At 34.8% G+C, this 50,502-nt stretch overlaps 2 protein-coding genes across 2 annotated transcripts; one reads left to right on the top strand and one right to left on the bottom strand.

Annotated features, from left to right (window-relative positions):
• The first annotated feature begins 507 nt into the window (after positions 1–507).
• Positions 508–7,823, top strand: LOC133324213 (uncharacterized). Its single transcript, XM_061533060.1, has 3 exons — positions 508–516; positions 6,664–6,888; positions 6,981–7,823. Exons 1-3 carry the CDS (start codon positions 508–510, stop codon positions 7,821–7,823), a joined length of 1,077 nt encoding a protein of 358 aa, XP_061389044.1.
• An 11,823-nt stretch (positions 7,824–19,646) lies between these two features.
• Positions 19,647–45,424, bottom strand: LOC133324212 (uncharacterized). The gene is made up of 3 exons (XM_061533059.1): positions 45,383–45,424; positions 22,674–22,921; positions 19,647–20,150 (listed from the first exon to the last, which is right to left on the bottom strand). The coding sequence occupies exons 1-3, from the start codon at positions 45,422–45,424 to the stop codon at positions 19,703–19,705; spliced, it is 738 nt and encodes a 245-aa protein (XP_061389043.1). The 3' UTR covers positions 19,647–19,702.
• Positions 45,425–50,502: the final 5,078 nt, after the last annotated feature.

The raw sequence follows: 50,502 nt of genomic DNA, 5'->3' as shown, positions 1-50,502 counted from the left end.
CTGCTACCAGCCACTTGCTATTAAATTGAATTATCTTCATTGAAAGACGCAGAAAAAACTGAAACAACATTGATATGTTGGTTGGATGGCTGGTTGGTTGGTTTGCTCACTGGCTGGCAGGTTGGATTGCTTGGCTACATTGAGGTGTTTGGTCTTTGGCGTTTGTTTGGCATTAGGAAGTTGGCATAAAACCGTTGTAGCCGCCGCAATTGCTTTCAGTTTCTGTATGGACTACGTGCGGGTAACAACAAATGTGAAATTAAAAGCAACATTTTGATAAACTCAAAAGACGCAATATTGATAAATTAATGGCAGTTGCAAAATAAAGAAGTGAATGAAAAAAAAAGAAATCGAAAACGAAAAATAAATAAATATATTTTTGAAGCACCCCACAAAGTTATTAAATCACGCATCAAATTACGATTGCAAAAGACACCGATAGTTAAATGTGTGAACAGCTGTGAATATTTTGAAAAAATAAATTGAGATTAAAAGACATTAAACATCATGTTTATTGTAAGTAAATTTGGAAAAAGTATAGAAATGTACATTGTCAAGAATTGAGATAAAAAAAATGGAAATGGGCAACTTAAATTTGAATTTAGTGAAAAATAAAAATGAAGTAATATTTTAAAATATATTAATGTAAAATTGATTAAAATAATTTCTAAATGCGATCGGTATGTAAATCAATAACATATTGAAAACATACATATATCGGCTACTAGAAATATCTGGTTAATTTCAAACATGACTGTATATATTGTGATCCAAAAATAACTTATGGTCTGGGGGTGAAAAATTGCTTATGGGTATGAAAGTCCTTGCGATTATATTAAAAACCTACAAGGATAAATTCGTCATAGAAGTTTTGAGTAATTTGCTGATGATTTTTCTGCTTGCAAATGTAGGGTTCATGAAGAAGAAGGAATATTCACATTCAAATCGAATATGCAATATTTTTTGAAACATATACTCCTTTTATCTGAAGTCCTAAATACCAGAAGACGAGCATTTTTGACTTGTACAAATGTGTCCAGCACACTCAAAGACAAACAAATCGATATTCGTTTCCATGTTTTTTTCACTTTCACCCGATCCTTGCTCAGAAGATCTTATATCTATGTATATTCATAAAGTAGAATATATACAACTATGTATAATTGTAGATTATGACCATCTTTGGATTCGTCTGAAATAGTTACATTTATTTGAGAGAGATAGATTCGGACAAGTACATTTTCGATTCCGATTTTCAGATTGTAGAACCTACTTTTAATCAATTTAAGCGCTAAATTAAACCGAACTCAATTTTGTATATACTCCATCGTTGGGTGGCGGCCGGAATACTTACATATATGGAGGCTAAACCAAAACATGAACCTACACTAAAATTTGTCTGTAATTTAGTCTGATTGGAAATTTGGTGTGGTCCTTCAATTAAGGAAAGTGAAAGCTTTGCAAAGTTAATATGAGGTTTTATGAAATTTATAGGTTTTTAAAAATGTTGATTCTTTGTGGGGGAGGTATCAGAAGTAGTAGATTAATGGGTCCCATCTCCAGACTCGATTTAATAGAAATATTTGGTAAAAAATATTACGATGTGCAGAGCTTGCATCAAATTGGAAATTCCATTCGGTTTATTGGATTTTAAACATTTCAAAATGTCGAGCCTTTGTTAGGTAGGTACCAGAACGTTTAATACAAATATTATGATGCGCAAAGTTTGGATGAAATTTCGCGTTATATTAGGTTTAAACATTAAAATCTGACACATTGTGGGAATCGGTGGATAATCATCAATCATTATACGAGCATGGTTCAAATATTGGAATGGGCAAATAGGATAGTTCGTATGCATGGTATAAAATTCATTTTCAGCTAATTTTTGACCGGGAGTAGTGGACCGATATTCTTTTCCATCTTTGAATTATATTTATGTTAGGAAGAAATCCTTTCGAGAATTATCGTCCACACCAGAAATGTGTATCCGACCGACCGTTTAGGTCGGACATACACATTTTCTGAAACTATTTTGGCTTAAAGAAGATTGGGCTCTAAAACCAATACATCGATGAAGCACTTTTTTGTCGTGCAATGTGTGAGGGTATAAAAAGGGAATGAAAAGAGAAGTCGAAATGAAAGCAAATAAACATTATTCCGTAAACTAGATTAGAAACGCGACATATTTCCACCCTCAGTCCATAGATTAATGATACGATATAAAATAAGCATAATCAAAATATTGAACCAAATATATTCGGGCATATTCGAGTGGATTTAAATTTGTCCGTCAGGATTAAATTTACAATTAGGATCATGTTTGGAATTTATTATTCGTAATAATGAAAATGCGAATATTTATCATCATAAATGGTGTTATTTTTTTAATATTCTCTGCTATAACTTATAGACAATTATTTGCGCTTAAACCAATTGTTGAAAAACTTTTTTTAACTCCGATTTGATTCCATTAAAATGTGGTTTTGAACACTTCGACGACATCTTCTGATAAGAAAAATCATGAATGGTCACTCATTTTTACTGATATGCAAAAATAAAAATAAGTCATTGGGAGCCACGTCAGGCCTTTACGGCGGGTGACCCTTTAACTTCCGTTAGTTTGAGCCAATGTGAGAGACCTCACATTGTCATGGTGATCGTTGATTCGTCTATCCTCCCTAGTTTCTTGCAATTTCCTTGAAGACTTCAGGCAAACAAATTGTGTTGCACAAACGGAACAATCACCACATGACCAGTTTTGCGGAAGTAGCAGGTGATCCTTACTTCGTGCTTCTTCCACGAACAACATTCGTGCGAAATTAAGTCTTCTTCAAAGACCCAGATGATCGATTGCAATTTTCTTTTGATCTCATACTTATAGAACCATAATTCGTCGCCTGTAACGATCATATAAACCCCTTTCGAAGCACCCCGGGATCGAATGGTCAGGCAATATCGAATGTACATTGGTGGAAGAAATGCCCAAGGATATCTGTCGGTATGTCGCGATCAGTTCGCACATGACATCAATGTTTTGAGGCATCAATATTTTTTAGACAACATCGAACCAGTATAGAATTATTTAACCCTATTTTACTGTACTGTAGGGTGGTGTTTCATCGTCATACATGGTTCAGCGATTTTGTGAAAAATTGTCATACGAAAATGTACAGATTTTTACTAAGGACTTTTATAGTAACAATTATCAGACTTTGCAATGGAAATGTGAGATGGTTTTTCTTGTGCATATAACGTACAGAAGTTATTTTTATATCCTTCACCACACTGTGGTACAGGGTATAATGTCTTTGTGCATATGTTTGTAACAGGCAAACGTAAACGGGATACACACATGGTTCCTTTTGAGAATATGTCTATCATATCATTTTCTGAGTCGACTAATGCATGTCCGTATGACTGTCCATGTTAAAATGTAAACAAAGTACAGGTCGCATTAATGATTCGAATTGGATGCAATTTGGCACAGGTCACTTATTTTGTCCAAGGACGAACCCTATTGAAACTGGAGAAAATTGATTCCGATCAAGATATTGGTCTCATATGTGTTTCCGTTCGATTTTATCTAAATAATGCACCAAACTCTCAATATTTGTCCGATTGAGACGAAAGTTTTGTTGAAATCGATTCAGTTTTCGACATAGCTCCTAGAATGGAGGTTATAATCATTTTAATTAATATTTTTCCGTTTTTAACTCATCGAAATATTCTTGATCAGCGTAAAATTCTATTACGATTTTCCAAGTCCGTCTGCCTGTTGCCATCAATCAAAACGAATTGCGATAGATCGCCAAAATTTTGCATAGGGTCGTCTTTTGTCGGCAGGCAGGTAAAGTTCGAAGATGGGCTATATCGGTCCACGTTGAAGCTAGGCCTCACTTGTTTAAAATGTAGTTTTACTAATTATTGCGAAACTTTTTACGGTAAGGTGTTCATGAATTTCGAATGTATTCATCCGGATGAAATGTCCAATAGTGGGTCTATACCATCCTAAGGTAGATTTTATATTAAATTTGTTATTCCATTAGCAATGCTTCGAAATGTTCACCGCAGAACCCATATTGACCCCATAGATATATAATCTTGATCACTATGATCTATGTATAGATCTCAATACTTAGGAATTTTAAAAATGTGGGTTAATATTGTGAATATGATATATCGGCCCACATTTCTGTATATTCTCCATATACCTTCAACATTTGGTACTTTTGGTACGGTTTTCAGCCGAAATTGCTGTAATTTTCTAATTTGAATCCTCTTTGTTTAAACAATCTGCTACTCTTCCAGTGCAGGTTTTAGCTCATGGAGCGTTTTATAGACCTAAAAAATGCATTATAAGGTCGCGTAAGCTATTGTCTTGGGTTTGGCCAAAAAGTCGTAAAATTCATACCAGATTTTTTTTTCTTCTAAAAATAGAAACTATATTTCTTCAGCCCACATAATGTATGGTTCATGCTAATGATGAACAATTTTAAATTAATATCGCCAAATTATCTTATTTCCAAATTGCAAGAATATAAATTAACAACCACCTATATTGTAGAATAAATCTAGTAGGAGTGTTCTAAATGCCATTTGTCAGTCACACCACTACCAAATTGCCAAATTTAAATTGAACAAATTAAACATATTATATCGTTTATTATGAAATAAGATACTATGCGCCACGTAAAACAGTCTGGTAAAAAACACTCGAAATAAAAGATAGGAAATGAAATAAGTTTTTAACAAATTACTATCTAATAACATTAAATGAGCTTAATAATATGTTTATGTATTAATAAATGTGTATCGTATTTCAAATAGTACTGATTTCACTTACTGCTAGTTAAATTTGTTGGTCAGGTCATTCACACTCTATAGATATAATTAGTTAAAATAAATGTAAATAATGGCAAAAGACGGATGGGGTTGTAGTACCATAGAGCAGGGACGTAGGCAGAAATAATAAGGGAGGCCCTATCCATTAATTATAAAAGTTATTTTATTTTATATAAGTTTTAAAAAATGAATTTTTCTAATTTTGTAAAAATGCGTCTATAGTTATGCAACACCAGTAATTTTGAAAGTGCAGAATTCGGCGAAACCATAAAGAATAAATTAATTATTTTTGTTGAATAATATGTGTTTTTGATCGTTTTATTGTGAACAATAACTTAATGGATCCATTTTATTTGTCAACTAACATACCAATTGAATTAAAGGTGCGTCTATAGTTATGATACGCAGTGTATATCTAAATCTGAACCGATTTTCACAAAACTTAACACACATCATTCTAGACTTTAATCAGTACGATATGTCAAATTTCGGGCATTTCGATAGATATATAGGGACTTTGGTACACCATTTACATTAAATCGGACGAATATATATATGGGACCTATATCTAAATCTGACCCGATTTTCACGTAACGTGACACATGTCATTCTAGAATCAATTCAGTACGCTATGCCAAATTTCGTGTAAATCGAAAGATATATAGGGACTTTGGTACACCATTTACATTATATCGGACGAAAATTTATATGGGAGCTATACCTAAATCTGGACTGATTTTCAGGAAACTTAACACACATCATTCTAGACCTAATTCATTACGCTGTGCTAACTTTTGTGCAAATTGAAATTTATATACGGACTTTCGTATACCTTTTACCTTAAATCGGACGAAAATATATATGGGAGCTATATCTAAATCTGACCCGATTTTCTCGTAACGTGACACACGTCATTCCAGACCTGATTCATTACGTTGTGCCAAATTTCGTGCAAATTGAAAGATATATAGGGACTTTGGTACACCATTTACCTTAAATCGGACGAATATATATATATATATGGGTGCTATATCTAAATCTGGACCGATTTTAGGGAAACTTAACACACATCATTCTAGACTTAATTAATTACGCTATGCCAAATTTCGTGCAAATCGACTTTGGTACACCATTTACATTAAATCGGGCGAAAATATATATGGGAGCTATATCTGAATCTGGACCAATTTTTCCCAATTTCAATAGGGTTCGTCCTTGGGCCAAATAAGTGAACTATGCCAAATTTCGTCCAATTCGGATCATAAATACGTCCTGCACTTTGTTTACAATTTAACATGGACAGACGGATGTACGGACGGACGGACATGCATAAATCGACTCAGAAAGTGATTTATGCATATTCTCAAAATGAACCATGGGTCTATTTCGATTATTTTTACAAACATATGCACAAATACATAATACCCTGTACCACAGTATAAATACTTCGAAAACTAGTCGGGCTTTTACTAATAGAATACTCCCAAATGATGGATCAATATTTATCATTTTTTGTGGGGAGATATTCTAGCCAATATTCTCTGTAGAGCAATTTTGCCAATTACAGTCACGAAATGCCAAAAAACAGCAGCTTTGTAATGTTAAAATATAGACACTTCTGTTGGAAAATACGCTTAAGACCTTTAAAGTCTTAAAGGGAGATATAGCTAGATGTAAGGAAGATATAGCAAGATGTGAATCCTATATATTTAAATGTTCATTTTCAGTTCATAACTGTCACCATTAAGCTTGCCTGAACCTGTAGAATTACAGTTCTTACAACTAACTAAAAAATAATTATCTTCTTATAATCTACAGTTACTACTGCTAGTTGCGCTGGGAGGCGTAACAACAAATATCGAAGTTAAAGCGCAGTCCTATTCAAGAAGTTATTACAATTCCGGTGTAACGCCCACCTCGCATTACTATCATCATCAAAGCAGTGGTTTTGTACCACTGACCTATAAAAGTGATTTAATACACGAGGAATCCAAGCATAGATCTTCCAAATATTCCAAGAAGCCCTATAAATCATATAGTTCGGTGAGTTTGGTATTTACCAATTTATTAAATAAAATTAGTATTAAATTTCCGAAAAAAAACTTTTCAAGAAACCTTTTAAAAAATTAATTTAGAATCCATACTATTTACAGGACGAAGATGATACCTCATCGGAACGCTATTCTTCCGATGAATATTCCAATGAAGCCCGTCATCCATATTTGGGTAAGGATCACGATAGCCGAGAATACACCATTGGTACACACATTCGGGTACAACATCCCATATCGGTGCCGAAGAAAATCAAATCGCCATCTCACCCCACGAAGAGTAGTAAATATACAACAATAGGCAGCAGTGTTGGCGGAAGTTATTCTTTGGATAATTCTCAAGAGCAGCGAGCTGCCCCGGAATACTTTAGCAGTGCAGTGAAAAAACAGAAATTCTCTAAACTTTATGAACCCGATCCATTCCATGTGATTGCACCTCCGAAATCCACTGTGGCTTCTCACATCAGTTCTCATCATCATTCAACGCCAAGCTATGATGTCTACGAGCCGCACAGTGATTCCTATGAAAATGCCGATGTACCTCTAAAATCTCTTAAAGCAAGTCAACGTGATCGTTTCAATGGTGTCGCATCGAAGAAACAAATCGAAAAATATCTGGAAGATCAAGAAAAACTTTTGGATGAGGCTTTAAAACTGCAATTGTTGAGTAGTCCGAAATTTCAAAAACTTTTGAAATCAGCCGAAAAGGAACATTTCCACAAAGAGGTCGATTTCGAAGATGAATATGTAGCCAATGCCCCAACACCATATCGTGAACAATTCCCCAAGCCAGTTGTATCGTTGCCTCCAAGTGGTAAGAGATCTCGTCGCCGTCCCCCAACATCGGAATTTAGCCGTCCCCACAAGACCGTTGTCGTCTCAAAACCCAATCGGAAATATCGTCAGGCATATGTCATTGAAGTTTAGGTGACGACGATCGGCGCAATGTGGATTTTCGATTTGTATATTATTAATGTTTCTTTTAGTTATAAGTGTAATTTATAATTTTTCTTTATAGATAATAGTTATAGTTTTGTAGATTTGTGAACTTTACTTCGTGGTATTAATGTTAGTTTCTGTTCTAATTTTGTTACAATGTTACAGAGTAAATAAAGATTTGAAATAAGACATTTACTTTTTAGAAGGGATTTAATTTTCTTAGTCAAGGTTATTACTTATATTGATAATAGATTTATTTTTGAGATGATAAGGTTACATCCATCTCTGTTCCTTAGAGAAGCTAAGAAGCATGCTAATGTTCTGTTTCCGTACATATTTTAATGATAGAGCTGGTAAAAGGGAAAAATGTCAAAATCGCTCTAAGATTACAAAATAATACAACAGAATGTACTGAAAAGGAAAACAAGTAAAAATGTCTAAACTAATTGGGAAACTAATTATAAGTTTGCATTCCTGGATACCATTTTTTACACACAAATTTTCCAACAAAAAACTTGAGCAAAAATAGTCTCTTTCAGTTTGTGGAACGGAACTTCGTGGAAGTTTGGAGGCTATGTCAAAACATGAAAATATTCGGTGGCGAATGATTTCAACTACCAAAAATCTGAAATCCCTGTGATCATTAAAATACCCGTACTGGAAATATACTGAATACAACAAATGTTTCTTTGGACCAAATAATTACTTACTTAGCTGGCTGGAGGCATAACATTTGGTCTATAAGCCGAGCATAGAATATATTTCCAGGCGCGTCGGTCTTGTCCGCAGCTCTTCATATTTGAAAGACAATGTTTCAAAATGTCCTCTTCCACTTGATCTTTCCATCGAATTCGTGTCTTTCCACGTGGATCCCTTTTGAGCTGGGGTATCTTCATCCATTCTCACAACATGACCTAGCCACCGTAGTCGCTGCAGCTCGATAGTCTCACTATTCCGATGTCCGAGAATAGATTTACAACTCATGATGTCTTGCGTGTTGTTAACATTAGATTGGTCTTCTCGCCATTTTCTGCCAGTTTCACTTTGACAGACTCCTTCTCAATTCGTTCAAATGTGGTTGTTATAGCTCGCAATGTTCGAACCATTATGTCGATGTCGTCGGCGTAGGCGAGTAACATCTGTTGTTTGGTGCAAAGAGTACCATTTCTGTTCACATTTGCATACCGAATGACCTTTTCCAGCAGGATGTTCGGTATTGAAGGGTTCCGAGAGTTCCGTCTTTAACAGTTGAACAAGGGCCAGTTAAAGTTATACTGCATAGTCGTATCGATTTTTTCATAGGTCTTTTGCATGACTTGGCAAAGAGTGAAAATCTGTTTTATGATGGATTTGGCAGGTTTGAAGCCGCATTGGTATGATCCAATAATGTAATTGACCACTGGCACCATTTGTTCACACAGCACGTTGGATAGCATTTTATATGCGAAGGGAAGGAGACTTATTCCTCTATAGTTGGTACATATCGTCTTGTCTTCTTTTTTGCACAGGTACAGGATGCTGATGTTCCAATCATTGGGTCTCTAGCCTAATTGTGCTAATCAGTTGATAAATGCTCCTGATTAGCATCTGACCACCAGTTTTGAATCGTTCGGCCGGTAATCCATCGGCACCTGCTGCTTTATTACTCTTCAGACGATTAATTAATATTTTGACCTTATCTTGGCTAGTTGGTATACAATATTCACCGTTACCATTTGATCCCAGAAGCGATGCAAAAGGCTCCTTCCAGATCATCAACACGCTATCTGTATCTGTCATCACGTTTCGTTCATCTCTACAGGAGGATGCGCCTGCACCAAAGCCTTGGATTTGGTGTTTGGGGAAGTAAAATTTCCGGACTTCATTTTAATTTATAATAATTTTATAATATCATGAGAACGGACTATCCGATATCAACCAAACTTTGTACAACCTACTATCTTTATGTCGGAAATATTAAAACATATCTTAAAATATTATGTTGTTTTCACAGTCAACTTAACACCAATATCGGCCATAATTAAAATTTATGTACTATTGAGTACCTTTGTTCTCATACAGTACGTATTTCCATAACATGAATACTAACCGCAACTGGAAAAACTATATATGGGCAATATTGCCAATTTTTTAACATAGCTGAAGACGAGGTTCGCCACTTTATAATTCGGGAATTACTTAAGTATCGATTTGTGACTAAGCCACTCATTTCTTCTTGTTAAAGTAATACTAAAAGCCTACAAAATGGGGACTACTTCTCTTATTTATCATTTTTCAAAATATTTATCATTTTTCAAAATTTTAACTGCATCTACCTTTAAATGATTCTGACATTTTGAAGCTCGATTTTCAGTGTTTTTTTAAAATTTACTTCTAGCTTTAATACGCAAATAGGAATTTCTAAAAATCGATTATAAGATTATTGTAGCCGCGAATCTGAGTAATTTTATATACATTTTGTGTATGTAGTATGCACAGCTTCAGAGTAATACTCATCCAAATGTGAAAATTTTGTGCGATCAAATTTCTAAAAAACCTATTTTTTGGCCAAATTTTTAGATCTGTCAATTGAATGATATGGGTACCCGCGATCAGTAAAGTTTTTTTTATGTTTCGGATGAAATAAAATCTTCTTCGTGAAAATCCATCTACTAGAACGGCGGGAACTGGCGAAATTTGGCAAGAAATGTTTTTGAAAATAATGCAGATTTAATTGCATTTTCTGTGGGTCATTTCCATTTCAATAAATGACTTTATACGTATTTTGAACTTTTGCAAAAACAGAACTTTAATAACTTCAGCCGAAAGAGAGATGTACCGAATTTATCTCAAAAATAGAATCAGCAGGGTCATCCATGGTTCTTAATGGACCGCATTGAAATATATATAGATCGATGTATTTAGGGTGCACACCGAAATCGGATGTGCGTTAATGGCATATGGACTTTTCGGAAATTATTCGCGTTTTACTAGTTTTTGGGTACTTCAATGCAACATGTAGCACATCTTAGCCGTCAAATGAAATTTCGCAAAACCTGCATGGATTGGAAGATAATCATATAAATCATAATAAAATTGAATAATAATACTAATATTTTTCTGAAATTTCTTGTAAAAAAAAAAAAACTAAACAATAAATATAATGACATTATTTCTTCGAACAAAAAAACAAATAATATTCCTCAATATCTTGTTTTGTTGTCGCTGTAATTTACAAATCGCTACACAGACTTGTGTAATTTTGATATCAGCCGATTTATGAAAATGGAATATTAAAAAATTGGCAATATTGTTCATATATGTTGTACCACTTAATATAAATTTTCATAGGTATTCAATATAAATCATATTTCCAAATTTTCCAGCACCATTTGGTCCACCATTCCCACATACCCCGATCTCACACTCCATAACCTAAATCCAAATTTTATCAAATTTACATAAGTACAAATTTCCATAACGACTAACATCATAAATCCAATACATATGATATTTCCCAATTTCAAGATTCCAGCGGGTCAACCAAATCCATATATTACACATATGCCTTCCTACATACTTCAATCCTACACCCCAACAGTAATTTTAAATATCAGGATTCCTATCGGATCACCAAAATCTAAATTGTACCAAATTTAGTACATAGTTCCATAACTACATACATGATACAATCAAATAAAAAATGTTTTTTTTTTCCATTTTCAGAATTCCAGCCCTATAGGGTTACCCATGTATTCAGCCCTGCCCCCCTCGCTGCATATAAGTACAAATTTCCAAATATAATTTGTATTAAATTAAATACCCCAATTCTATATTACAATAGTAATTTAAATTCCACATTTCAGGATTATAGATATATTGGATTACTAATCCAAATTGTATCGAATTTAGTACCATTTAGAATACATTCTACAATTCTATTCTACAATGCAGTAGTAATTATATTTCCAAATGTCAGTGTTTCATCTCTATCGATTCACCCAAATCCCAGTTGTATTGAATTCAGTACCATTTATTTTTAGCTCTATCCGTTCACATGCTACGAAATTGGAACACATTTAGTACATTTTACAGTACATTTATAGTTCGAATTTCCAGTTCCACCAAAGGCTTTGGTACATCTATCCTACACCGCATCAATGATCCTCACTTCAATTTTCAGGGTTCTAGCGCTACCCGTTCGCTAAATACAAATGGTTTGAAGCGATTTGAATAACCGACAACAACATTAACTTAGAACAATAAATCCGAAACCTCAATAACTTACAATAACTCTTTCAGTATATAAAATCTCGATATTATTTACTCCTTTAAACCCCACGACTAAATAACTGAATGAAGTCCACTATCACAATTTTGATCTAATTACATTAATTATGGCAACCCTACAATTATTTTCTCTTTAGTTATTTTCTGTTTTAATTGAAGACGTGCTCGAGTAGTTCGTTGGGAGTTTCGCGAGTCGTGTTTTCTTTAATTTCGGTAATAATTTAATGACTCACCGTCTGTACATTTTTATAATAAGTTATATACAATTCAGTGAATCTGATATTGTTATTAAAACTATTAATTTTATCACGTTTTTATTTGTTTGTGTAGTTTTTTTTATTTGCAAGTTGCCCATCAATGTTTGTGTTCATTGAAAATATAATTATTTGGCAATATAAAATGTTGTGTTAAATAAATTTGGGCTACGTGCCATTTCAGAGTTTCGTTTGTTTAAGTTTTTCGTGTCACTCTCGATCGTCTGAAAAATCGTTGTCGTCGCCGTCGTTGTTTGCAGTTGTGATCTTAGGAGAGTAAGGAAATGGGACAGGAGCATATCTTCAAGGTAATAATATTTTATTGTTGTTGTATTCTTATATTACTCAAGTGTAGGGTGGGCAGGAATGGGAAAGTCGATTTTATAATTCAATAGAGACATGCGACAACTAAGAACTACAATTCGTCAACAGCAGTGTTGCCACTATTTGTGTGGGCATTGTTTCCTGTCTCAACTCCTTGATCTTTTAAATAATGACTTGATATTCTAACCCTTTGAGTCCCGATGGTTTTCCGTGACTATATAACTATTTTCTGTGTAAATATTTAATGCAACTATCCTAAATAGGATACCAACAAAATTTGACGTCGCTGCTTTGAATATTCATCCTTTTGAGAATATGCATAGAATCACTTTTTAAGAGAATCCCCACCACCCATTCTCGATTTTTTATTTTTAAGATTTTAAATAGGCTGGTAAATGAATACCAATGCTTTTTAAGGTTTGTAACTTTGCACATATATATTTGAAGATTTAAAAAGGAGAAAAAAAATTTACAAACAATTTTTGTTGTTGTTGTTTTTTTTTTTTAATCAAAAAATTTCCTTATTTTTGATGGCGGGCATGATAACTCATCACTGGAACATCGGAATCCGAAAATTCCAACGGTGTTAGAAAGAGTACATGTCTAGCTCTCGTATGAACTAGGATTATTAATTTCGCACAAAAATTAAGAAAATTGCGGAACTTTGAAAAAAGATTTTTGGAAAATCGCCGATTTTTGACCACAAACCACAAAAAATAGGCAAGATCTTCACCGATTAACTTAATCCTAGTTCATACGATAGCTATACACTCACAGAGAAACGTCCCAAAATTTGAAATCGATTGGGTTATTTGTTTTTGAGTTATCGTGCCCGCCATTCCCAAAAACGCTGTTTGGAGAAAAACGCCTTCAAAGTTTGAGAAGCCCTCTTGCTGTCACTTGATGCTAACACAATAAATCGGCTATATCTTCAAAATTTGTTGAGATTTTACCATGAAAATTTATAGGGACATTCTTGAATTAGTTTAGGTTCGAATTAAATCAAAATACAAAATTAATTTTTTGAAACCGAGGATTGGGGGGGAGGTCCCCTAAAGTCGATTTATGCATGTCCGTCCGTCCGTCTGTCGGTCCATGTTAAATTGTAAACAAAGTACACATCGCATTTATGATCCGAATTGGATGAAATTTGGCATAGATCACTTATTTAACCCAAGGGCGAACCCTATTAAAATTGGGAAAAATCGGTTCAGATTTAGATATAGCTCCCATATATATTTTCGTCCGATTTTATGTAAATGGTGTACCAAAGTCCCTATATGTATTTTGATTTGCACGAAATTTGGCATAGTGGAATGAATTAGGTTTAGACTGGCGTGTATTAAGTTTCCTAAAAATCAGTCCAGATTTCGATATAGCTCCCATTTATAGTGTCGTCCGATTTAATGTAAATGGTGTACCAAAGTCCCTTTATATCTTTCGATTTGCACGAAATTTGGCACATCATACTGAATTGAGTCTAAAATGATGTGCGTAAAGTTTCCTGAAAATCGGTCCAGATTTAGATATCGCTCCAATATATATTTTCGTCCCATTTAATGTAAATGGTATACCAAAGTACCTATATATATCTTTCGATTTGCACGAAATTTGGTATAGTGTACTGAATTAGGTGTATGTGTTAAGTTTATTTTTTATTTTTTCTTCCGATTTTATGTAAATTGTGCACTTAAGACCCAAAATTTGTCCGATTGCCACGCAATTTATAGGTTTCAGAATGACATGTTTATGGATCCATTTTCATGAATATACCCAAAGTGGTGCATGGTATCATATAGTCGGCCCCGTCCGAAGTTACTACTTTCCTTTTTACATTTCGAATATGAAAAGGGTTAAATAATGAATTACTTAAAATAATATATTTTTTTATACAATAAGGCTAATAAGGATATACACACGACAAACATGTGTATCATCGAAATATTGGTTGTAGACTCTATGTTTCATTGCACTAAATCCGTTTCAAACAATTTGTAGTTGTTTCAACAAATGTCCATTTGACTTTCTTTCTGGCCGGCTGGTGCGCAAGATAACTCTCGAGGGGAGTAACCGATATATAAATACAATATTAGGCACGACCTATTGTTTTCAATATTTATAAATCCAATATTATCCGAATGAAATGTCCTATTTGATCCATAGTTTTCAAATTGTATTATTTCTTTCAAACTCAAATCAAGTTCGATGGTGGGGAATATTGGTCCACTCCTACTGGTATATAAAATGGTCAACATTTTGCTGAAAATTTTAACCTGTTATAATGTTGGAGGATGGGGCTTATCGGTTCAAAAATTTTTAAAACTTTTAAATCTCAAATGAAGCAAATTGAATATCCAATTTCATCAAAGAATCATCTCAGATCGTAATATGTCGGTTCACTTTTTTGCTCTTTCCCCACAAAATGTCAAAAGTTAACACAATTAAAATAGTTGTTAATATAATATTAATACAATATCAAGGGAATGGAATATCCGATTTGATCCAAAATTTGTAGATCGTTATACGATTACTAAATAAAGATGAAGTCCGAAGATCGCCCACTCTATGAAAAAAATACATTTTAGATCGGAATGTATTTCTGTGACTTGTCTGTAAATTATCTGCCCTTGATGAGGGGATACATCAGTCGCAGTGAACTGTAAAACTATATTAGCGCCATCTATATGTGGTGTATAACCATATCACAATATACACGTAAACACTACTTCGGACACAAACCATCAGAGACAACCAAACAGTTCCTAAAGGTATGCTATATATTTAACAATATGTGATGCGAAAATGTACAAGTAACCAGTGACAGGTACGAATCGAAAATTGCCATAAACCAAATCTGTCGACTCACAAATGTTTGACGAAGCTACAACTCCGAAACAAATCAAGTACTCCGTTAATCTTATGATATTTAAAATTTTTGAATAGATTGTCACCTTGTGTGGGAGGAATCAGAAGGAGCTGATCAATAATCCCCATCTTCGACTATGACATAGTTTTGATAAAAATATTAGATTGTGTAAAGTTTGGATAAAAGCTGATAATCCGTTCACAGGGTATTATAAATTAATTTTTCACCAAAATGTTGGCCATTTGTTGGGATGTAATTAACAAAAGGAATGATCTTATAGTCTCTATCTTCGATGCCAGATTATGTTGGAAAAATGGCTAACTCATGTGCATCAAACAGCTTGAGAAACCAAATATTGAGTCGTTAATCTATTATGACCTCCTGGTATATATTTCACTGTACAATTTCTTCCAATGAAAACAAAATTCCACACGAAAAATTCTTGAATTTGTTGTCATTAAATGGCACGCTAATTCTATCAAAGTTTGTTTACAAGTGACGACCATATGCGTCTCGTAACAACAATCATTTCTTACCTCCGGACATTTGTCGCTCAACACAAAGAGCTTTCCAGCTGTAAACACTTACAATAATATTTACGATGATGTCAAAACAAGTTTCCTACTCAACATGTGTGGTGCGCTTTTTGCTTGAGTCTGGAACCGAGAAAAGAATTCCCTAACATCTGGTGGCCCCGAGGTAATGAATGGTGTTGACAGTAATGATGTTGTCAATAGCTTACTTATAACTGGATTTGTTATGGTATGGATAAGATAGATCGAAGTGTGTTCATTTCTTTTTTTTTCAATTCTTTGAAAGAAATTGAAAATTGTAATTGAACATTCCATTCCAATGCATTGAATTGGATTGCTGGGGTATATGAGAATGTCGTTGCGTATTGATTCTTGAAAACGTTGCCATATAAGTATGTTTATGTATGGAAACGATTTCAAGAATGCATTGTGCAAATTGACGCAGATACAAAATACAGTAATGTCTCGATAATATAGAAAATGTGTTAAATCATATTCCAGATGTAACTAACTTATTTAAAATAAATTATTTAATTATTAGTATTTACATTTAAAATAGCCGGTGAAAAAAGTGCTGGTTTGAGCTAATGTTTGACAGCTCGCATTGTTCGTTATATGAATTTCTCCGAAGACCTCATGCAAACAAATTGTGGTTGTTATCATTCAGAATTTATTTCATACTTTGTTCAAGCGGTACAGTCGACGCCTTGCCAGTTTTGACGAAAAACTAAGCGACCATTTACTTCGAAGTGCTCCTTCCATGTACAAATTTCGTTGGGTTTTGCTCGTTTTTGAAGATCGATTACTGTTTACTGTTAGGCTCATTTCCATAATTGGTAATTTTGCTAATTTGAACTATATGTATGCAAACAATACAGTAGTTTGGACTTATCTGTACAAACAACACTTGCAATGATTTTTATACAGGAAAGTCAAAAGTGCAGCTATCTTAAATCGCTTACCAGCCAAGTGCACGTATGTGAAATCACTGTAAAGAAATGTGACACTGCTAATTTTTCTATAAAATCGACTTTATGTGTATAAAATGAATCATATTTATTGCGTATATTTATTTCATATTGTTTGGTTTCCGACGATCTGTAAAAATATATCGACTTTTTTTACTCCCTGCGCAGCTAAATGAAAAAAGTGCAAATTTTCTGAGCTATTATCATAAATGTGCAGCTATGAATTATGCGCTTTATGATTTCCATTGTATCTAAATGCAACAAATTTAAGTAGAGAGAGTGCAATTTTTCTGACCTCTTGTCTTAATTGTGCAGGTATGAATTGTGCTCTTAAACGAACTATTATAGATAAACTAATGTTTATCAAAATTATCTTATCGAAGTGGATAAAATTTAACACATCGGATTCCTGATGAAAAATACTTCCTTCCAGAAATTATTCTCTATAGGGTAATGTTTTATTAATGTAGAGTAATGTTATGTAATCTTTCATTACTAAGTGGTACTGATAGTAGTAAATTTGATTTTGGAGGTTTAGGAAGGTAAATTCATACTGTAAGTGTAAGAAAAGTCACAAAATGTCACTAAAGCTTCTACAAGTAGTATCGAGCGAACAAATAGAGTTGGAATCTTGAAATTTGGCATGGAAATGGGTCTATAGGAATGAGATAAGAAACAATTACTTTTAAAGGGTACTAAAATAGAACGGCTGAAGCGTAATTTTGGCCTCGAAATATGCAATAGCCCATAAATTATATATTGTTTATCAGAATAAAATGTTATGTCGATTTAGCCATGCCATATACATTTTTCTTATTCTTTGGATGTTTGGAAAATGGAATATATCGGCCCACGTTTTGGTATATCCCCATTATTACCCCAATATTTGATATTTTGAATCTTTTGGGATTTTTCACACCACACTGTGGTGAATCACTTTCTGAGTCGATTTATCCGTCTGTCCGTCCGTCCATGTTAAATTGTAAATAAAGTACAGGTCGCAGTTATTATCCGAATTTGGCACAGCTCATCTATTTGGCCCAAGGACGAACCCTATTGAAATTGGGTAAAATCGATTCAGATTTAGATATAGCTACCATATATATTTTCGTCCGATTTAATGTAAATTGTGCACCAAAGTCTCTTTATATCTTTCGATTTGCACGAAATTTGACATAGCGTACTAAATTATGTCTAAAGTTATGTGTGTTAAGTTTCGTGAAAATCGGTTCAGATTTAGATATAGCTCCCATATGTATGTTCGACCGATTTAATGTATATGGTGTACCAAAGTGCCTATATAACCATCGATTTCCGCGAAATTTGGCATAGCGTACTGAAATGAGACTAGAATGATGTGTGTACATTTGCTTGAAAATCGGTTCAGATTTAGATATAGCTTCATATTTAATGTAAATGGTGTTCCAAAGTGCCTATATAAACTTCGATTTCTACGAAATTTGTCCCATATATCTTTCGATTTGCACAAAATTTGGTATAGCGTACTGGATTGAGTCTAGAATGATGTGTGCTAAGTTTCGAGAAAATCGGTTCAGTTTTAGATATAGCTCCCATATATATTTTCGCCCGATTTAATGTAAATGTTGTACCAAAATCCCTATATATCTTCCGAAATTTGACATAGCGTACTGAATTGAGTCTAGAATGATATGTGTAAAGTTTCCTGAAAATTGTCAGATTTTAAGACCCAAAGTTAGGCCAATTGCCAGACAATTTTGCACAACGTACCACAGTTTGTGTAACATAACATGTGTCAGGTTTTGCTGAAATCAGTTCGGATTTAGATAGGATGCATCTTTTTAATATACCCATTGTGGTGAAGGGTATCATATAGTCGGCCCCGTCCGACTTTACAACTTTCCTTACTGGTTTCATTTGATAAAAAATGTTACGAGAATTTTAATAAAACACCATGATTATATTAATTTTTGAATTTCATAATTATTTTTTATTTATATAACTTTTCTATTTTAAATAACATAAAAGTGATTCAAACCTTTTGTTTAGCACACACATTAAGCTTGAGGTTGGCATTTGTTTGTTTGTTTTTGTTTACAAATAAATTCTTACAAAATACGCGGAAGTATTTGTTCAGTAGGAAAAGTTATATATAAAAATTATAAAACAAACAAAAAAAGAAATTATTTAAAATTATAAAAAAAGGAAAATTAAACCTGAAAAGAATTGTTGCAACAATTTTTGAGATATCACAAGGTCAAGAGTGAGAGTTCGAAAGGAAATAAAAAAAATAAATGTGAAAAAATGCATTAAAAAAATAGTGAGGAGGGGTTATAGGGAGGAAGGGTAAGAGGGGTTAATGGAAAATGGAAAAAATATGAAAGGGGGTATTGTTATAGATCGCGATCATTATAGATGTGGAACAGGCAGGCAGTGATTGTGAGTAAAGTCTCCAAAAATGGGATAGGTTTGACAGTTTGACAAAGACAAAGAGAGTGAAAGAGAGACAGAAATTCATTATTTGAAAAGATTTTTATAAAAAATAAAATATTTTGCGGAAAAAAGCCATAAACTAATAGAAAAATGTATTAAAAATTAAAAAATAGTAATTGCAAAAAATTTTTAAACAAAACTCATTCTATCACTCTCTTATCGCCGTACCAAACAACAGTTCTTAACGAACTTTATTAAAACTGTAGGTAAAACCATCGGGTGTACGATTCAGTGAGAGTTTACCGGGTGGTGCAAAACGATGTGGATTGGGTGTTGTGGGTTGATAGTATTGTTGGGGCTGGGGATTATATTGGGGCTGAGGAGCATTGTATTGTGGTGGTGGTGGATTATAGGCTGGTGGATTGTATGCTGGAGCTGGAGGATTGTAAGCGGGAGCTGGTGGATTATAGGCTGGTGCGGGGGCAGGTTGACGATAGGGTTGTTGATTTTGACTGAAGTTGGGATCATTGTATCGGGGATCGTAAGAGCCATCATCACCGTAATCGTCGGCACGATAATTGCTAGGGGCTGGTGGTTGATATTGTGGCTGTGGTGCATAGCCGGGCTGGGGCACGGGTTGTGGTGGTGCTGGTGGAGCTACGGGCAAATGATCGCCCGATGCTTGGAAGCTGAAATAAATAAATAAATAGAAATATGTTAATTGGAGGCGAGGAAATAATTACTTCGTTTAGAGATAATAGGCGACAAGGGCACGAAGGTATTTTAAAGATATCGCAGGTCCATGAAATTAATAGGACTTTTTAAATACAGAATTCTTCAAATGTCTATTGACTACACAAGGCCTTTCAGAGACTTTCTATATACAGAAAAAGCTTCAAATGTCATCTTTTATATATAGAATATTACCGTAAAACATTGCCCTAAGCCGAAAGATTCTTCAGAGGTTTTCTATAGACAGAATTCCCATTAGAAATGTTCTATAATACGAAGACCCTTGAAAGCAGACCATACAGAGGTCTTAATTTATAGACAAATGGTCTTTCATAGGTCTCCTATAGGAAGAAATGACATTTAAGGTTATCTATTGGCAAAAGCCCTATCCGAGGCCTTATATACGCTTCAGAGGACTTCAATCGATAGTAAAAATTTCAGAGGTGTTTAAAAACAGAATTATATTCAGAGGTATTCTATAGACAAAATACCTTTAGGAGACCTTCTATAGATTGCAGACCCTTCACAGGTCTTCTATAGATGGAAAATATTTAAGGACTAATTTATAATAGACTGCAGACAACTAAGAGGACTCCTTTGAATCAAAGACCTTTTAGAGACCCTTTATAACAAAGACCTTTCAAGAGTATTCTAAAGGACGATGTTATATATGAACAGAATTCTTATCAGAAGTATTATATACACTTCAGAGGACTTCTATCGATTTTATATTTATATAAAGTCGTCTATAGTGATCATATCCATCAGAAGTCTGCTATAGATAAACGACTTTTTATGGCTCTTCTATACGTTGCAGACCTTAGACGCCATCTTTGAAGATCTTACAGAAGCCTTCTATAAATGGAAGACCTTTCAAGGGTATTTTGTGGTACGAGGTTACCTATAAGCAGGAACACAGGTCTACTGAAGGCTTCAGAGGACTTCTACAGATATTAGATCGTTTAGGATTCCTTTAAAAACTTTCAGAATTATTTAATAAATAGTAGACCCTTAAGAGGTCTTCTATATAGCAGAGCACTTTTATAATTGGAGGATGTTTTATAGGACTTCTATTGGAAGGTCCTTTATATATATAAGATATTCTGAAGACATCAACTCTTAGAGGTCTCCTATGAATGGAATACCTTTCTGACGGCATCTATATATCGAATTGGAGAATGTTTCATAGGACTTCTATTGGAAAAATAAACCTTAGACTTTAGAGATTTTCTATCGATAGTGGATCGTTGAGTGTTTTTTTTTCTAAAAAAGATATAAGGCCTGTCAGAGATCTCCTATAGATAGCAGTCCCTCCCGGGGCTTCTATATAAGAGTAACCCTTTAGAGGTCATTCCTAGTCATTCTATAATTGAAGACCTTTCAGACATTTTGTTATGGAAGAATGTACTTCAAAGGACTTATATGGACTTTTATCTATAATAGATCGTCTAGAGCTCTTTTATACTCTGAACATCATTCAAAAGGTTTCTATGGGTAGTATACCTTTCATAGGTCTTCTGTGGAAGAGGTGCTCTATAGATATCAGAATCTTTGGAGTTCTCCCTAATTGCCTGCTATATATAGTAGGCTTTAGAGGTCTTCTCTGAATGGAAGGCCTTTCAGAGCATTTTGGAAAATTTCCGAGGCTTCGACACGAAGAAGAAATTTTAGAATGGACAGCTATAGACGGAAGGCTTACCAGTGATCTTCCATAGACATCAACAGTCTTTTAGCGATGGAAGCTAGCTTTAAGTTCTTTCATTACCAGATGTCCATTCAGAAGGCTTTTACAAATGGGAGAAATATCAGAGAAAATCTGTAGAAAAGGAACTTATCCGAATTATTGATTTGACTTCGGAGGACCTGTAGAAAAGGAACTTATCCGAATTATTGATTTGACTTCGGAGGACTTCTAAAGGTAGTTGATCGTTTAGAGCTCTTTTGAAGACAATTTCATAGTTCTTCTATAAACATCTAAAGATGTCTTCTATAAAAACCGATAGAGGTCTTCTGTGAACACCTTCAGAGGACTTCTATAAAGACCTTCACACACTTTCTATAAAGAGAGAACTTCCGGGTGAATTCTGGATAGAATAGGTCTTAGGAAAATAAAAACCTTTTCAGTATACCTCTATTCTCGTTTTATATGATTATTTTTTTATTCTAGAAATAGAACCATTATACACGTTTTATATTTTTCCAATTTGACCCACCCTTTCATATTAACATTTTTAAACTACTCGCAATTCATACAACGCCAAACAAAGAACACAGCTACCACATTAATGCACTTTTATGATTCATTGCAATTTATTTCCCAATAGTGCGAACAACAAAAACAACAACTTGTTTAGTTGCACCTCACCTGAAGCCAACATTTTTTCCCACACCTGTATTGTTCATTCATACATAAATTACAATAAAAAAAACTAATTTTCCCACAATATTACATTTATGATCATATTGGTTTGTGGACTCACCCATTTTTGCCAGCCGTATATGAAATAGTTCTCCTTTGACCAGTTGGATCTACATAACTATAGCTACCATGTCGAGTACCATCAGCATCGGTTTCTTCTTTGAAATTAATTCCATCTTCTTGTGTGTAGGCAGCACCAAATTTTCCATCGCCCGACAAATAACGTTGTTCGCTAATAATGGCCGCTGTCTTGGGATCGCTATGATAGCCTTGACCTGCTGCCACAGCAATGAGTGTTGTTAGAGCAATCTGTAATAGGATTAACATATAATGGAAATTGTGAGTAAAATAAATATTGAAAACATGTTAATAATATGCGGATGTATGTGGAACATGGAGTGGATTAGGAATGTTGCAGATCCTTGGATTTTTAGAAAACACTAGGAATATAGCCGTGATTGAAGTGCAATATTTTATATTCAAATGTGTTCTATACTGAGAATACCCTTCAGATGTTCCAAACTGGAAGGGGTCTTCAACTAACAAATCATGTGTCCATGGACAGAAGGCATATCAGCAGCCTTTAAAGATTGCAGATCATTTAGAGCTTTTTAATAGACATACTACTATTCAGAGCTCGTGGAAAGACTTTTTAGATGTTGTCGGCACTAAAGACATTAAATACCATCTATGAATGAAAGACCTTTCAGAGGCCTTCTTTAATAGATCTTCCTATTTTCGAGGTTTTTTTGCGAAATTTTGACCACTTTTAGTTTTTGGTAATGATTTTTTAATATTCAATTCAAATACACTATAGTTTTCTGGAACATCAAGAAAGGGAATCTGGCCAAAGTATAAGCACGGTGATTTAGATGACGATCGGTCAATAGTTAGTGGATCAAAGAGGCATATTATGTGAAAAATTACAAATCATTCTCATCATTTTTATTTCGAGAGATATAGTCTGATGAGTTACTACATATAGAAACATGAGTTGGGTCAGACCGAATTCATAGCCTTCAACAGAGAACAAATTCAAGTGTGGAAATGGGATAACAATGGCTGTAAAGAATTGGCCTATATTGACAATGATTTATGCCTACGTTGCCCACCATGGGCAAAAATACCATCAATCAGGAGTGACGATGAAGCTAAGTGTTATACAATGTCAAACATACGTCGTACGGTTAAATGACGACTATACTAAAGAGTAGACATGTGTTGACGATGTTTTTCTTGGAGGTTTAATATTAATAAATTTGAAGCTACGAATTGTTCTAAGTTTGCTATAAAAATCGATACTTCATTTGGAGACCTGTAGATCATTTTGATTTTTCCTTGAAGGAAGAGATAACAAAACGAGTTGACCAATAAATTCCAATAGTGGAGTAAGCGGTTTGGCAATCCTCACCTTCCATCTTGATTTATATTTTGAAGAAATATGACGATGTCCAAAGTTTGGATGAAATCGGTTATACCCTTAGAGATCTGTCGTGTGAATCACCAGACAGATTCGACAGAGAACTTGAGGTGTAAACCAAGATTTCAAGAAGGTACATTTTAGACGTAGCCAAATGCGTAACCCTAATTAGCCATAAGACTGAAAATGCCGGAAATGTTGCGTGAACTTTGTATGGGGGGAGGTGCTGTGTAAAAATATTAGGTTGGGGAAAAATAAATCCATTATTTTTATATGAACATTATTTAACATGCTTCGGAATGTTCGATTTGGGCCAAATATGCACCGTTTTGTTGTATGATTTGTTGCCATTTTAAAGGTAACTTCATAATGCATCTCTCAAAGAAGCCCTCTCTATTTACAAAAAAACTCTAGCAGTCGATTTTAACAAACCTCCCGAAATACAAATTTGCATCATAAAGAAATGCAATGCAAGAAAAACATGATAATCGCTTGGTGCGAAGTCCGGACTCGAAATTTCTGGTGAGTCACTGTAGATGCGTGTGGCCTAGCGTTGTTCTGGTGGAACACGATACCTCTGTTGGCCAATTCTGACTGTTTCTGATCAATTGTAAATGGTTTAAAAAAGTTTTATGGTCGATTTTTAGCTCCTGGGCGATGTTACGACTGCTAACATGCTGGTCAAATCCGATCATTTATACGATTTTATCGATATTTTCGACAACCGGTCTACCTGTGCGAGGTGCATCTTTAACATCAAAAATTCCTGAACGGAATCTACGAAAACAAAATTGCACATACTTGGCTGTTACAGTATCGGAACCATAAACACCATTCACAATTTTAGCCGCTTGGCTTGCATTTTCGCATTTGTCAAAGAAAAACTGTAAAATGTGCCGAATTTTCTGTTTGTTCACTTCCATATTTAACACCATCACAACTCACAACTGAATGCACCAAACAAAAAACAGCAAAATATTTTTTTTTTACTGCGAAATTCACCCTTCCAACGAGCTATACTAAAGTGTGAACCGATATTTATTAATTTTTGGTGTACGGAGATCTAAAGTGCAACATTGAAGCATCGTCCGGCAAATACCAAATAATCCTGCCACACCAAATCTTGCACCGATCTATCCTATTTACAGCACCAAACATCCTAGTACTAATAAAAATGTATGTACAAAATATCAAAGCTCTGTCTTAGATATTGCGAGCTCTACAGACAGACGGACATATCTAATTCGACATATAATTTAATTCTAATCAAGAATATATACTATATGAGATTTCCGACGAATATTTCGAGGTTTTGCAAACCGAATCGTTCTACCCTTATGACAGTGGGTATAAAAATGGGGTGACTATTGCCCTATATATTTTTTTTGTGAAAAAGATGTTTATATTCCAAGAAGATTCGAGGTATTGAAAGCGGAGTTGTTAATTTAAGGGGATCCCACCCCCCATTATCGGATTCAATAAATTTAATTTTTAATTTTCGAACATACACTAAATCAGAAATGTTCCCATAAAATTTCAAGTGCAAACCTTATAGATGTAGATAACACATTTTTCGCGAAAATGTATCTTTACGAATGGCGGGCACATTAAAAAACTAATAATCCAATTGGTTCCAAATAAATAAGTGGAATTGGTTAAGTTCTTCTTTTTTTCTAATATGATTTATTGTCGAAAATAAGGAATTTTCCAAAAATAAATTTTCATAGGTCCGCCATATTGTTTTTATGTGATGTTAATGATTCGTTCGAATTTTCGGAATTTATGCCCATCATCGAAAAGAAGGAATTTTCTTTAATTACAAAAAAACACTATAAAACCGATGATTCTGTTATGATCTGAATGTTTATTTCCAATTTAAATGGTCTCAGTAAGCTATGAATCAATTATACTATAAATTGGTTCGAATCGAATTTCGATATCCTTAGCATTTGATTTGTTTATTATATCCACTAAATAATTTATAATAGTTATTGTTCAATTTATCCACTGTCTTTTTGTAGTTATTTTTTATTAATTTTTTTTTATTAATTAAACACTCACAAATCTCAACATTTTGTTTTTAAATTTTGTTCTTGTCGTTTGATAATCCTTTTTTTCTTAAGCGACTCAGTAAACTGCTACGATTTCACAATTCAACAAAAAGCGAAAAATCCGAGGCCTTTACGTTAGGGTCCGTTAATCAAAAAAAGGATTTTGTTGGCACTTAGGTGGCCAACTTTGCTCAACGATGTTACGGCGTTGGGCTTGTTTATGTCCGACAACGGCAAACGATTTGAATAAACTGTTTGTTGCAATGAACCGTTGGAGACTTTTATAGGCAAATGGTGTAAAAACCTTGGTCAGAGCAACACAAAAACCACATAAAAGACGAACAGACATACCTACAAACACCAAGTAGTGTGATTAGGCACGGATACGGGTAGTTGTTCTGTTGCAGTCAATCTTAGCTATTGGCTGGTGTTGCTGTTGTTGTTGGTGGTGGTATTGGAGCCAGTCAGTACATATTGTCGAAAGAACAGAAACAATGACAGCAACACAGCAGCAACAACAACATGACTTCACGTACATACGTAAGCTTTAAAACTGGGAGTAACATTACCTGGTGCTGCTGCTGCCCGCGCACTTTTTTAAATGAGTTATAAACGTAATAACAACAATAACAGCCACATAGCTGGCTGGTTGGCTGGCACTATCTACCACAGATTAATAATAGCAAGTACCAACAACAATTTAATAGAAAAACTATATCAAGAGCATTTTCTTATTCTGATTGAAAACTATAACTAAGCGGACATTTTTTTGTGTTCAAATGTAAAAAAAATCAAGCTTTTGCTCTCGATTACATTCACCAAGAAGAATTCAAAGTGAATTCCAATAATACAATACATATACATATGTATGTTTTGATTTAACTCGATTTGTGGCGTTGGCTCCGGGGTCAAATGCTGTACAATTCCGACAAATTTAGTCATGGTAGGAAAATTAAAATTATTTTTCGTATTTTATGCGCTCAAAACAATTTCGAAATACTTTTCAACCCCGATAGAAATACCTATACAAATTGTATTTGAATGCTACAAAAGCATCTTTTGGCGATAAAAATCGTTGACCAGGAATAAAAATATGTCTTTGGATGTCAAGTCAGGGTTGTAAGGCGGATAACACCTCAATTGCACGTTTTTGGCGGCCATAGGGAGAGGAACGCAAAAAATGTTGGTAAATAATTTATGGTGTACCGCTCAGAATTGACGTCTTTCGTTGTTCAAGCAGAACAGTCGTAACATATCCAGCTTGATCGAAAAAAAAAAAACAGGCGACCATTTGCTTCGAAGCGCTTCTTCAACGAGCCACCATATTTATGAGAATAGGTTTAGATTTAGTTGTATATCCCATATATATTTTTGTCCGATTTTATGTAAATTATACACCAAAGAACCTAGGTTTTTTCGATTGCCACGAACATTTTTAAAGCTAACAAAATCCTGAAAAGACGGATATATGTCGGAAAGACAAACATTCCAAAACAAACAAACAAATAGCCATATCTAATAAAGTTATATATGTGTAAGTCATCCTAGAAAAGAAACTAAATGGAAAGACCATATACTGCAATGGGTCGACAAGGTTCACAAAAATTTTCTTTAGAAGAGCCGTAACCTCCAAATGGGATTTTACTAGTAAGGGCTCAGCCCGAATTCAACTTTGTATCCTAACAAATTTAATGTCAATGTTGCTTCGAGGGACTACTGTAAGAACTTAAATATGTGACCTTCATCTATAAGTGAACCGCACAATTGATATACACTATTCGGTATGCCGCACTGTTCTAAATTTAATCTCAATCAGACACCAAAAAAAAACATAATGCCATTCTAGTCTCAAATTAATTCGTTGTGCAAAACTTAGCGTACATCATTCTAGACTTAATTCAGTACGCTGTGCTAAATTTCGAGCAAATCGAAAGAAATATAGGAGCTTGGTACACTATTTACATAAAATCAGACAAACAAATATATATGGGAGCTTTATCTAAATCTAACCGATTTTCAGGAAGCTTTACACACATCATCCTGGACGCAATTCAATTCGCTATGCCAAATTTCGTGCAAATCGAAAAATATTTAGGGACTTTGGTGCACCATTCACCTTAAATTCTACGAAAAAATATTTGGATGCTATTTCTAAATCTGAACCGATTTTTCCCAATTTTTATTTCATCCAATTCGAATCATAAATGCGATCTGTACTTTGTTTACAATTTAACATGGACAGACGGACGGACATGCATAAATCGACTTAGAAAGGTATTCTATGCATATTCTCAAAATGATCCATGTGTCTATCTCGTTTTCTTTTGCCTGTTACAAACATATGCGCAAAGACTTAATACCCGGCACCCCCATAAGAATGTTAATAATAATTTACAAGTATTCAAAGCGGGGTGCATGTATAATATTAAAAAAATTAACTATGATTAATGTAATTATGAAAATATTCATTAATTTTGTTTTTCTGTGTGACAATCACCCTCATAAGTAATCTTTAGTGAATCAGTATGACATTCAATCAACTTTTGCAAAGATGGAAATCTTTAGCGAGGCGGATTTCTCATCAACAGTAACTAGAATCTATGGGTACTAGGTCTCGCTTTTTCGTTAATCTAGTTCCTTTTGCCCCAGTCGTTTAGTTTTGTTCACGATAACCTAGTTCATTCTACTTCAACCGTTCATCTAGAACCTCCTCGTTCAATTAAGTTTAACCTGTTCATGTATTTCCAACGTTAACCTCTTTCTTCTAAACGTGATTACATTTGTTTGAATTAAATACTTTTTCTTGAAGTAAAATGAAATATATTGTTTAAACCAGTGAGCGGAGCAGTATAGTTGGACTGGCCGACCATATGATACCCTACACAGCTACTACGGACTCTAACTTTCTGCAGATCTATATTCCATGAATGCGCAATAGTTTGCGATATTTGCACCCTCTTAGCCGATTAGAGGTCAATAGCTCCTATTTCTTGCCATGACATCTATTTCGAATTATGTTTTATATCATAATATCCATTTTTTTTTCATTTTACACAGAAAGGTCTTGGTTGACTTGACCCGCTGAATCATTGCATCATTGCAAAAGCCCGTCAAATTAGTTGGCCAGATTCATTTTCCAGTGTAATATTCGGCTTATAATTGACTTGAAAACACAATAAATATAAGATTCGGTCCATTCTCATTATTATTATCTGATCATCACCGAAAATTATAGGCGTTGTCCTTGACCATACCTGGACCCTCAAGGAAAAGTTCAAAGCGTGGTAATGGGTTACTAAATAATATCAGTATACGTAAGCACCTGTAAATATTTAAGTGTAACTCTCATACGACAATATAATTCACCCCTATTCTGTATGTCGTCGTCGACACGAAACGACGTCGAAGAGAGTCGTCTTTTGCAAATTGGTATTCCCTATGTCGTTGTCGACATTTATCGATAACTATTGAAACATTTTTTGTATTCCGTAACAATGTGTGACGACGACGATGTCGAAGATTTCTTCGTCATAGTTTTTGTTGACGACTAAAGCGTTTGAACATTTTTTTTTATTTAAAAAAAACCTGACCGGACAAGAACAGGATACATCATTCTAGAATCTATTCAATACTTAATGCAAAATAAAGTGTAAATAAAGAAAAATATATGGGATCTATATATAAATCTAAACCGATTTTGACCTATGTCAATAGGACTCGTCTATGTGGAAATAAAATTTCATCCCGTTCGGATCATAATGGTGACATGTAACTTGTTTAAAATAATACATGAATGGAGGGACATACATAAATCGACTGAAAAATAATTCTATGTATGTACATATATACTAAAAAGTAACTATGGGTCTATCTCGTTTCTTTTTGGTCGTTGCAAACACGTTTCCCAAGACATAATGGCCTGTGCCACAGTGCGGTGAAGGATACAAACACATTTTTGCCCAAAAATATGCAACAACATTTTTGTTTTTATTGAAATTATCGATAAATAGTCGACATCGTCGCATGAGGGTTACAGAATACCAAATCAGTGTCGAAGTGATGTCGATGTCGATGCGAAGTGATGTCGAAAGAGAAACGTCGTCGACAACGACGACGACATACGGAATAGGGGTGATTGGTATCAATTTAAAGGCCAGAAACTCCTCTAGGATATATTATTATTTTCTCGGGTCTATGTCCTTCAGGAGTAAATATATATACCATAGAATACAAATTTTGTCATTTTTCACACAAAAGTATGGTCTATTCGACCCGCTAAATATTGATCGATCTTTATCAAAACAGGCATGATTATTCTTTGTACCGACCCCTTCTCCATGTAAAATTTCCCGATGTTCGGACCATAATTGCGGCCTCTAGAGTGACCAGAAAAACCGACAAAAATTAAGTATTTGGTCCATTTCATCCCCTAAATATTAACCGATCTTTACCAAATAGGGGTCTTCATTGGCCAGAAACCATCCTACATGCAAAATTTCGTGAAGATTGGTCCATAGCTGTAGCCTGTATCGTGTTTACAAATTATAATGGACAGACGGACGGACACACATGTCTAGATCGACTCAGCTAGTCGAGATATGACGATTGGTATACTGAAAGGTGGGTCTAGGACCAATATTTCGCGGCGTTACAAACTCTTGGAGCTGCACAAAGCTATAATACCCTGACAACATAGTTGTGTAGGGTATAAAAATGTTGGGGTTTTCAATACATAAGTTAAATTGGTTGCGGATCCGTCTTTAAGTTTTTCCAAATACATACGAATGTATTGCATCTTCTTAATGAACAAGAAGAGAAATCGTGAATGAGATAATTCATTGAGTGGAAAATCTTTCTGCCAATAATTATTCATATCGGTTTATCATTGCGTATAATGGTCGAGCAACTTAATTTTCCAACCGAAAAGACAGTATTTTTGTATTACGAAATGGTTGTAATTTGGCATTTCGAGATATTCGTGGTTAATCGAAGAAGAACATGTTAAATACGAATCAATGTTGCTATAAAGGCTCCATACATAGGTCATCCGTCAAGATCCTAGCTCATTTATGTAACCAATGTGTCTGCAGTTTTTTTTTTTGGTATTTGGTTTTATTCTGGAAGAGGTAATTTGTATTTCGGATTTTAATGAGACAATTATCATTGATTGTGCATAGTTGGAGATAGCCCGATAATTAAGATATTTCAGAATTTTAAGGGGACCCCCCATTCTCGGCGTCAAAATTTTTTGATTTAATTCGAATCTACACTAATTCAAGAATGCCCCTACAAATATCAAGAACTCTTGAAGATATAGCCGATTGACGGCTAAAGGGCTTCTCAAACTTTAAACGCGTTTTTCTCTTTTGCGAATGGCGGGCACGATAACTCAAAGATTAATAACCCGATCGATTCCAATTTTTTACACGTTTCTCTGTGAGTGTATAGCTATCGTATGAACTAGGATAAAGCCAATCGGCGAAGAACTTCCTTATTTTTTTGGTTTTTGGTAAAAAATCGGCGATTTTCCAAAAATATTTTTTCAAAGGTCCGCCATTTTGTTAATTTTAGAGCGAAGTCAATAGTTCATACGAGAGCCAGACATGTACTCTTACTAACACCGTTGGAATTTTCGGATTCCGATGTTCCAGTGAGGAGTTATCATGCCCGCCATCAAATATAAGGACTTTTCTTTAATTACAAAAAACAACAACAAAACAACAAAAAAAAATTTTGTAAATTATTTTTCTTCTCTTTTAAATCTTCAAATATATATGTGCAAAGTTACAAACCTTAACATTAGCATTAGTATTGATTTACCAGCCCATTGAAAATCTTGAAAAATCAAAATCGCCTTAAACGCCTCAAATTAGAGGCTTCGCTGGATGGTATAAAATGTTCGGAACTTAGCGAACTTATTCGACCCCAATGCCGTAAACGATGAAAGAATTTTATTAATACATTTTGAATTGATTCGTGCTTTTTAAAATGCTATAAAAGCAACATTGTTGTGAAGAGAATCTGAATAACGGCTATGATTGTGATTACACCATTTAAAATAAGACACTGATATTAGAAGCTTGCAATTTATCTACATAAGGTATAAACTTAAAAAATAGTTAATTTTCTAAATTAAAATATTGAAGAAGCATATCTACTCTGTCAGCCCATCTATATATTACTACTGTTTGACAGTTATTGGCTTTGATTTTACATTCTATTAAAAGTATACTCGATATTTGTGCCATATACTATACTCATATACTATGTCATATCTACGAATTAATATAACAGTAATTAAAGTAAAGTCAGTTAATTTGAATAAATATATAAAAACTGAATTTGTGACTTAAAAGTATTTTACTTTTTTTAAATAATTACTTTTAATTTGAAAGGGAATAACAACACGAACACAAAAGTGGAAGTGGAACTTGTTATAACCTTGTAACTGACGCTTGTGTCTTAAGTCTTTTGTTTCATGCAAATTCCAGCGAACTGCATTAACCCAACACTGAATCAAGTAGAACAACTTCCACTTTTACTTTCTCTCTGCAACGGAACACTTAAGTATAGAACAAAAACAAACGATAACAATTAACATAATAATTAGACAATATTCTATTCTAATTATGTAAATGCGATTTGTTCTTGGTTCTCACACACAAAGCGAACATTGGGCGTTGCTGAAAGAAAATATAAAAGTTGTTAAGCTGTAATAGCAGAAGCAATAAAATCTATAACAAATCATAACATTAATTACAAACGGATGTTTTTATTTTATCGCCAGTTTGCTTTTGTTTTTCTCTCCTAACCCCATAACCAGTTCCAGTCTGTAAGCAGCACATTAACACAGCAATTGCTTCAAGTTTAAATTAAATAACATTATTTATTGGTATTTCTGTAAAACTTTTACAGAAAATCGGTAAAGTAAACCATACCAACAATAATAATAATATTACAAAAGTACAACCACAACGTCATGTCTTTTTTCCCTTCTAAATGAGGTGTGGTCCAGTCAGAGCAAATTCATATCATCTGATCTGCCACACATTTCAAAAGCATGATCTTTTCGTTCGGTTCATTTTTGTTTTTTTTTTTCGTCTCAAGTCCGCCTTATTTTCTGTTATGCCTTTGTTGAAAAAAAAGAGAGAAAAAATAATACAGAACTAAAGAAATCAAACGAATCTTAATCAATGTAAAGCACAAAATTGTCGTAAAGACATTTGACCATAAGTGTGTGTAACTAACTTCATAAATAACAAATAAATAATAAACATTAAATAATAATTGGTTTGTTACATACACACTCACACACACATAAAAACATCTATGTTAGAAGTATATATATAACAAACACGAGCTGAGATATTCCATCGATAAAAAATATAGGTACTAACATAAAAAGAAAATGAAATTAAATCATTTTCAAATATCGTTTTGGCATGATACAATTTTTTAAATTTTAAAAAACTAATTGGACTACTACATATTGCGCTATTGCGAATTATACTCTTGGGAATTACACACAAGGTAAAAATATTACGATGTGCAAAGGCTGAAATTTGGATATGCCGAAGATTGGATTATATTTACAAATTTTCCAATTTTCTATTGGGAGCAAATAGAAGGAGTGAACCGATAATTCCCATCATCAAACATTGAACAGGTTTCAATAAAGTGTTACGTTGTGTAAAGGTTGTTTCAAATCGGATGATCCGATATCGCTCAGATATTATACAATTTGTGGGGGGAGGTACCCGAAGGAGTGAACCGATGGATCTCATCTTTGGATGCAATCTAGGTTAGATCGAAATCAGTAAGGAAAGTCTCTACATTCAAGAGACGTATCCTAACAGACCTCGCATTTTTGAAGGTCCATTGACATGAAATTGGATTAAATTAAAAATGCGATATGTATCCATATGTGAATGAAGTATCCACAATGAAGTATATATAATCTTGATCAGCGTAAAATTCTATGACGATTTAAGCTTTTCTTTCTGCTTGTTGTAATCACTCTAGCCTCTAAAGAAATTGTGATAGATAGGTTAATAGGTTTTGCAAGGTTTGGTTCAAATCGAACAATCCATTATCCTGTAATTGTATTTATGAATATTAACAAGTGAAAAAATAAAAAAACATTTACATGAATGATCCTTCGCCCTAAAAAGGCATAAAAACAAAACTCAAAAAATTCAGCTTGAGCCCTGCTGGGATTTGAACCCTGGTTCCCATGGCATCTGTTGACGTCCGGCGCCTTAGCGTTCAAAGCCACCTCCTTATCTTCCTAAGGTTGCACAATATGCAGTTGCATACCATTGAAGAAAAATATTGTAGTCTGTATGGAAAAAAGTCCGTCACTACAAGAAAAATCTGCTCTGAAAAGGAATCTTCTGGTGTGATACCAAATGTCCGAACCTTGACACGGTTGAATTTAATTCGTAGATGCAATTTCGCAACAATAGTCGACATAAATACAAGTAAAGACATTTGTAAGCCACATTGCCCAATATGCCTGATGAGCCGCTTAACCAACGGCGAAACGCGTCGCATAGTGGTGGGAATGTAGTATCTCTCTGGCTTTCCTTTTTATTGCAACTCCGATCATGTAGCTCATTTCGAAAGAGAAATTAATGAAAAAGCGTTTTTGGAGACCCTCCACCATAGATATACTCACAGATATTTGAAATAAACATATAGGGAAAGTACCAAAAAGTGGACTTATACCGACATTTCTACAAACCAATTATGTAAATCTGTAATGGATAATTATATCCTCAGCCTTATGGCTAATGAGGGTGTATACACATTGACACGGTGAAAATGTGCCTTATCGAAATATTGGTTCTAGACCCCATGTTTCTTTGGACCAAATCCGTTTCCGAATATTTTGATTTCATGCAAACTTTGCCTATCTTATTATTTCTTCCAAACTTAGTTCAAGTTCGAAGATGGGGAATATCGGTCCACTCCTTCTTGTACCTCCCACACATTGGCTAGGCCTAAATGCGGGTTATAGTTTATATATAGTGCATTATCGAACCAAACGTTCTATTTTTTATCTCGGTATCCTCCGCAGATGAAATTATGATATTTTTAAAGGACCAGTAAAATGAAATTGGATCCATAAACATGTCATTCTACAACCTATACAAAATTTTTCATTTGTACAGATATAGAGTTGCTTCTTAAAATAGGACAAAATTATGTAAATCAATTTAAAGTAATTATCAATCGGACACTCGTTGATTATTTGGATAAATATCTGATAAACATGAGGAGTTTGGTGCACCATTTACTTAACATCGGACGAAAATATATATAAAAACTATATCGAAATCTAAACCGATTTCATCGAAACTTGCCACAGGTTAGGTTATGTTTTGGTTATGTTAACATCGGGAGAAAATATATATGGCAGCTCTATCCAAATTTTGAACTGATTTCAACAAAATTTTTCACATGCTACGTTATATTACTAAATATTGTGCAAAATGTTGTGTCAATCGGCCTAACGTTGGGTCTTTGGTGTACCATTTAACTGAAATCGGACGAAACTATATATGGGAGCTATACCTAAATCGGAAACGATTACTACAAAATTTGGCAAACGTTAGGCAATATAAATTTCAATACGTTGCGCAAAATTCTGTAGCAAACGGTTGAAACTATATCTAGGAGCTATATCTTAACTGAACCGATTTTCAGTACGTTGTGCAAAATTTTGTAGCAAACGGTTGAAACTATATCTAGGAGCTATATCTTAACTGAACCGATTTTCAGTACGTTGTGCAAAATTTTGTGCCAATCGGATCCAACTAGGGAGTTTGGTGCAGAATTTATATCTAACTTCTAGGTTATACTAACTTACGTCGTGCAACATTTTGTGTCAATTTTGTGTAAAGTCGGACGAAAATATATATGTAGAAGCTATATCGAAATCTGAACCGATTTCAACGAGACTTGCCGGATATTAATTTATATTAACAGTTCATTGTACAAAATTGTGTGGCGATCGGACAAACTTTGGGTCTTTAGTGCACACTTATATAATCTGAACCGAAACTTGGCACACATCATTGTAGACCTAATTCAGTACGCTATGATAAATTTTGTGCAAATAGAAAGATATATGGAGACTTTGATACATCATTTACATTAAATCCGTAGGAAATATTTATGGGAGCTCTATCTATTTCTGAACCGATTTTTAGGAAATTTTACACACATAATTCTGTACCAATCATTACGCTGTACCAAATTTCGTGCAAAGATATTTACGGACTTTTGTACACAATTTACCTTAAATCGGACGAAAAGATATATGGGATCTATATCTAAATCTGAACCGATTTTCCCAATTTCAATAGGGTTTGTCTTTGGGCCAAATAAGTGACCTATGCCAAATTTTATCCAATTCGGATTATAAATGCGACCTGTACTTTGTTTACAATTTAACATGGACAGACAGACGGACGGACACGCATAAATCGACTTAGAAAGTGATTCTATGCATATTCTCAAAATGAACCATGTGTCTATCTCGTTTCCTTTTGCCTGTTACAAACATATGCACAAAGACATAATACCCTGTACCACAGAGGGGTGAAGGGTATAAACAGGGGGTCATATGGGGACTACCCCAAAATGGAGGCGAATATTAATAATATTTTGTGGGGAGATTTGTTACCATATGCGACTACAAAATACCAAATTCCAGCGAATTCGGTTGAAAAAACGCTCTCAAGAACCCCGAAGTATCGAAAATTGGGGGTACCCTTATATGGGGGCTATCCTAAAAAATGAATCTATATTCATAATTTTTTGTGCAGAGATTTGGGACCTAATAAGAAATCAAAATACTAAATTAGAGCCAATTCGGTGGAAAAATACGACCAAATCCCCCAAAATACTGAAAATTAGAAGGTAGCGTTATATGGGGGCTATCAGAAAAAGGGGACCTATATATAATTTTGTGTGGAGATATTTAGTACCTAATAAGAACCCAATGTACCAAAGTTCAGAGAATTCGGTTGAAAAATTCTTCAGAAGATAGCGTGATTACAACAGATGGACGGACGGACAGGGCTAGAACGTTTTAGAATTTTACCCTGATCAAGAATATATATACTTTATGGGGTCGGAAATGAATATTTCTATGAGGTGGAGGGTGTAAAAAAGTTGACCTTTTGTGCGGACCAAAAGGAGTGGACCAATGAGTCACATCTTGTCACTTGATCTAGGCTTGATAGAAATAATGGGTTGTGCAAAGTTTTTTTTTTCAAATTTGGCATTTCCTTCGTCTAATATTGGATTTATAAATATTGAAAATTTGACCCTTTCTGGGGTAGGTACAAGAATGTTACCCATCTTCCTACTTGGCCTATGTTTGGTAAATATAATATGTCGTACAAATTTTGGTTCAAATCGGATAGTCCGTTCATATTTTATTATAAAATAAATCGTGTGTACAAGTTACGCCATTTTGTTGGGAAGGTACTTAAACTAAGTTTGGAAGAAGTATTAAGATGTACAAAGTGTGGATGAAATCGATTATTCCCATCGAGAGTTATCGTGCGCACCAGCCGGCCAGGCGGATGGACATTTGTAAATCGACTCCAATTTTTCTGAAGCGGATTTAGTCCAAAAAATCATGGGGTTTAAAACGAATATTTCTATGAGGCACATTTTCACCGTATCAAAGTGTATATACCCTCATTAGCCGTAAGGCAGAGGGTATAAAACCGAAAGGGATCAAATATCACCCAAGTTAAATTTTGTAAAAACAAAAAGGATATCCAACAATATATTTACGTTTATTAGAAACAAACTAAGATTTTTTTAATTCACCATAGCTCTTAAAAACCACATTTTATAAAGTTTCTTGTATTCTTTCCATCATTAAAATTTAAATCACGCCAATTCCGATGCGCTGTTTTGTAAAAAAAAAACAAATTAAATAATTTTTATATACAACATGCACCCACATGTTTGGCGTGGTCTTTTTATTTCGTTGGTTGTTTTTTGTTTCTTTTTGCATTTTCATACACCCGTGCAAATACAATTACTTTTACTAAATATTGGCTTAAAACAAAAAAAAAATGTATTTACAATGTTGATGTTTTTCACGTTGCTGTTACCAACTATTCTGAACTAACCAAACCGCTTAGATTAAACCACAATGTTAAGACAACAACAAAAAGCAAGCAAGTAAAGAAAGACAAGTTTTTATTTTTATCGGTTTTGTTTTGTGTGCACAGACTTACCCTGGAGTGGACTATAATTATTAGCTCAGGTAGACCACACCAAAAAACTTGACTCCAAGGCAAGATGGAAATCTCACCGCAACATTACGAACTTAATTCATTGAAATAATAGAATTGCAAAAGGTGGATTTTCTTTGTGTATTTTTAGAAAAAAATCTAAATATTTCTAAAAATACTGAACAAGATAATAAAATAAAGAAAATTATGAAATCGTTATTTTGGATAGAGATGCACTTTACCAGAAATGCACTTTATTTGTATTCTTGGATTTGATTTAATTCTAATATGGAATTGCATCAGCTATTTTTGGGTACGATTCATCGATTGTTGTTTTACACCTCACCCCAACAGCGAATGACCAAAAATAAAAATATTGAAAAAAAATACCATTGTAAAGCATGGAAACACGTTTGTTGCTTAAGTCTTTTGTTTTGTTTTTGGCTTGTTTGCCATGCAATGTAGTTTGGTGTGGTTTTTGGGCAATAACTTGTGTCTACCAATAATTGGTGTCTACCACCACCAATTCACTTTGAAATAAATATGCACTTGCAACTACTTTATACTAATGATCTAGTTTCGTTTTTTGTTGTTGCTGTTTTTGTTTAAATCTTCGAAATTCCTTAGAATTATGAGCGTTTAAATCGTTGTGCTCGAATTATTCTAGTTTGAATGTAATTTGTTGTTTTTTATTTTTCATATTTGAATTTATAATTACAGATTGGTCAGTCGATGGAAATAAATATTGAAATCAAGCGTGATAATAATTGGACATCTTGAAATGTTGTAGAATGTCTTAAGTACAATGTTATTATGAAATATGGCAAACAAAATATATAAGGTTAGTAATAAATCAATAAAAAAATAAAACTTTATTAGCGGAGATAATTTATTAAACACTCAACCTTATTTCTAATCAGGATATATACACTTCGACACAATAGATGTGTGCTTCAACGAGATATTGGTTTGGGACTCCAAACTTCAAGGGCTAGCTTAGGTCCTACGATAAGATCCACCGGTCCACTTCATCTCATACCTCTAAGTGTTAACGTTTTGAAGAGTTGTGAATCCCGTACCAAAATTTCCACATCGTTATGGTTTTTCTAAAAAACTACATCAAGTCCTAAGATAGGACGCATCTTTCTAGAACCCTCACCAAGTGTCGAAATGACTTACACATTTTGCGAACATCGTAATATTTTTCCAAACATCGATGAAGTCCGAAGATTGAACCCATCAGTCCACTACTTCAGATACCTACCGGCAAAATGAGTAACCATTTTCAAGAGTTCGTACGAAGCGAATGGGATATCCGATTTGATCACATAGGTGGCAACTATAGAGGAATAAGTCTGCTTTCTATCGCATATAAAGTGCTATCCAGCATGCTGTGTGAATGACTGAAGCCAATAGTCAATGACATTATTGGACCATTCCAATGCGGCCTGACAAATCCACCATGGACGAAATTTTCAATCTGCACCAAATCGTGGAAAATACCCACGAAAAAACATCGACACATTTTACCTAGTCGTCGACTATAAAGCCGCATTCGATAGCCCTATCCATTTAATGCAATGTCTGCGTTGGGCATTCCAATACATTCCTATTAATACGGCTATGCAGTATAACTTTAACTGGCACAAGGTAAACAGTTAAAGTTGGAAAATACCTTCAATACCGAACGTCTTGTGACCTGTTTAACATCCTGCTGGAAAACGTCATACGAGAGGCAAAGGTGAACAGAAATGCACTTTGTACACCAAATAAGTTAATCAAGATGTTACTCGCCTACGCCGATGATATCGACATAATGGGTCGAACATTGCGAGCGGTGGTAGCTACCTTTGAACAAATTGAGAAGGTGTCTGCCAAAGTAGGTCTGGTCGTCTCACAGTGTTTATGTGAGATTTGGATATATTCCCCATATATATTTTTGTCCGATTTAGACGAAATTTTGCATAGCGTACCTATGATAGCGGTTCCGATTTGGATATAGCTTTCGTTTGATTTTATGTAAATGGTGCATCGAAGAGCCTCTGTTTGTTTGATTTACATGCGTATAGCGTATAGAAAACTGAATTTTGTTAAAATTGGGCCGTTTCTGAACTAACTAGTTCATAGGAACTAGGTGCAGTTCTTCATTTCCTGTAGTTTATTTTTCTGATCTCGTTCGTTTATTTGACCTCGTTTATTTTTGTGACCTTATTCCTTTACTGATTTTGTACCTTATTACCAACTTATTGTGTGATCCATAAATTGCACGATTTTAACTTTCATAAAATCGCTGATTTGATCACAAATAACATTGATGTCAGTAGTTCACACCAGATGTTTTATTGATCTCTTATGAGTGCGACCATATGTCACGCTAGCTCAGCTCGGATTAACCCGACCAACGGGGATTAGATGATCGCAACCTACTAGGGAAGATAGGGATCACCATGAAATTTTACGTTAGTGACCACCACTTTTACCGGGGAACAGTGATATCTTTACCAGCGGTGAGTCCATATTAACCCTACTGTCGATAACCGGGTACATGTGTACCTTTTATTATAAAAATCCTTTAAAATGTTCATTAAAGAGGATATTTGGATTAATTTTTGAAGAATCATTCTTGAGGTATTTTCATCCATAATTGAGGAAAAAATTATAAATATTTTCAATATATATAATTTTTATAATTTTTTTAAGGTTATTACCTACCTATTAAAATTTTGGCCTATACACCCTTCACCACACTGTGGTACAGGGTATTATATGTTTGTGCATATGTTTGTAACAGGCAAAAGGAATCGGGATAGACCCATGGTTCCTTTTGAGAATATGAATCACTTTCTGAGTCGATTTATGTATGTCCGTCGCATTTATAATCCGATTTGAATGAAATTTGGCACAAGCCACTTATTTGGCCCAGGGACGAACCTTATTGAAATTGGGGAAAATCGGTTCAGATGTAGATATAGCTCCACATATATATTTTCGTCCGATTTTAGGTAAATGGTGCACCAAAGTCAATGAAAATCATTCGATTTGCATGAATTTCGGCATAGCGTACTAAATAAAGTCTAGAATGACGTGTGCTAAGTTCGGTGAAAATCGGTTAAGATTTAGATATAGCTCACATATATAGTTTCGCCCGATTTTAGGTAAATGGTGCACCAAAGTTCCAGTATATCTTTCGATTTGCACGAAATTTGGTACAGCCTACTGAATTAGGTCTAGAATGATGTGTGCTAAGGTTCGTGAAAATCGGTTCTGATTTAGATATACCTCCCATATATAGTTTCACCCGATAATAGGTAAATGGTGCACCAAATCTTTTGATTGGCAAGAATTTTGGTATAGCGTACTAAATTAAATCTAGAATGATGTGCGCTAAGTTTCGTGAAAATCTGTTCAGATTTAGATATAGCTTCCATAAATAGTTTCGACCGATTTTATGTAAATGTTGAACCAAAGCCCTGAAAATCATTCGATTTGCACGAATTTTGGCATAGCGTATTGAATTAAGTCTAGAATGATGTGTACACATCCTATATATATTTTCGTCCGATTTTAAGTAAATTGTGAACTAAAGATCCATAGCTAGGCCGATTGACACATCGTACTGAAGTTAAAATAAATTAATATCTGGCAGGTTTGCTTCAAATCGGTTCAGATATAGATATATCGTAGCTTTCATATATAATTTCGACTTATTTATGTTAATTGTACACCAAATAATTGATAGATGAAAAGCGTGTGTCAAGTTTGCTTTAAATCGATTTACACAAATCTGTCCCACTGTGCGCAAACGACTCTAAACTTACCCAAATGAAATGAAATTTAGCATAGGTTCCAGAAAGACATAAAAATTACATATTTATGTTCGTTCAATTTCATGTCAAAATTCCTTCAAAAAGGCGACATCTTTTCGGATACATATGTAGAATATACCCAAAGTGGTGAAGGTTATCATATAGTCGGCCCAGTCCGACTTTACTACTTTCCTTACTGGTTTATATTAAAATAGTTATCTGATTTTTCCATGTTTTGGGTTTGGTTCTGAGACTCTGTTGTAATCATTTCACCTGCGAAGGATATCGAGATAAAAAAACTAGAACGTAAGGTTCGATAATGAACTATAGCTCGAATTTAGGCTTAGCCGTAGCCCCTGTGTAGGAGGAACCAGAAGGTGTGAACCAATATTCCCCAAATTCGGACTTGAACTAAGTTCGGAAGAAATAATAAGATGCGATGAAATTAAAATTTTCTGAAACGGATTTGGTCCAAAGAAACATGGGGTCCAAAACCAATATTTCGATGCGGCACTATTTCATGAGGCACCTAATTAACCAGGGTATAATTTTCTATTAAAAATTTATGATTTATATAATCGGTTTGTAGAAATGTCGGTATAGGTCCACTTTTTGGTATGTTCCCTATATTTTAATATCAAGTCTGTCAGTATATCTATAGTGTAGGGTATCCAAAGTTCGGCCCGTCTATCTCGTTCATTTATTTGACCTCATTCATTTGCTGATTTTGTACCTTATTACCAAATTATCGCTGACTCGAGCCGTTTCCGTTTTCCGAAGACATCAATCAAACATATTGTTGCGTAACACTGAGAATTTGTCGTCCAACGAGCAATTATCGTTGAATTTGTCTCGTTTGGGGTTATGTTAAATCATAGCCTAAGTTAATTGAGAAGCAGAATGTCTGGCGTCGGTTTAAGAACGACGGCCTTTTCGCCGAGTTTGGGATGACAGGTAAGGCGTTTTTAATGAGGAGTAGCGGTAATTTCTTAAGTAAAAATTTCGCCAGGGGAGGAAGCGATTGCCACCAGTTGGAGTACAATATTGATCAGAAAAACCTACACCATTTCAAATATTGAAATATCAATATAATGTAAAACGTATACTGAATCACGATACTTGAAATATAGAATTTTTTAACCGTTCTTCTACATTCGCCATTTCTCTCAAATTTCAGCTATATGACCGATGATTACGGATGTCATTTATCGCACGCTTATCCCGACCAACGGGGAGAAGAGGTTTGCAACCCACTGGGGAAGATAGAGAATATCAAGAAATGTTACTTTAATGACCAGCAATTTTACCGGGGAACAGCGACATCAATAACAGAGGTGTGCCCATATTTAATTTCATATTAATCCTACGGCAATAACCGGGTACATTTTTACCTATTTTTTAAATAAAAATGCTGTAAAATTTTCCATAATGGAGATATTTGAATCAAATTTTGAAGAACCATCCTTGAGGTATTTTCACCCATAATTGAGGAAAAATATAAATATTTTTCACATAAAATTTTATAAATTTTTAAAGTTTTTTTGACTCGAAAATGGTTAGAAACCAGTGAGCGGAGCAGTATAGTCGGACGGGGCCGACCATACGATACCCTACACAACTACTGCGGAACTCAAATTTTCTGCGGATGTTTATTCCGTTCAGATTCCCTTCACCGTGGGTTGTGTTGTGATGTTCGGCTTTCAGTTGTGGTCTATATATCGACTCGAAAATAACATAAAAAATTAAGTTTTCGGTCCACATCATTCCAAAATTATTATCTGATCATCACCGAAAATTATAGGCGTTGTCCTTGACCATAATTGGAAGCTTATGGAACATTTCAAAGCGATCATCGCTATAGTTCTGCTCTCTAGAGTGATAATGGGTTACTAAATAATATACGAATACGGAGTATTCGTGCAACTCCAACATCTGAGCACATACAACAATATAATTGGTCTTAATTTAAAGGTCAACCACTCCTCTTGGATATAATATCAACTTCTCGGGTCTATGTCATTCAGGGGTAAATATATACACAATAGAATACAAATTTTGTCATTTTTCACACAAAAGTCAGGGTCCATTTGACCCGCTAAATATTGACCAATCTTTGTCAAAACAGGCATGCTTATTCTTTGGCCCGATCCCCTTCTCCATGCAAAAATTCGCGGTGTTTGGGCCATAATTGCGGCCTCAGGAGCGACCAGAAAAACCGACAAAAATTTAGTATTTGGTCCATTTCATCCCCTAAATATTAACTGATCTTTTCCAAAATCCCGGACGATCCCACATGCAAAATATCGTGAAGATTGGTCCATAACTGTGACCAGTATCGTGTTTACAAATTTTAATGGACAGACGGACGGACGGACGGACACACATTTGGACTTAGTCGAGATATGACGATCGGTATACTTAAAGGTGGGTCTAGGACCAATATTTCGCGGCGTTACAAACATTTGGGGCTGCACAAAGCTATAATACCCTGACAACATAGTTGTGTAGGGTATAAATATATGTTTTTCAATGACACTGTTACAAATTAAACGATATGACATAAAATCAGCAATGCTCAAATCGATACCTTTGAATACTTTTCTTATTGCCTCAGCAATTATTGAATATCCTTTAGGAATTGTTTTGCTTAAATTTGAATTATCTCTTTAGAGATTGATCTAATATTCCAATTGGATTCTTGTAGAGAGAATTCCAATTGTATATAACTATTATTTTGATATCTTACATTACAAATTCTAATTGGATTTGGTTTGTGGATGGACTTGTAACATCATAGTCATAGCATAAAATACCTATCCAATAAGTATTAATTGTCAACATTGAAATTCTACCTCTATTCAAAATTCCAATTCAATGTCAAACAAAACGCAAAGGGATAAATTGCTACATTTTGTTGTTGTTGCTTTTTGTTGTATTATTGCTTGTCATTGACGCTATTGAATATCATTAAACAAATAGTGTGATGTTTGACTTTGTTTGAGTTTGACTTTAACATGATTTGGCTTCTGGCTAAACCATTCATTCATGTACAAGGGGACGGATAGATAGGCGGACGGACGCTTGCTCGATATTGACATTGTGCTTGTCAATGTTGGTAATTGTTAAAAAATAAATCATAGCCACAAGATTTGTTCTCGCTTGGGAGTTTTTTGTTTTGTTTTATGAAACGAGTACACACGGGTAAAACTGGTAGAATATTTTGATCTCACCTTGACAGGGGATAAAGTTTCAGTGGCCGATGTTGATGTCATTATGCAATGTGGGGTGGTTAAGATGGAATGTATAATAAAGCGTTTTTTTGTTAAGATAAATTAATCGTTAAATATAATAAATCGTATTACCAGTTTAGAGTTTTCCGGAGTTAAATCTGAAATGACGACATCGATGATTTCACAGTATTGACAAATATGAATACAAGAACTTTTAAGGTCCTAGTCTTCATGGAAGACGTAAAATCCTAGGATTTTTGGAGATTGGAGATACATATTAATATGTAGAGGAAATTATAAAATATCTGAAAAGAAGTCGATGCCAAATTTTGGGGACAAATAAAAAAATCAAAACAATTCCTAGGAAAAAGTGAAGATAATTATGAAGGGAAGAGTACTGTCAGGAGTCTGAGTCAGTCAGGAATTTTTGTCCTGTAATTTTAAGATAGTGATACTGTCGGGAGTCTGAGTCAGTCAGGAATTTATGTTCTGTAATGTTAAAATAGTTATAAATATAATGATCTTTTTGTCCACTTACTTCTCTTTGGAAACAAAGGGATTCCAGGAAGAATTGCCATCTTATTCGTTTAGTCCTTGTAGTATTTTCGTTAATTATTGGTTGAATTTCAGCTAAGTAGATGATTGGTATGCTGTCACCTTTTCTATGTGATGGTGCTACCATCTAACGTTGCTTAGAAACAGCGCTTCCTTAATTTTTGCGCAATGGTTGGGATATGCCGTTTTCTTCTCGATGGAGCTATCTCCTTCCATTTACATTTTGTTTCATTCTCATGTGATGATATCGAATTGGGGTATTTGCATATCAGGAAAAAAATACTGTCATAATTAACCAAAGGCGATTCCATAACAGTTATCGTGTCAATTTGTAGAGATTCCTTCTAAAGGAGTAGACAGGTGAAATGATCTGATTCTGGTTTAGAGATTCGTGGAGATACACCTGATATTGCGAAATCGATGATGAATAAAAATCAGTAATTTATGTCCTCTAATTAAAGAAAAGGAATAATGTAATAAACTGAGATAAAATGCCTGATAAAGCACTTTGGATTTTTTTCACTTGTTACTCCTCTTGGGATTAACTCTGGTTTGTTTCGCTTATCATTGTTTTTATACCATTGGTATGCCATCTATCATTGGCTGGAAACAACACCACCTTGAATGTGTGGTTGAGGTCCTTGCTTATTTAGTATTGTCATTTTCCTCTAGATGGCGTTACATACTGACATTTTTATTTTAAGTTATCCTCATATATTGTTACCGATGATGGTTTTTAGAATGACAGGGATCTTCGACATCCTGAGGAGGATGTAAGCATGTGTGTCTTAACATTCGAACACCCTATTCCTCAGGATTCGAACCCGCCAACCAACGGTTAGTATTTCACTGCACTTCGCCACTCTCATTTAAAAAAACTGCTTAACCGCGGTAAATGGCTATACTGATTGCACATTTGGTTCCTGACTTTTCTTAAATCGGGTTCTCAGTTATTCTGTCACAATTTTGATTTGTGAGGTTCTAGATGTCATGTTTCCCATTATGGCGGAAAATCAGATGGAAAATTCGATCGGGACCTTTTATATGCCTAATTACTTATTTAATATTTAGGAAAATGCGACTAAAATCTTCAAAATTCCGAAATGGTGTACGATTCAGAATTGTCCTCCACATTGCAAAAACGGAACAGTTGTCACTTGACCAGAAACGCCAAAGAAACCGAAAAGGATTTTCTTCAAAGTACATATTCCACAAATTGGAAACATAGTACTGGTCTCATTTATGAATCGTATGAGACAAAATTTGGCCCAGCCCACTTTTTTCGCCCAAGAACGAACCCTATCGAAATTGGAGAAATTAAGTTCACATTTAGATATGGCTTTTATATACATATTCAATCGATTTTATGTCAATGGTGCTCCAAACTCCCCAGATATGTTCGATTGAGACTAAGTTTTGCATAGTGTACTAAATTAAGCCTAAAATGGCATGTGTCGGTTTCTTTAAATCGGTTCAGATTTAGATGTATCTCCCATATATATTTCGTTTGATTTTAAATAAATGGTGCACGAATGGCCCCATATTTCCTTCGATTTATACGAAATTATGCACATTATATTAAATTAAGTTATATTGACGTGTTTCAGTTTCGTGGAAATCGTTTCAGATTTATATATAGCTCCCATAGCTCCCAAATATATTTTCTTCCGATTTTATTTTTTTATACACACTGTGGTACAGGGTATTTTGTATTTGTGCATATGTTTGTAACAGGCAAAAGGAAACGAGATAGACACATGGTTCCTTTTGAGAATATGCATAGAATCATTTTGTTTATTGACATACCTTCTTTCCTTTAATAATAACAAGTGTTATTTTTAATTTTTATGTAGTGTATTTGTCAATGTGGTATGTACAATAGGTTATAGGTAATGTTGTAATTCAAGGGGGTATGTACAATGGGTTGTAATTCAAGGGGGGTACGTGCAATTTCTTTTAGGTTTAGTTTTAGGTTAAAATAAATTTTAGGCCAACGAGGGGTGTGCAAAAAAATATATATATATAAGGATTTTAACCTTTTTTAATTATTTATATTATTTATGTTTTTAATTACAAGATAAGTATATGTAATTCAGTAATGTTGTGTAATTGTATGTGTGTATGTGTTTTAACAACTTGGGTGTTTGTTCAATTTATGTTTTTAACAATATTTGTGTTTTGTATGTTTTTAACAATTTGTGTGTTTTGTATGTTTTTAACAATTTGTGTGTTTTGTATGGTTTTAACAATTTGTGTTTTGTGTGTTTTTAACAATTTGTGTGTTTTGTATGGTTTTAACAATTTGTGTTTTGTGTGGTTTTAACAATATTTGTGTTTTGTATGTTTTTAACAATTTGTGTGTTTTAATTATTGTTTGTATTTTGTCACTGCGGGGAGAACGGACGCTTAGAACACCGGTAAAAGACTAGACTTACTTCGTTGCAACGATCGCTTATAAGCCAAGCTTATGTTTTCCAAGATATTGGAAGGCAACGAGAAGTAATGAGAGCAGTTGCTGATGTATGTATGTATATTATGTGTACATATATACACCGTTGCAAACCGCTAACCAGAAAACATACTTTCGGTAAACGGAACAGTGGGGAACAAAAGTTTTCCCTTGATATTTTTTAAAGAATATGGTCCGAGACCATACATTCTCCCCCCACAGTGACACAGTGTTGAAATCTCCGCTCAAGCTCTTGGCATGTTTTTAATTGGCCCAGATAGCACAAAGCCCACCGCAGTCTCGTAGGCATAGACGTCCCCAAGACCAGTAAATAATCTACCTTCACGCCTTAATGCTGAGTAAGTATCGCCACCAAGCTCAATTTCTATTGGGGTATTGCCTCTGGGGTCCACATCAGCCAGTCGGTTGCTAGGAATATCATGGGCTGGGTCTTCGATAATGGGGTCATCATACGGCCGGTAAGGGAGCTCAGTAAGGGAGCTGATGCTTGGTTTATTAGGGATCTGAGGGTGGCATACGTCTCCATGCCAGTGCCCATCACACGTACCATAGCCGTAGGTACAAAAACCAAATCCCAGGTAAATTTGGTAATCACATCAAGCATAGGTGGCTGGGGGTCCTCTATCTGTGGGGCATCGTGAAGGAGCGTGTGATGTCGGACGTTACATTTGCGACAGGTTGCGAGGGATGAGCAGTCCGGCGCCAAATGGCTCCTGGCTAAACAATTTCTACAGTAGCTCCGTCTCTCTACAGTCTCATAACGTTGTTGGGTTGAGAGGCTCAGGAATCTTTGACATGAGCTGATGGCATGGTCCTCTTGGCAAAGACCACAGGCTCGCTGCCAATAGCTGGGATGTTCTTGGCGATCAATTCGATGGGGGCGATACGAAGACCGGCTTCTTGAAGGCTGGTGTTGGCGAATCGGTGAGCGGGATCGTGGTTGGGCTGGTCTTGGGGCTCGGTGGTTTACTTCCATGTTGGGTTCTTCCAAGTAGGCTGCCATATCTGAAAAGAGGGAGAGGCGTTTGTTATAATTTGGACTTTTGTCGAGTCACTGTTCCTCCAGTAGTACGGATATCTACCATGGTGTCTACCCCCTGGTATGTTTTCTCTATTCTTCCATCTCCATTCATTGGGAGGCAGTCGGTCGTCTTTAATGACTATCAAATCTCCTTGTTTTAAATTGTCCTTCTATATTTCCATTTAGTTCTACGGTGTAATTCCCTAAGATACTCTAACTTCCATCTCTGGCAAAAATTTTGGGAAATAATCTTGAGTCGTTTCCAACGGTTAGCAAAGTTTATATCGCTGTCTGACAAATCAGGTTCAGGTGGAGCAAGAATTGGCGAGCCAATCAAAAAGTGACCCGGTGTTAATGGGGATAGATCGTTAGGGTCCTCACTAGCGGGACTGAGGGGTCTGGAATTCAGGCATGCTTCAATGCGTATTAAAATAGTACAAAGTTCCTCAAAAGTGAAGTTCATTTTCGGAACAGATTTGCGCAAATGAGTTTTAAAGGATTTCACACCTGCCTCCCAGAGGCCGCCCATATGTGGAGCGCCAGGAGGAATGAATTTCCAAGCGAGATTATGTTGTATATTTTGGTGGATAACCGAATTTTGTAATGTTTTTAGAAAATTGAGTCTATCCTTTTTCAAGATTTCTGCGGCTCCAACGAAGTTAGTCCCATTATCCGAGTATATGCATGATGGGCATCCTCGACCAATAAATCGAGAGAATGCTGCTAGGAACGACTGAGTTGATAAATCGCTAGTTGCTTCCAAGTGTATAGCCTTGGTAGCAAAACAAACGAAGACGCACACATATCCTTTGGTGATCAAACAAGCTCTTCCAGTAAAGTTTTTTATGTTGAATGGTCCAGCGAAATCGACCCCTGTTATGGTAATGGCCGTGATAACATGGTCCTTTCTGGTGGCAGAGATGCCATTATCTGCTTTTGAGCATGACTTTTGTACAATATACACGGCTTACAGTTGTTGACAACCTTTTTGATCAACGGTTTTAATCTGAATATCCAGAATTCAGACCTCAATATGCGAGTTAGTAACTGGTTTCCACCGTGTAGGGTGACTTT

Source organism: Musca vetustissima, unplaced genomic scaffold, assembly GCF_032173495.1.
Source record: "Musca vetustissima isolate MV318-11 ecotype Yass unplaced genomic scaffold, APGP_CSIRO_Mvet_v1 utg29865, whole genome shotgun sequence".
NCBI classification, from domain to species: domain Eukaryota; kingdom Metazoa; phylum Arthropoda; class Insecta; order Diptera; family Muscidae; genus Musca; species Musca vetustissima.
This window is presented reverse-complemented; position numbering and strand designations above follow the sequence as displayed.

What these genes read in the sequence shown, in the direction of transcription:
- LOC133324213 (XM_061533060.1), top strand. An exon ending in CCTATAAATCATATAGTTCG is followed by an intron (nt 6,889 to 6,980) that starts GTGAGTTTGGTA and finishes AAATTAATTTAG; the next exon opens with AATCCATACTATTTACAGGA.
- LOC133324212 (XM_061533059.1), bottom strand. Translation starts at nt 45,424, where the DNA reads ATGACATCAACATCGGCCACTGAAACTTTATCCCCTGTCAAG. An exon ending in AAACTTTATCCCCTGTCAAG is followed by an intron (nt 22,922 to 45,382) that starts GTGAGATCAAAA and finishes ATCCTATTACAG; the next exon opens with ATTGCTCTAACAACACTCAT. An exon ending in TATACGGCTGGCAAAAATGG is followed by an intron (nt 20,151 to 22,673) that starts GTGAGTCCACAA and finishes TATTTATTTCAG; the next exon opens with CTTCCAAGCATCGGGCGATC.